General features: G+C 32.1%; 6 protein-coding genes and 1 long non-coding RNA gene across 8 annotated transcripts; 4 read left to right on the forward strand and 3 right to left on the reverse strand.

Annotated features, from left to right (window-relative positions):
• Nucleotides 1-354: 354 nt before the first annotated feature.
• LOC110639618 (beta-galactosidase) lies at nt 355-5,270 on the reverse strand. The gene is made up of 19 exons (XM_021790644.2): nt 4,905-5,270; nt 4,716-4,811; nt 4,490-4,602; nt 4,188-4,254; nt 3,982-4,074; nt 3,737-3,880; nt 3,519-3,607; nt 3,137-3,242; nt 2,970-3,054; nt 2,769-2,887; nt 2,528-2,689; nt 2,264-2,439; nt 2,043-2,152; nt 1,849-1,958; nt 1,646-1,756; nt 1,459-1,569; nt 1,158-1,363; nt 753-1,071; nt 355-611 (listed from the first exon to the last, which is right to left on the reverse strand). The coding sequence occupies exons 1-19, from the start codon at nt 5,070-5,072 to the stop codon at nt 501-503; spliced, it is 2,496 nt and encodes an 831-aa protein (XP_021646336.2). The 5' UTR covers nt 5,073-5,270; the 3' UTR covers nt 355-500.
• A 2,262-nt stretch (nt 5,271-7,532) lies between these two features.
• Nucleotides 7,533-13,460, reverse strand: LOC110639613 (beta-galactosidase-like). 2 transcript variants are annotated; one of them, XM_058145991.1, is made up of 19 exons: nt 13,020-13,456; nt 12,798-12,893; nt 12,585-12,697; nt 12,405-12,471; nt 12,187-12,279; nt 11,893-12,036; nt 11,327-11,415; nt 11,063-11,168; nt 10,890-10,977; nt 10,615-10,733; nt 10,347-10,508; nt 9,945-10,120; nt 9,714-9,823; nt 9,506-9,615; nt 9,292-9,402; nt 8,926-9,036; nt 8,591-8,796; nt 8,177-8,510; nt 7,533-8,004 (listed from the first exon to the last, which is right to left on the reverse strand). In XM_058145991.1, exons 1-19 carry the CDS (start codon nt 13,191-13,193, stop codon nt 7,894-7,896), a joined length of 2,520 nt encoding a protein of 839 aa, XP_058001974.1. In that variant the 5' UTR covers nt 13,194-13,456; the 3' UTR covers nt 7,533-7,893. The 2 variants fall into 2 exon arrangements, 1 of the variants encoding a protein (XP_058001974.1); XR_009148347.1 differs by lacking the exons at nt 7,533-8,004; nt 8,177-8,510 and having other exon boundaries at nt 8,649-8,796; nt 8,926-9,047; nt 13,020-13,460.
• Nucleotides 13,461-22,280: 8,820 nt separating this feature from the next.
• LOC110639605 (putative GATA transcription factor 22) lies at nt 22,281-23,835 on the forward strand. Its single transcript, XM_021790624.2, has 3 exons — nt 22,281-22,644; nt 22,750-23,100; nt 23,190-23,835. Exons 1-3 carry the CDS (start codon nt 22,438-22,440, stop codon nt 23,529-23,531), a joined length of 900 nt encoding a protein of 299 aa, XP_021646316.2. The 5' UTR covers nt 22,281-22,437; the 3' UTR covers nt 23,532-23,835.
• A 4,969-nt stretch (nt 23,836-28,804) lies between these two features.
• On the forward strand, nt 28,805-31,622 carry LOC110639610 (uncharacterized). Its single transcript, XM_021790632.2, has 9 exons — nt 28,805-28,959; nt 29,037-29,093; nt 29,191-29,242; nt 29,331-29,404; nt 29,490-29,620; nt 30,028-30,151; nt 30,294-30,389; nt 30,501-30,799; nt 30,882-31,622. The coding sequence occupies exons 1-9, from the start codon at nt 28,935-28,937 to the stop codon at nt 31,620-31,622; spliced, it is 1,599 nt and encodes a 532-aa protein (XP_021646324.2). The 5' UTR covers nt 28,805-28,934.
• A 53-nt stretch (nt 31,623-31,675) lies between these two features.
• Nucleotides 31,676-32,395, forward strand: LOC131179326 (uncharacterized). Its single transcript, XR_009148348.1, has 2 exons — nt 31,676-31,860; nt 32,178-32,395. It is a non-coding gene; the product is annotated as an uncharacterized LOC131179326 (long non-coding RNA).
• Nucleotides 32,396-41,834: 9,439 nt separating this feature from the next.
• On the reverse strand, nt 41,835-45,028 carry LOC110653167 (enhanced ethylene response protein 5-like). Its single transcript, XM_058146362.1, has 6 exons — nt 44,819-45,028; nt 44,454-44,534; nt 44,286-44,375; nt 43,799-43,888; nt 43,155-43,197; nt 41,835-41,911 (listed from the first exon to the last, which is right to left on the reverse strand). Exons 1-6 carry the CDS (start codon nt 45,026-45,028, stop codon nt 41,835-41,837), a joined length of 591 nt encoding a protein of 196 aa, XP_058002345.1.
• Nucleotides 45,029-50,343: 5,315 nt separating this feature from the next.
• LOC110639601 (uncharacterized) lies at nt 50,344-52,601 on the forward strand. The gene has a single exon (XM_021790619.2). It carries the CDS (start codon nt 50,598-50,600, stop codon nt 52,080-52,082), a length of 1,485 nt encoding a protein of 494 aa, XP_021646311.1. The 5' UTR covers nt 50,344-50,597; the 3' UTR covers nt 52,083-52,601.
• The last annotated feature ends 6,100 nt before the right edge of the window (nt 52,602-58,701 follow it).

Genomic DNA, 58,701 nt, shown 5'->3' on the forward strand with positions numbered 1-58,701 from the left:
CCAAATTGAAGAAGGCCACATTAATACACGTGTTTGAGGTGGAATTTCTAGCACTTGCATTGGTTCAGTTTGTATACGTTCAGCATTCAGATTTCAAAGTGAGAACTCCGTATAGGAAACTGCTTTATAATTTAGGTTACATTCCCAGACAGGAATCAAGCTTATTTTGAGAATGCGACACGACATCAGTTTAGATTTCTGTTTGATGTTTTAATTTCAAAATGAAGTCATCAAATTAACAATTGTATAAACTTCTTTTTTCTTATTTTTGGAACTAAGGTCATGCATGGTTCAATACAAGAGCTTCTGAATGAATTGGTTTCACCTTCACTATCACAGAGAGAGACAGAGAGAGAGAACAATTTCTGTTGTTTCATAAATCTTTTTTATTACAACCACTTCAGAATCCACATTTGTGTTTCTGTCCTTTTCACATTTTTTAGAGAAATCAATGACCTTGGAATTCTTGGATGCCTTGATTCATATGAATTTTCAGGATTTCAGCTGCACACAACTTGAACTGAAAGCTTCTTTGTACTTCCTGGACATGGATCCCCACCAAAAGTTTCAGGAGCTACAACTATGTCACATGACGGCTTCCCAATACAGTTCTGCAAGAAATTTCTCGTTTTAGTCACACAAAGTTTAAAAAAAAAAAATATTATAGATTAGTGAAATTATACTTTGTACAAAATGAACTCATAAATCATCAACGATTGGTCATTTGATTGAGTTAATACTTAGTTACTTACGGCTTGGAAAGGATCCCATGACTTCTGGGAATGACACTTCCCCTGCTGGTAAGATCCACATCTCCCTAGAGGCCCTCCATAACTAGCAAAGGTAATGTTAGTCATGGTCTGTCCTGTGGGACACCACAGATGAGCTTTGGGTTTAACAGGGACCATCTCTTTCCAGTTTAGCATTTCCGGCTGGTCATCATATATATCAGCACAAACGCTTTCCACAACTCTCTTTGCCAAAGAAATTCCAGTAGGATCACCACCCACTTCTTCAAACACAACTAATAGATTCCCTTTGGGGTTGAGCCATGATCGAGGAACATGATACCTTGGAATGGGATATTATATATGCTTGTCAGGATTGTATTTGTATACAGAAGACAAGATAACAAGCTACAGTAGAAGTTATCTCACCAATTTTGAGAGGCCTCTCCACATTTACTTCTGCATTTCTGATCAGTATAAGTTCCTGCATAATTACAATCACTGCAGCTACCACGAGCTTTATATGCAGGCCAGTGACGACCTATACTCTGACCATTTATCCATACTTGACCTTTTCCCATGCTAGTCATCTCTAAAGCTAATGGGTCATTGCCTGGTGGTGCATCAAAGGTAGTCTGAAAAAATTTTCTATCATTAGTTGAATTGTTAGAGAAATATGAACATTGATTCTTTGAAAAATTTTAGTGTTTGGGTATGTACTAAACTTTACCTTGTACCATGTTAGTGGTTGTTTTTTAGCCATTTGTGGTCCTTGGACCCAATTTACTGGTGAAGTTACAGTTGACCCAAAAAGGCCTAAATCTTCACCTCTCATGCCAATCTGCTCAGTGATAGAAATAAATAGTTATAAAGTTTATGACTTTATCATGAAAATCTTCAATGAATTCAAAACAAACCTTGTAAGACCATTTCCACTTTGACAGGTCCAACAATCCCTGATTTAGACCCTTCAAGGTGACTGGACCTAGAACCCCAGCATTCCATGTATCATAACGCGTACCAACATTCTGAGATCAATCAATAAGCAAAATGATGAGTTTGAACTTCAACACCATAATTTTCTAATGTCAAAAGAAATAGAAAGATTGAGAGAACTGACCGCAAGACCCACAGTAGCACTTAGCAAAGAAATCTTATTAATACCAGCATTCAACTTCACATTCTGGCTAAATGTTACCTTAGGAGTCTCTAAGGTCCCCCATACAGATCCTGCAATAAGAATAAACTGATAATTTAGCAAAAAATGAACATGTTCATTCAGAATGGAAACTGATCTATTCCATTTTCATCCACCTGCTAATTGACCATTGATGAAAACATGCAAAACATGGCCAGCCGAATCAACTGAAAGAAGAGGGTTTTGTCCATTCTTCAAGAATCCTTCATTAGCATCTATATTTACACTGAAAGAACAAAAGGGTATTCAGAAAATACCTTAAATTTAATTTATTCAGAAAATACCTTAAATTTAATTTTCTGAAAGAAGGTGAGAGAACATCTAGTTATATACTTACTCGATCATGTACCACAAATAGTCTGTTTTATCAGAAGTGATGAATTTTTGCTCCCATAATCCATCATGGGTAAATGTACCAGCAGAATCACTAACAGTAACCTCATCATTGTGTGATTGCCAAGAAAATCCATTAATGGCAGGCATCATCCACATTTGGGTGCCTTGGGCACCAATCTGCACAAAAATTACACTAAGATGTTAAAATCTTTTCCCTCTGTTGAACACATAAAAATTGAATTTCTTCATTACATATACTCCTCACCCTTGCAGTGTTATGAACTACAGTTTTGCAGTCAGGAAGGATACTGATAGACCAAGGTGGTAGCCAATATTCCTTATTCCAGAAGATCACTTTCACAGAATATTGTGTGTCATAGTTTGCTAGAAAGGATGCACAAGCAGTCTTTGATTGAAACACATGAGCCTAAAAATGATTATAGAAATTAGGAAAAAAATCAAATATTAATTATTAAAGATTATATTGCTATGCAAATTTTATTTACATCTTGATTTTTCCCGAGTGATATTACTGTAGGATCTCCAGAGACTAAAGCAGCTTCACTTTGCTTGATGGCTCTATGCAGATCTCTCAAGTGTCCCCATTTTGGATCATGTGGTAGTCCTGCAAGCATTAAAATTGTAATCATTGTTAAATAATCAGCATTGAGAAGATAAACAATATTAATTAGAAAAATTAAACATACCATATTCATCAAGAGGAGCATCATAATCATAGCTACTAGCCATGAAAAGGCCAGCAGTTCTGCCAAAATTTGTTCCTCCATGGTACTGTAAGAAAGAGGAAAAAAAATAATTATTAAAATTAGGAATAAGTAATGGACAATTAATAAATAAATTTTACTAAACTTACCATATAATAATTTACAAATGAACCACTATTTGCTATAAACCTTGCGACTGAAAATGCTGTATCTTCTGCTGGCCTGTAAGGAACTGAACCACCAAACTCTGTATACCTGATAGCAACACAAAGCAAAAGGTGTAATAATAATAATAATAATAATAATAATAATAATAATAATAATAATAATAATGATGATGATAATAATATTTTTCTACATTGATTTTGGATAAGGTATTTGAGTTACATATAAGAATTGGACAATTCTTCTTGCCTTAAGCTATCTTTTGGAGTGGAGTTAAGCCTGGTTTATTTTCTCAATATAACATCCGATCCTACTCTCATACTAGACGTAGACGTGAGAAATGGGATAAGGTGTTTGAGGACTTACCAACCAGTCCAATTTTCAGTCCACATTTTTGGTTTATTGTAGTTATTAGGTTTGTATCCTTCACAGTAGAATCCATTGCACGTATCAATCTGCATGTCATAAATAAGTAGATTTAAATGAAATATTGACCTATTTATTTAAAAAAAAAAGTATATAATATAATATAATTAATTTTTTACAAATTTAAAAAAAATCCTCAGCATATTAAAGTTGCTTACAGTTGGATCAGGGGCATCCTCTTGTTTGCACATAATCCAAGGGACTCCTGTATTAAGACCTACTGCCATTTCAGCTGCCCATTTTGTATATGCTTTGCCTGGTGCACCAATCTCCCATTCCACTGGTCCATATTCATTTTCTATCTTTTTTTTTTTAAAAAAAATAAGATAATAAATTATAAATCCACTGTAACCCTTTTTTCTTGAATGTAAGTGGAGGTTTTTTTTTTTTTTTTTCTGCTTACCTGTGAGAGAATTATTGGACCCCCTTGAGGTTCGAATAACTTTTCTGTCTTCATAAGGTCGACAATCTTTGTGGTGAATTTTTGCATTTCAGTCTTTTTTGATGTAGTTTTCATTGAAATAATTAGATTCATCAATTAGTTGATGCAATTATTGAAGATAAAGAAAAGGGTAATTAAAATGGCAATTAAAAATTCCATACACCAACCTTGAATGGACCATTGTCTGTTCTAAATTCAATACCAGGAATATATTTTAGCCACATAGGAAATCCTCTGCATTAAAAAAAAAAAAAAACATGTTATTTTAGATTTTTTTGCAATTTTTTTAAAACTGTTTGACAGCAAATTAAAGAGTTAAATCTGTTTTTTTTTTTTTTAATATCATTTTAAATGCTATTTAAAAAAATATTTTAATACTAAACAGAGCTGACAGGATTGATGTAGACAGTCTTATCTCTGCTTTAAGAATTATTGAAATGCTAAAAAATGCTTAATAAAAAGCAATTACCCGAAGTTCCATTCAGCACAAACATAGGGTCCAATTCGTAGATGAACATAAAGTCCTGCTTGTTGTACTAGCTTGATAAACTTGACAAGATCATATCTCCCCTCAAAATAGTACTTTTTTCCCCAAAAAAGATGAAGAACTTCAGTGAGTTCATTAAACTACAAATCATAGTGTGAAGCAAATTATAAAAAAAAATAAAATTAAAGCTAGTGTTATTTTGAATTACTTGTCCCTGAGTAGGCTCATGTCCATTCCAGAAAACATAAGTTTGGATCATATCTAAACCTCCATCTTTAGCTTTCTGAATGAGTCCTGGCCACATCTATAATCACCAAAAAAAATCCTCATAAATTAAAAGAAAAAAGAGAAAATGAAAAAAAAAAATAATGAATTGATAATAATTTAATTTTTATACCTCAGGAGTGCTCCTTGGATAGTGAATAGAACCAGAAATAAGAATTCTTCTTTGGCCATTGATTACAATAGCTTTATGATCATAGGTGACAGTGGCCATAACAGAGAAAATCCATGAAGAAAACAACAGAATTGAGAGCAAGAACAAGCTGCCCTTGGAGTTGGACATTGTAATTGTTAAAAATCTTCAACCCAAAGAATTTTTTCTATTGTAAAATTGTCAAAGAATTCTCCTTTTATAACAAAATTTGGAGTGTTGCAGAACCCATTTCTCTAATTCTATGATTAAGGATTTTCTTGAACAAGGTTTGCTTAATCAATTTATATGAAAAGGATACTTCTAAATTTGGATAGAATTTAGTTCCTCATTGAACAGATGATTATCTCAGAGTCTTATCCACTGACTTTGTCCAAAAGCTATATTAAGATCCATGAAACAGCAAGTTAATTAGTCATTAACTAAATTAAACCATTTCCTTAATTAGTCATTAATTAATAAAAACCTATTTTTTTGTTTTCTTCCTCTTTTTGCTCTAGCTAACATTTGGTAAAATTTTTTTCCTTTTTTTTTTTAAAAAAAAAAATTTAAGTGCTATTTTAAGAAATAATTCACAAATTGAGACAAGGAATGATAGTTGTTGCCTTCACTCTTCTATTTCCTTGATTCAATAGAAGTCTTTAGTTGGATTTCACAAGCAAAAGGCCAGTGTATACTAGCTTTTTAAAGAAAGATTAATATATGGAAAATATTTTCTCACATTTTTTAGCTTTTGGTATATCGAGGAAAATTAGTCAACAGAAAATATTTTCCTAATCAAAGCGAAAATTAAGCCATTTCTAAGAAAAATTACTTCTATTTTTCAAAAGAGAGAGTTATTTTTTATTTTTAAAATTTTGATAATTATGAAATAAATACATATCATTGATTTAGTATTATAATTAAACAATGCGAAAAATATTTTTCTTATGCAAGTTATTTTTCGTAAAACAAACAGAGTCTAAGTATCTAAATACTAATGGTTGTTTAGTAGTAGTGTTGGAGTTAGCCATAAAAGATAATTTTTAAATATATTAATTAGAGTATTGCTTGGCCTAACTTAATCCAATTAGAAATGGCAACGATTCGAGTATTTACAGGTACTCGACCCGACTGAAAATTCAGTTTAATTTAATATTAGAGAAGTAATAAAGTATTTTTCAAATCAAATCAAGGATTTTATAGTTTTTAAATTTAATTATATATTGTATTTAAATAGTGAAATCCAGTTTTAATTTTAGAGCCAATAAAGTGTTGGTGGGATGATTAACACTAAGACTCTAACATGATAACATCCTAGATTCATTATCTGTTAGGTCAAACTGTTTCTCCTTTCCTTTGGCTTATATTGTTTTTTAGGCTTAATTAGGTCAAAAAATATAAAAAAAAAGGTGGAATACTTCATTTAACATCTTTTTAATTCTAATAATTTTGTCTTCATTTCAAAGATTTGTTATAATTTCATTCAATGATGAAAATTAACATTCAAATTACTCATTATAATGAAATTATTATCATGTTATCAGCCAAGGAGAGAAGTTCAATTCTAGCTTTGTCCATAAATTTCTCTTTCAATCATTAATCTACAGTTTCTATTGATTGCTTCAATTTTAGCACTTTAGTGCAAAATAATAAAAAGTATTAATTTAAGAATGAAAATAAGTAAGATACTCGAGAAAATTACTCTATCTAAATTTGAATACATTCTAAACTCAATTATTATTATTGAAAAAATATCTAAATTAGTTTAATTTTATATATTTTAATTAATAATTTACATAAAAAATTATTTTTATTAATAATTTATATTTTTAAAATCTAATAAATGCATAAAATATTTAAATTTTATTTTATATAAATATTTATAAATATTATTATAAAGAACATATATTTTATATTTAATTAAATATTTATATAAATGGGTTCAGGTCGAGTTCAGGTTTTGTATACCTGAACTTATCACGAGTATTATTTTTCAAAACTAAACTCATTTCAATTCGATTATATACTACCCAAATTCATCCAATTTAATCAAATTGGGTACCTATAAAACCCCGACTTATTGCCATTCCACAATATTATGATTAAAGTTGTTGTGGCTTATGATTGTTCCAACCCAATGATTCTTTCGGCTGCTAAAAAAAATCAATGGATTTTAGCTCAATAATACTGAAATTATTTTTAAAACTGTGAGTTTTCAAGTTAAAGTCTCAATTAGAATTATAGAAACTAGACTATGCATTGATTTATATTGAAATCTGATTAGTTATAATAAAATTTAAATTTGCAAAAAATTGAATCAATTTTAATTGGTTTGACATAATTTCCAGTCAAAATTATATATTTTATTTAAAGAAAAATAAAAATTTTAATCTTCAGCAGAATTGAACCAAGCTAAAACCCAAATCAAAATCAAAGAAAATCCTTCAGAAGAAGAAGGACGAGGAGGAGGACTTCAGTATAAAGTTCTCAAGTAGAAGTTTGTAGAATCCAAATGCAATAAAAAGAAGAAGAAGAAGAAGAAGAAGAAGAAGAAGAAGAAGGACTTCAATATAAAGTTCTCAAGTAGAAGTTTGTAGAATCCAAATGCAATAAAAAAAAAGAAATTCCCTTTATTCTCTTCCATTTATTCTTACAAAGGAAAAGCACCAAAAATGCTTCACATGGTTGAAACTTGAAACCCCAGCAAGCTAAATGCTTACACGAGGACTAAAATTTTTTCATAGTATAATAAGGCTAAGTATGTATGATTTAAGCATAAATAATAGCTTGTTTATGTACATGAGGCACCTTCACAATCAACATTTGGCTTCGCCCAACTTGTTTGCAGTATGTTTTTATGCTTCTGCCTCTGGCAGCGAATTCCGTCTCCATGGCTATCTAGAATGCTTCTTCAAATCTTATAAATGGTGTAAAAATTGTTTATGCAATAAAGATGAAGTAATATGAGAATTCAGCTGCAAACAGCTTCAACTGACAGCTTTTTTAAACTAGTAGGACAGGGATCTCCTCCAAACACTTCTGGAGCCACTGTTATTGAACAAGACTGCTTTCCAACACACTTCTGCAATAGGCTTATCAAGGTCAGTTAATAAAACTATAGAATAACTACAGAATTCAAACATAACAAGAATCAGAAACTAGAGTTTTGCAAACTTATAAACTTAGTTTCAGTAGTCAGTAGCATTATAATCATCTCAACTAAGCCTTAAACAAATTCTTAGCTGTTTGAATACCTTTTCAAAAGCATCATATGACTTGTGGGCATGACAGTTACCCTCTCGGAAGCTTCCACAAGTCCCCTGGGGCATTCCATAGCTAGCAAACTTAATTTGAGAGATCTTCTGCCCTGAAGGACACCATAAATGGGCTTTGGGTTGGAGGTGGTCAAATTTTCCCAATGCTATCATCTTCCAGTTCTTCAATGACGGCTGTCCTTCAAAGATATCAGCACAAACACTTCCTGTACTTCTTTTGACCAAAGAAATTGCACTTGGATCACCACCCCATTCTTCAAACACAACTAATAGATTCCCACTTGGGTTCACCCACGAGCGAGGAACGTGGTACCTGAGATTAACATCATCGCCACAGATACTTAAATCAGATAAACAAAAGACTCTGACACAACTCAGAAGAAGTTCTCTCACCATCTCTGGGAAGGCTCTCCACAATTACTTCTGCATTTCTTATCATCAAAAGTTCCAGCATAGTTACAATCGCCACAACTACCACGAGCTATATATCCAGGCCAGTGGCGTCCTACACTTCGACCATTTACCCATACCTGACCTTTTCCCATACTACTCATATCTAAAGCTAAGGGCTCATTGCCTTCTGGTGCATCAAAAGTAGTCTGAAAATATTATAACACTAATTAGATTCATAGAAAACTTCGTAGTTCATACACCTATTCCTTCTGCTGAATTAAGAATAAAACCAAATAAAATGAAAACCATGTAATTGAGCATCAAATAACTCCTACCTTGTACCATGTTAATGGTTGTTTTTTAGCCAATACAGTTCCTTCCATCCAATCAACAGATGAACTCCCAGTAACAGTATGAAGGTTTAATTCTTCACCTTTAAGACCAATCTGCTCAGAAACTTGTAAATAAGTGATTGTCAGAATTATGCCCACGTGAGTGGACCTCATGCGCATGCCAAGGCATTAAACTTCCAGAATAAAGCTACAAATCCCTTTTGGGGAGCAATAAACGTTTCTATTTCTTTATTTAACACTCATGCCTTTTGCAATGCAGCAAATCTATCAGTCCCTAACTTTTTCAATATAGAGAAGAGCAGGAAAATATGGGAAACCATGTGCAGCAGGAGAATATGGAAAACAAACCTTGTAAGACCAGTTCCACCCTGATAAGTCCCTTGTCCCCTCATTTAAACCCTTCAATGTGACTGGGCCTAGAACTCCAGCATTCCAGCTTTCAAAGTGCAGGCCAACATTCTGAGATTAACCAATAAGACAACAGAATGACTTCAAAAATCATAACCTTCTGCAGTAACTATTGGCACAAAAACAAAGGCATCATAAAAGTGAGAGAACTAACCGGTAGACCTACGACAGCACTTAACAAAGAAATCTTGTTAATACCATCTATCAACTTCACATTCTGGCTAAATGTTAACTTAGGATCGTTTAATGACCCATACACAGTTCCTGCAATAAGAATAAACTGACAAGTTAGTACAAGAGAACATAGAAAGTGATGTCGAAACTTGTTAACTAGCAAAACAGCAGTATTCTATTCAATCCACCTGAGAGTTGACCATTGATGAAAACTTGCAAAGAATGCCCAGCTGAAAATATTGTGAGGATGGGATCCTGTCCACTTTTCAAAAATCCTTCATCGGGATCTATCTTGACGCTAAAACAGCATGGGAAATCCACATGAGAAAATTTACATCGACAGCAGTCACAGAACCCCAACTTTCCTATGCATCTGTATGGCTCAGAGAACGTAGGACTACAATTAATTATGCACTTACTCTGTCATATACCACAGATAATCTGTAGCATCCCTCGTGATATTTATTTGCTCCAACAATCCATCCAGTCTAGTTGTATCATCAGTATAAGCAGAAGCAGCTTCTTCAATGTATGATTGCCAAGAAAATGCACTGCCAACAGGTGTCATCTTCATTTGTGTGCTTTGGGCACCAAGCTGCACAGGAATGCCATCTGATGTTAATTTCATTCTTTTGAATTCTTTCTATATTGCTTAGACTAAACCTTTATTTGTCTATTATCAAATAGAACTCCAATTTTCGACATGTATAAATATATATAAATATAATTAGGTGAAACTGAAATGGACAAACGGCCTGCATTTTCAATTGAAACCAGAAATAAATTAAGATGTCTTTCTGGAGCAAGAGGCAGCTGCATACCCTTGCAGTGTTAAAAACTGCAGTCTTACAATCAGGGAGAATGCTGATAGACCAAGGTGGCAGGTCATATTGCCCATTGCCAAAGGTCACTTTCACAGAATACTTTGTGTCATAGTTTGCCAAGAAGGCTGCACAGGATGACTTTGAATTGAACACATGAGCCTGCAAACAATTTTACAGTGAGTAAAACCACTCAAGAAGATTGCAAATTACATGCATATTAGTGTGCACATATACATACATAGATCAATGTCTGAATTGAGCTTACCTCTTGATTACTCCCAAGAGTTGTTACTGTGGGATCTACAGAGACTAAAGCAGGTTCACATAACTTGATGGCTTTATGCAAATCTCTCAAGTGTCCCCACTTTGGATCCCTTGGTAGTCCTGATATAAAAGAATAGAAATTTTCATTACATCACCTGGACTGCATATTCATTTCTTGTCCTTGCATGTATTTAGGCAAGATTTTCAGAGTCTGCCAGCTGAACTAACTTTGCTCTAAATACATATTATTAGCCCAACCTACTCTAAAATACATACCATATTCATCAATAGGGGCATCATAATCATAGCTAGTAGCAATGAATGGACCGCCAGCAGTCCGGCCAAAATTAGTTCCTCCCTGGTACTGTAGAACTTAGACAAGTTAGCGAGCTCATCTTTTAGATCAGGGTACACCAGGTGAACAAATTTCCTTTGAAAGGTTAGCTTACCATATAATAGTTTACAAATGAACCACCATTCTGTATAAACCTTGCAACTGAAAATGCTAAATCTTCTGCTGGTCTGTAAGGAACTGAACCACCAAATTCTGTGTACCTGACAGGAAGATAAAGCAATGAACCAAAAAAACAGAAAAAAGTCTTAGAAATTTACAACAAAACTATGATTTTTAGATAAAATCAAGAATAAGAAATTATGAGGACAAAAATTTAATACAGGGGAAAAAGAAAAGGGATGTTTTAGCAATGACTTACCATCCAGTCCAGTTTTCTGTCCACATTTTGGGTTTATAATCTTTGTTTGGTTTGAAATTTTCACAGTAGAATCCATTGCAGGTGTTAATCTGCACATCATCAAATAGATATATGTTTTAATTAAATTGATATCAGCCCACAAGAAGTGCTCTTTACCATATGAATCAAACCCTGACCCATTTAATCTTCACCAGAAAATAATTCAAAAATTTGAAGCTTAAAAAATTTATCATCAATCAACAAGGAGACATACACATCATTTCCATTATCAAAAATCCAAAAACCCCAGAGTATATTAAGTATTAAGTAAAGGACAAAAACAAGAGGATTGATAGGACCCATAAGATTAAATTGAAAAAGGAAAGCAAAGGCCAAAGGTGCAAGAAAATAAAGCTCTATGGATTCTTTATTAAAGGGCAGCCTGAATAGATAGCAAACTATTACAAACCCCACCAAAACCAAGAAAGGAGCGTCACACTGAATGTGAAACATACCAACAATGCATATAAGAATAAAACACAATTAAAGTGAAAGGAAGCCGTTGAAAAATTGACAAAATCACTTACAACAGGATCAGGAGCATCATCTTGCTTGCACATTACCCATGGTACCCCAGTACCAAGACCCACTGCCATCTCAGCTGCCCATTTTGTATAAGCTTTACCAGGTGCACCAATTTGCCATTCCACCGGTCCAAATTCATTTTCTATCTGTTTACAGACCAAAAAAACAACAAGAAGGGAAAAAAAAAAAATACTCAAGCTACTTCCAATAATTGATGGGCCAACAAATATATATATATAAACTACAACCCAATTCTAGAAGCACAGTGAAAAATGGAATGGAGTAATATTTTATACCTGAGAAAGAATTATTGGACCTCCCTGAGTTTCAAACAACTTTTCTGACTGCATCATGCTGACAATCTTCTCTGTGAACTTTTGCATTGCCGCCTTCATTGTAATTATCGACAATCAATGTTTAGATAAAAAAAAAAATGGAACAATTTCGTTGGTGACCACAATGGGTTTACAGAAAAATGTATTCAAAATGGCACTGAAAAATGCCAAGCACCAACCTTGAATGGACCGTTGTCGGTTCTAAATTCAGTTCCAGGAACATATTTTAGCCAAACAGGAAATCCCCTGAAACAGAAAAAGAGCAAAAAAACAGAGCAAAAAAAAAAAACAGAGCAAGTGAACAAAAATGGCGAAAGAAGAAAAAAGAAAACATTGGCTGAGATTTTATATGTTATTACCCGAAGTTCCACTCAGCGCAAATGTAAGGTCCGATCCGAAGATGAGCATAAAGTCCTGCTTCTTTTATCAGCTTGACAAACTTGACAAGATCATACCTATCCTCAAAATAATACTGATATTTTTCCAGAAAATGAAAAACGAAATGAGTTTTGCAGACAAAAAGAAAAACGCAAGAAAATTTAAAGAGGAAAGGCAATGTAATTTGAATTTACATTCCCAGGAGTAGGCTCATGTCCATTCCAGAAAACGTATGTTTCTATGACATCCAAACCTCCATCTTTGGCCTTCTGTATAAGATCCGGCCACATCTGCAGTCACCACAAGACCCGCCAAAGAAAAAAAAATAAAAAAGAGAGCAGCCACCAGTGAAAACATTGAATGAGAAGACACAAGAACCAAGAAAAACCCTTGAACCACATTGGACTTATATGTACCTCAGGAGTACTTCTTGGATAGTGAATAGAACCAGAAATAAGAATTCTTCTCTGCCCATTGAGGGTAATAGCTTTATGGTCATAAGACACAGAAGCTGTAACAGAAGAAAAAACACAAGAACCAAAAAACAGCAGCAGAAACATGAACACGCTGCCCTTTGACATGTTCACCATTGACAATTTGACCCCACTCCCTCCTCAAAAGCAATCGCCTTTTCCCTTTCTATACCTGACTTGAATGCTTTGTATACAGATGAATATAAAGAATGAGAATTAGAGATTTGGGTTTCTCTATACAGATTTTTTTTTTATTCTTTTGAGAAAAAATTAAAAAAAAAAAAAAAGAGAGAGAAGAAAGAAGCAGACTCCGGAGAGTCTACAGTGAAAGTAAGTAACGTAATGGAGTTGTGGAGTTATAATTTTTGGACTAGTTGCAGAGGGATCTCGGCCTTGAGCAACCGCCATTTATAATACTTGAAGTCTTGGACAATGAACAGTTGTGTGGGGTCCATCTTTTTTGCATTTGTGGGGTCTGGGGGGCTTCTTCACTCATACTCAGATACTGGCCCATACAGGAACTCGAGTCTTGAGGCTCTCAAAATTGCATCTGAGCGTGATGGCAACGGTAAAGCATAGGCAAAATCATCCTATCCAAAATTCCGACTTATTATTATTTCTAATATCTGACTTTCATCTTAATTAAAATTTATTTTAAATCATTCAAATCAATATCCAAATCATTTTTCAATTAATAATTCACAAATATATTTTTATTAATATTTTATATTTTTAAAAACTTAATAATTTTATAAAATATTTATATATAAAATTATAAAAAATATTTTATATTTAATTAATTATTAATATAAACAAATTTAATTAATAGATATCAAGTTATTATTATATAAAAATTAAAATTTGACTCAAATTTGATGTGGATATTATTTCTCAAATTTAAATTTATTTATCAATTATACATTATTAAATTTGTCAAATACCTAAAAATATTTAACCTGTTACCATATTTAATTTAGTTAAAATTTTTTATTTATGAAATATTAATTATAGTTGAAGTTATTATATTCTTAAAAATTGTAATGTTATTAAATTAATATTGATTTACATAAATATTTAAAAATAAATGTGATATAGGCGCCCCAAGGAAGAAGGATCCTTGGCATTTCTTTTTTTTTTTTTTTAACAGAAGGATCCTGGCGTCTTCTATTTGATTTGCTGTGTTCTCGCGATCACATGGCAACACGGGAGGCTTTATTTCCAAACCCCCAGCAGCTCAACGCTCCTGGATGAGACCTGTGCAGACAGAACAGGGTTTGGAGGCTTATTGCGGGACGGTGCTGGTTTTGCTTCCTTGGAGCCATTTCTGGTGTAATGTAGGGTCTTCTCTCACCAAGAGCTGCTTAGGCTTTTGAATTAAAGGAAGTACTCACTTGGCTAAAACAAAGAAGCTGGAACAATGTGGATGCTGAGATTCACTCCAAAGGGGGTTTTTTTCTGCGCTGCATTCTGAAGAAGAAGATCTCCCTGACTTTGGAGCTCGAATTCTTGATTGCAATTGAGCAAGGTTAAGACTGGTTTATGGGTTGGGTATATAGGCAAGCTAACATGGCAGCACATGTTTTAGCTAGAAACACTCTGAATTTCAATAGTCTAATTTTGTGGATGAGCCTCCAAGCTTTTTCTGATCTTTATTGAGTAATATATTTATATTTTCCAATAAAATAAAATCAAGATAAAGACAAACCTTCATTACTGAACTTATTTATTAAATAAGAGTTCCTAAAATATGAAATGAGCTTATTCAAGATAATTAATTAATTAATTAATCTTTCACCCATATAAGTTTTTTGAGTTTCTTATTTTCTTCAACTTGGGATTCTTAGCATATTTTCATTGCAAAATTATTAAAACCTCACGTTAATAACATTGATTATTGAGTAATTGATAGCAGAAGATTTGGTGCAGATGTTGGGAATTGTAAATGAGCAGAACGCCTATCATTTGCGAATTGCTTGATAAAAAATGATTACGCAAGTTTCACATCTTTCTCGACCCCATACTCCAATATGACGCGTTAGCCTTAGCCTTTACCTTTAGGTTCTATTATTAATTTCTTGCATTATTACGCTTTTCTAAGGGGCTATTTAATATTTTATGTCATTCCTAGTCGTAAGATTACTTCCAATCATTTTTCCAATTTTTTAGGGATAATTATTATCAAATATTTATAAATCTATTTCATATTATAAAAATTATTAATTAAATTTTAAATCTTTTAATCTCATTAATTTTATCTACAATTAAAAAAATTATTACAACGCCATTGAATACACCATGTAAGCGATACATAAGAATGCAGCTTTAGTAATATATTATACTTTCCATATTAATGTACAAAAAAAATATGCTCTTATTTTAAAATATATAACATTGCAAATACTATCTTGGATTGGTTACAGCTTGAGTGCACTGTTTTTAACAAAATAATGAATTTGCAAATAATATAAAATATTTTTCAATAAAATTAATCATTATCATAAATAAATCACAAGAGTTAAGTTCTTTTATATCTATGACAATTTCTGCACCTAACAATTCCATTTTAATATTAACAATTTTTAAAATTTAAAATCCAATGAAATTATATTGGGGAAGGAATCCTACTTTATTTTAAATAATTCAAAGACAAAGGAGCTTTAGGTGATTCGCCAATACAATTCTTGCTTACCCCATTTGTCTTCGTCTTCTTCCACGTAAATTACTTCAATTATGAATTACCCTTTTCAATTATCATCATCATCATTATTATAAGAAGAATAATTAGACAAAACCAGTTCAAAAAGTGGAAGATAGGCTGTTGCGATCTAGCGAAGCAGTGAGTCTAATCACGTAACTGAAGATTGTCTGAGAGTTTGAGAATTCATATACCGTCCATTACAGTTAAAGCACACACAACTCAAAACCAATGAGATCCCATCAAATTTATAGCTTACCAAATCATCATCTACGATGATCTCGAGAATACTCTTATTCTGTTTCCCATAATCAACATTCCGCCGTACAGTAGGGGGGGCAACAACGTCACATACCCAGGCAAATTGCCCTCTGCTCTTGGGACATTCTCATCATCGTCTACGGTAGTATAGTAGAACTGTTGGGTAGGACCCATTTCACCACTGACATGCACACACACCTAGAAAAAAAATGGGACCCAAATTGGCAAATTCTCAACAGCCCCAAGTTCATATCTTCTTGTGTGTTGGATTGGACCAAATATCGAACACGTCTTGTGCATTAATCTACACCCCAAATTAGAAGACCTGCCAAAAGGGATTTCGGCAAATCTTGACGCACAACATATAACTTATAACCCAATTATGTTTTTCCAATCAACATCAAATGACAGCAGAATCTTTATGAGCACCCATGCAACTTGGCTAATAATGAATGCTAATGCTTTTCAATGTGATAAGGGATGCTAGGGCTAATACACAAGAGATGCAGCATCTTCCTTTGTTTCTGGTTTCTTATGGATGATTATGCCAAGTTATAATCATAGGCTGCATATTAATTATTATTAGCTAATCCATCCATATCCAAATTTATTGCTAATCCTACATTGGTTTTGATCAAAATATTGTGGGACATCGTGATACTACCGCCCAAAATTCAAGACAAGTAGTTAAATTTGTGTCAAAAAGTCAGAATTATCAAGCTGACAATCAAAAAGTCAGATAATATTTAGATGGGTAAGAGGATAACGAGACAAACAAAATAAAATTGTACAAAATCTTTGCTCACTTAATAAAACAAAAGTTATATTGAATTGCAACCGCTCTAATTATCAAGCAGGGTTTAGATTTTAAGAATAAAATAATAATTACACTTAGTAATCAAGTAAGGAGTGAATTTCATGAAGATAATTTAGAAAATTCAGTTAATATCACTTTTATAAATAGAGCAATGGCTATTTTCTTAAAATGCCTATAAATATTAATTAAATAATTAAAAATAATAATATATATTCATTTTACAATTCTTATTACTAACTTTCTAAACATTCTCTAAATACTCTCAATCAAAATTTCTAACTTAAGCATTAGAGTAAACAGTTAAAAAGCCACCCACCTCATATTTTCTGTTATTATAGGTTTACGTGATACTGAAACCAGGATTCAAGGACCACTAGTAGCATCGCATCGAGTTTTCATTCATGAATCGTGCTAAATGGATGGTACGGTGTTTCCCTTAAGCAAAAGCGTTGATGGACGCTACAAGGAAACTCTGATTTATTTCATTATTTTTATAATAATTGAGAAAAATGATTTTCCAGGAATCTTACTCACAGGTTGGCTTACTCATTGACACCCTGAGTAAATGATATTCCAGGAATATTATTGAATCATATTAGGTCTGCTGAATGAAGTTTTAACAAACTTCTAATTTTTATTAAATTATATGAATCATGTCTTGTTAATTTTTATTTGTGGGTGTTGGCTAAGCTAGACATCCTGCTATAAGTTTCTATTCTTGAATCTTTAGTTAATTAGTTATGAAGCTAACTTGGCTTCACATTAACCGAAACTATTGAAATAATTAGATTTGTTCAACTACCACAACCCATTTCATTTCTCTCTAGGAAGTCAACAGCAAGAAGTAGCACCAGGGCATGTTGGCTTACTGACTGACAAATTTGGCTGCAATTTTCATGGCATTTTATATCTTCCACCTGCTGCTTTCTCAACTACAATTGTATTATTGGGGAAGTTGGCTAAAGAAACTTCCCATTAAACCCATTAAATTAGAGATTATCATAACCCTTAATTTCCTACCTCAAATCGATTAAGACAACAATTAATACACTTTAAATAGCCTATTTTTTGCAATTAAAAAAGAAAATTTGTTGTGGAAAGGCCGTGGCAATTGGATTGTGTCACAACCCACAACTACTTATGATAATAGTTCAATTCCCTAGCTTTATAGTCCAACACAGTTTCAATTCGAAACGGTTTCAATTAAACTTAAGAGATCATCAATTTATAACAAATTTTTAAATATCATTTATTTTATAAAATAGAAAAAAAAAATTTTAAATCGAATTAATTGCGAGTTCGATTTGTAGATAAGATTTTAAATCGACTGTCTGAATTTCAATCGGATTTCACATACACTTTTTATCTCTACCATTCTTTCATTATTGAATTTCTTAAACTAAAAGGTTAATAAAGACAGCTCAACTATTAAAGAAAGGAAAGACTCAAGATTGCAATTATTATTAATTGTTAATTAGTATTAGTCAATTTAATTAGTCTTCTTATTGAGATTCAAGTGAACTCCAAAGATGTGCTAAACTTTATTATAAAAAATTTGGACTGAAATGAGCCACCAAGACACAAAAAAAGGAGGCCTCATTGGAGGCTCTTATGCTTAGATGCCACAGCAGCCCATTAATTGTTGATATCAAAATTTGCTGCTTCTTATTAAATTGAACTGTTCCATTTAATTATTATGATATTAAAACCCCATAATGCTTGCTCTGCTTTACAAGCCTCTAATTCTATTACAAAGCTTTAAATTATATATGTAACAATCAGTATGGTAGGGTGTCACTATTCTTGGCTAATAATTGTTATTCTTCACTTCAAAATTAAAAAATTGTGCCTTACTATAATTATAATAATTATAGTGATAATAATAAATATTCTTTTTTATTAACTAAAATTTAACTCAATTCTTTAGATAGCATCTTATGGATATATACTTAAATACTCTAAAAAAATATAAAAAAAAATACTGATAGAGAGATCAGTGGGTCTCAAACCTAACACTTGCTAATTCTATAATGTAATTTGAGCCATGAGACTGAGGTTAGACTGTTAAAATACTTAAAATAAAAATAGGTATCAGCAGAGATGATAATAAATACGATATTTGTGAAATTACTATATCTAAGCTTAATTAATATTTTTAAAACTCATATTCATCATAAATTTTATTAAAATTTATTATCGAATATCCAAACTTATTACAAATCTGATTATTATTACCTGAAAAATATTTAAACTCATTTAATTTTATATATTTTAATTAATAATCAACATAAAAATTATTTTTTATTAATAATTTATATTTTAAAAATTTAATAATTTCATAAAATATTTAGATTCTATTTTATTTAAAATAAATATATAAAAATTATAAATATTATTATAAAAATATATATATTTTATATTTAATTAACTACTTATATAAACAATTTCACTTAACAAATACTTTACATATAAAACTCAAATCTAATCCAAATCTATCATAATTATTATTCTTTAAATCCAAATTCATTTTAATCCCAATTATATAATACTTAAACCTATCCTACTAAATGGGCTAAATATAAAAATTTAACCAGCTCCATACCTCGATGTCAGAATTTATATATTCCTTTGGGCGAAAGGGTTTTAAGGCCCAATGCATGGAACAAAAGCGAAAGCCCATTGGGCTCAGGGTCTTCAGTTGAGTTGTTGTGCTTAATGTTACGTCGTCCATTCCAGGTCCACAATTATTGTAGCCTACTGTGATCTTCTCATTTCTTTTTAACAAATTAAGAGGATTTTGGGTTCATCAAAATACAAAAAGAAAACTACTAGTAGAAATTTTAAGAAACATTAAGGGTTAAAATCCTTCCCAAAATTTCTGATCCAATTCTACAGTCTGCAAACGCGTATATAATTCCATAATCAAGTACAAATTCAAATATAAAAAAATTGAATAATCAAGTTTGAGAAACCAGATTGAAAATTGAAAATGATTAAGAAATTCAGAATCAAATTTAAAAAATTTAACGAATCAAGAATCAAAACTCATAATTTATGGAGAGCCAAATGCCAGTGGATGTAAATGAGCGAGAATGAGTAAGATTTATTGTAAAGAACACTGTGCCCACCATAACAATCCCTCTATCTCTCTCTCTCTCTCTCTCTCTCTCTCTCTCAAGAGGAAAATAAAAACCACCATCCCGCGCCGCACCGGAGGATGATGTTGAGCAAAGCCAAGATGAACGGGGGCCACTTCAAGGTTGAACGCCTTCTCCTTTCTGTGGTTAGATTCGAATTTCTCGAAGTCAGGTTTCGATCATGAGAGTTTCGAGCAGAGGAGTAAAAGAAAAGGTTAAGAAAGAATCAAGTGGATGAAGAAGAAGAAGTAGAGAGACAGAGTAAGCGGATAAATGGATAGCATTATTTTTATTTAAGGATAAAAAAGTAATTTTAATTTTTTTGCAAAAAATAATAACACATCAATAAAATAATTTAAAAGATCCAGTTACAAAAATTTTTATATTTATTAAATTAAAAATATTTTATATTTTAAATTAGAATTTACATATTATTATTATTATTATTATTATTATTATTATTATATTATTATTATTATTATCACCAAATGCAATGATGATGTACGTAACTCGGTGGCAATCCATGTCCCTACCCATGCCTGTATCTTCCAACAAGCACGGTAGTGATTCGTAAGCGGCCTACGTAGCCTGCCTCCTGATCGTTAATTTTATTTCTGTATTACACCTTATTTTATATATATATATATACTTCCATAGATAATATCTTCTTCTAGATAAATTTCATGTATTATCTCTAAATTTTAAGGGTTATAATATAAAATTTTAAATTTAAAAATATAATATAAAATTTTTAAACTTTAAAATTTTATATAATAATTTTTTTTTAATTTTTAATAATTAATTTATAAATAGTACATTAATTTTGAACAATTAAAAATGACAATAATATAAATAATAATAATTATTTATTTAAAGTAAAGTTTTTATAATTGGCTGTTATATATTTAGTATTTTATTATTTTGTATAATTAAAATTTTTTTATGATTAATTTATGAAGAGAGAATTATTAACATTATCATATATTTTGGATTGTATAAACTAGAGTTAAAATGACTTTATTATATAAAATTTTAAAATTTAAAAAATTTTATATTATATTTTTAAATTTGAAGGCAATTTTATTATGATGATTAAAATTTAGGGAGAATTATTAAAATTAATTATCCTATAATAAAAGACAACAACTTGTAATCACTTTCATTTATTTATCATTGATGTATAATCATATAAAATCTGACATCGATTACAGTTAATTAAGACTAAAAAATTTATAACATTATCAATTATTGATGGTTGTCTATCATTGATTGAGAAAGTTTTGTATAATTTTATAATATTTTAATTTAATTAATTTTTTAAATTTTTATATTTAAAATTAAAAAATAATTATTTTTAATTAAAAAATTTTTCATTTTAAAAAAATAGAATTTATACATGATTATATAAGATTTTTTTTCATTCTTTTCTTATAAATAATTTATTTTAAATGAATTCATAATGAATTTAAAATATAAAATATAAGATAAAAATTATATTTAAAATAGATAAAATTAATGTATTAATATTTTAAATTCATGATAAATCATATTATATTTAAAAATTGTAAACTTTTTTGAGAAGATTAATAATGGGAAATTTAATAATATTAACAACTTGAAATTTCTAAATTCACTAATCTTTGAATTATTGTTTTAAGTTATTTTAGGATTCCCATGAAATGCCAGAATTCTACCAAGTTGAAGTGCTATGAAGCATTATATAAAATGTTGCTCTAGATTTAGGACTTGAAACTAATATAAATTGAAACTCTGAGAAGACTATAGCAAGAACATATGGTAATAGATATTCAACAACCTCAGGCAGATGAAAATAAAAGATTTGTAGCAAACAGATTTCAAAAAATAGAATAAAACAATGTATGGCAATGCATTATGATGAATATATATTAATCTTTTATTAAAAGGGAAAATATAACTAAACAAATGAATCTAAAGAAAATGCTTATCTGTTTCATACATATTGATAAGGCTACCTTTTGAATCAGAGGTATATTGGAGAATGCATGAAGAATCTAGCTACCTAGATATGATTAGTTGAAGGGTAAGTTACCATTGGTTGTTTCTAGTTCTTACAATTATTAATTAGTTACAGCAAGTGTAAGGCAAGGTTGAAAATTTTGCAGATAGGGTTTGTCATATGAGGCTGTGCAGTAGCAATCCACACTTCTCCTTTTGCATTGGTTTGTCTCTTTAACTTGTTTGTTTAGGCTCGTATATCGTGAAGTCACGTGAATGTCTTATATATGGTTAGTAACTTGTTACTTGTAGCCTTGTAGGGGCTCTCACTACTTTTACCTCTCTCTCTCTCTACTTCTCTGGCCCTTTCTCCTCTACTCATTTCTACCTCTCCCATCATCTCCCTATCTATCTATATATCTCAAACCCTTCTCACGATTCCTTCTTTACTTCTCTCTCTCTCATCTCCCAAATATGACTCCTATTTATCATTCTTCTTTTTCTCCTTTTCTCATAGACCTCAATGAAGACCAACAACAACAACACAATCAACTCTTCTTTTCAAAACCTACAGAAGAAGCTGCTTCTTCTTTATCCTACCCAATTCTCATCAACCCATCTCAAGTTGATGCAGGTTACTACCATAGAGAATTGCAGCCATTAATACAGCATCAAGAAGAGGTATCTTAATTATTCTTTGCTTATTATATTAATAATTCATTGTATATATATTATTGGTCGCACTTATGATCTGATCACTTTATCTTATCCTTGTCTTTGTCTTAGGCTAATATTTCTGCTTCTCGTGGTGGGTCATGGGATTATCCAACACTTAAGAACGAGAATGGCCGCAAGGAAGAAAATATAAATGAAGACAAAAGAGAGAACAATTCAGTTAAGTGGATGTCTTCAAAGATGAGGTTGATGAGGAAGATGATGAGCTCGGATCAAACAGTTGCCGATACACGGGAGACTTGTATGCACAAGTTTGAAGATGACAAGGGCCGATCATTACCTTTACAAGATGATAATAGCAGCCAAAATTTGTCTAGCAGCAGTAGCAACTCAATTAGGGTTTGTGCTGACTGTAACACAACTAAGACCCCTCTTTGGAGGAGTGGACCAAGAGGTCCAAAGGTATAAAACTTTCTCTCTTTCACGACATATATACCCTTATATCCTATTATATGAATTCCCAAGTTCCTTACAATTACGTTCTGATGCAGTCACTTTGCAACGCCTGTGGAATTCGGCAAAGAAAGGCGAGGAGAGCCATGGCCGCAGCTCAAGCAGGAGGTGCGAATGGAACAATTTTTAGTCCTGAGACGGCGGGGGCCATGAAGACCAAGGTGCAAAATAAAGAGAGAAAAAAGAGTAACAGTCATCTTCCGTTCAAGAAAAGGTGCAAATTTACAGCGCAAGCTCAAGGCAGAAAGAAGCTTTGTTTTGAGGAGTTATCAATAATCTTGAGCAAGAATTCAGCTTTTCATCAACAAGTTTTCCCCCAAGACGAGAAGGAAGCGGCAATCCTACTTATGGCTCTATCTTATGGCCTTGTTCATGGTTGATGAGTTTCCATAAAACCTTTGTTTAATTTCCTTCAATTTTAGATTAATTTCTTTGTTTACCTATAGTATTAGAGCTAATCAAGTACCTAGAGTGCATATTTCGTGTGAGAGATTTTTTCTCTATTAGGGGAATTGAGGAAGTATGGAGATTTTGAGTCTGTTAGGTGAATGATATGTTTTTTATTCCTGAATTTCGTATGTGTGAGATTGTTTTATATAAGAGAGAGAAATAAAATCAGGTGTGAGTGTGAATAACAAATTTAAATTTAATAAAAAGAATAATTAATGTTGTGATATGAGTTAATCGTAGTATATAGTTAAAGCTAATACATTATATAATAATTAAATTAAATTTTTTTTATCTATATTCAATTTATAATGAATTAAAGACACAAAATATATAATGATACTCACCTATGAATGTTATATATTTATATATTGAGTTTATGACAAACCAAGAATTTTCCAAACCAAATCATGGGGGATGTGTGATATCCACATTCTCTGTTATTTATCAACCTTAATTAATTAATAAAGTATCCAAGCTTTCTCTATGTCTTCCTATAATTTGCCTGTTCAAGAGCTCTTAGTCAATCCGCATACAGGGACTGATCAACTCAAGTGAAGTTATGTATGTATAGTACATATTGTCTTTCATTAATGATCTTTGACGATCAAGGCAGTCAATAATGTAAGGTTCACGAGATCGAATTGTACATAACAGTAACTCACTTTATCTCTTAGTGAGTGGCCCAAATCAATCGACTAACATGGGCTAATCATACTTTTTAATAATTTATATATAAATTATATACATATATTAAATTCATCATAAATAAAATTTAGATAAATTTTTTTATTATTTAAAATAAATTTTAACTGAAAAAAATAATATGATATTTATAATTTTTAATGTGATTTTGAAAAAAAAAATAAAAAAGAACTGCAAGGGAGTAATAGTTACGTATGAGACATTGTCTGGATGGATAATAGCGTTGAAAATTTTGTTGTACAAGAAGCACAGGTGGACTTGTACTGGAGATCCGACCTTCATGTGTTGATGGAGGTTTTTCTTTGTATGGGACAAAATAAATTAGTTAGAAAACGAACACTCTTGTATTTTTTTTTTTTTTTTAAAGTTCTAAGAAGCTAATGTTTTCAAACCCTACATTTTTTTAAATTATACTACTAAATATTAACCCTTTTTTGGATTCTTAATTATATAAAAAAATTAAAAAAATAAATGAAGAAAAAAAATTAAATTTTGTTAAAAGGAGACTGTTAAATAAATTACGTATTAATTCATTTTAATATAGACTTTTATAAGTGATCGGATTGTGTTACGTATTAAACTTTAAATTTACAACTCAACCATTTATATTTTGTTCTTTCATTTTGTGGATTTTATAGATTTTTCATGTAGAACAGGTATTTTTAATAAATTTATTTTTCTATAAAATTTTTCTTCAAATAGAATGACTTAATTACCATAAGTTATGATTTTGTTATTATATGATATTAAGAGTATATAACTAATTTTAATATATATATATAATTATTTACATATTTAAAAAATAATAATGACAAATAGAATGTTGAATATTTTGTTCTTTCATTTTATATATTTTATAAATTTTTCATGTAGAACAGGTATTTTTAATAAATTTATTTTTCTATAAAATTTTTTGTAACAACCCAAAAAGAAAAATAAAATAATAGTAAATAAATAAATAAATTATAAGTAAAATAAAATTAAAATATTATGTTAAAATACTATAAGATTTATTTGAATTGATTTTAAAATAAAGAAAAATAATTAGAATAAATAAATTAAAAATTAAATTAAACATTTAAAATTTTTTCAGAAATGAATCTCGACAACATATCTGTCCATGTTCATTCTCAAAAAAAAAAAAAAAAAAAAAACTCAGCAGCCCCCCTAAAACTCTCTCTCCCGTCACTCTCCCTCCCCCTCCCTTTTTCTTCCGACCACTGAGCCTCCAGCCACCATGACGGATCGGCGAGAGGTCCCCCCACCTTGGACATCGCCGATACACCACTAGCCGGCCGGCAGAACCACCAAACGCAGCGGTGTGCTGCCGGCAAGAGAGGGAGAGAAGAGAGAGAAACGTGCGCGCAGGTGGTCCAACTTCCAGGCGCGATTCCGGTTTCATCCGACGTCCGATCTAGGTGATTCAGATGGCGTTGGAAAGCTTGTTCCGAGAGCTTTCTTTTGATACCAATTTTGCAGTAAATGAAGGTCAGATGAGTAAGATATGGAGAAGAGAAATTTCGGGTTTTTCAAGCTTTTGGGTCAGATCTAGGACGATCCGACCGTTCCATTGACGATCCGAGACCATCTATGGACTGAGGGAGAGGAGAGGAACATGATGGTATGATCAGATCCGGAGGATGTCACCGGTGACTGGCGGCCGGCCACCGTGCGCGGTAGTTCTGGCGTTGGCTCCGGTAAGCTTTGTGGATGATTCAACTTCCAGAGGCTTACTCATAAATTTTTGAAATTTTTGAGACACAGATAAGCTTTGGGTAAGATTATTTTCATTATTTCTTAGTCTGTGATGCTTAAATGCAGTGTTTCTTAAACAGAAAAAATTGAAAAAAAATTCTAAGAAAAATATATGATGAAAGTAAAATTATTTGGAGATATTATATGGTATTTATTGAATTTTTGAGTGATTGTAGAATATTTTTAAAAAATATAGATGGATTTTAGTTAGATTTTTAGTATATGGGCATATAAGATTATCTGAAATTATGATATTTAAATTTTATATGATTGGTTGAAGCTTGAGAATAGAGGTTTAAATATATAAATATTGAATTGGGTTGAATTAAGAATATGTTAGCTGTTGGAAACTTATGGAATTGAGTAATATTCTTGAATATAATATTTATGGGTGATTAGAAAATTACAATTCCTTTTATGATAGCTTTATAACTTTATTAAGAACCGCGGAGCAAAATTTTAGAATTTTTAGAGCTTGTTTGAGTGGATTTTTACAAAATATCAATTATAGGGACTAAAACATAATTTTTCAAGTTTATGACTATTGTCTGATTTGGAGAGCCCAGGAGGGGCCATATAATATTGATGAGATGTGATTGTGAAAATTGAGATTTAGAAGTGTTATTTGAATATTTTTGCAGGTTGGGTAGGTTTTAAATATAGAGAAAACTCTGTCAAATTTTCAGCATAAATTAGGATGTGTTGCCTCTTTAAATTTATTTTTATTTGAATTAGCACTAATAAATCCACAATAAAATTATGTAGGTGATTAGGGTCAACCGTTTTCCTTCACCCAACCTCTACAGTCGTCTTTGGTGTACTGTGAGTAAAATATTAATTTTAATTATAATTTCAATATTATTATATGTTCAGGCATGCCCATGCATCACTTATAAATATGTATTTATGTAGTTAAACACTAGGCACATTTTATATTACATTCTTAGTTGATGAATTACCATGGATGTTGTTTGTGGTAATTTGGAGCAGTGTGCATGCATTGGCGTGCGTGTGGTATGGTATTGGATATGGACAGGATGGATAGACATGGCTTGAGAGACACTCGCTCGGACCCAGTCCTTATGGATAAGTCGGAGTAGACACGGCTTGAGAGACACTCGCTGGGACCCCGCATTTGGTTTATTAAGCGAAAATCCTGCTTGAGAGATACTAGCTGGCAGAGGTTGGATTAAGAGAGCTGTATAGGGGATTAGCTCCCATATATGTACTGTTTGAACAGTGTTGGCTGTGTGAGTGCTCCAAATTGCCTTTTTGCTATTATGATGTGATGTGTATGAAAATTTTGATGATGTTGCATTTCACTCCACAGAATGCATTAGCTTTAGATAGCTATAGAGATTATGGTTAAAATTGATATTTTATTCTCTGAGTCGAACGCTCACTCCTGTTCACCTTATTTTTTCAGGCTATAGAAGAAGAATTTTTTTAAAAATAACCTGCTTCTTTCCTCGTAGGTTATCAATAATTACTTAATTGTATTATTATTCTCTAAATTTGTAATTTAAAACTCTGCATGTATTAGTAGTAGCATTAATCTTGTCAGGAACTGTATGAATTTAAGTTTTTGTATTTATAGATGAAAATTTTTTTGAGTTTTCAATAGTTTATGAATGATGTAGCAGGATTGAACTGGGCTCCCTTAATTTTCCTTTCTGATAATTATTAAGTTAAGTTGGCCCGAAATAATATTATAATAATTTAATTTAATTTATTTTATATCCATATTGGGCCTAAATTGTGGGCCTAGTTATGGGTTTTGGAAATAGTAAGGCTTATTACGAGCCTTGGGGGCTTTATGCCGATCTAGGTTCTAGTGCTGGTCCGGCCCATAAGTTAAGTCGTGACATTTTTCTTCAAATAAAATTACTTAATTAACATAAGTTGTGATTTTGTTATTATATGATATTAAGAATATATAACTAATTTTAATATATATATATATATATATATAATTATTTACATATTTAAAAAATAATAATGGCAAATAGAATGTTGAAGTGCTCAGTAGAGCCCTTATAAAGACATATAGCAAGACAGAATATTAAAGTAATTTTGTCAATAATAAAAGAATTTAAGTCAAGGATAAGGATTGTTATTTATAAAGCTTGAATTTTAGAAATTTTTTCATAGATCTAATTTATGACCAAATTCACAAATTTGTATTATAACCTGATTAGACTATTTTAAAGAGATCTTTGATGATAATTATGGATATGATTCGAAACTTATAACTAATCTTTTTGGGGTGTGGAGACAATGTCTCCTACAATGTGGATCATTATAAACATTTTTTTTTATCTATTGTAATAAAATTATAATAAATTAGAGGAATACGTTAAAATTAAAATTTAAAAATCTAAAATAAAACTTTTTTTTTTACTCGAATATATCTTTACTCGAATATATCTTATGATCAATCAAACCATATAAATCTTGTATTCATTTTTTTTTTGTTTTCTTGTGCTACTTGTACTTGCGACATAAATGTGTGCGCATTTTATAACTTTTTTTTCCTGAAAATTTGTCCAATTCCATAGGTAGGATTGCAGGACCTAACAATTTGAGCTACTATACAAAGACAAAACAAGAGGTCTGGCTTCCCAAAAAGAGGTGGTTAATAAATAGTCATGGCCGTTGTGGGGACCGCACCATTTTAACTTTGCTTCAAGTCAAACCACAACCGCACTTTTTCATCCAATCCCTTTTTTCCACATCCTCGCTTGCGTCCATCCAGCCAATCTCGCTAGAATTGAAGCAATATATTTATGGAAATTTTACAAAGATGAAGGTCTACTTTCTAGTTGCACTTGATCTTATGCATACTTTTGTCCTACTTCCCCAAGCTTCCATCTCTGATGCCAGGAGCCATCCAAGTTTCAGGTACTAGAGTACTATATCTTCTTAACCATAATTCAAACCTGGCAATTACTTTGATGCTTGTTTTGTTTCAAATCCAGTTCTGGAATTCATGGCTCTTCAATCATCGTCATCCCTTGCACAAATGTCCATCAAGAGTAAGAAATCATAGCCAATTACTTGTCCTGTTCTGTGGAATTTCCACCTTTCTTTCTTGAGAAGAGAATTCTACTGATGTTTATATTCATAATGCAGTTTCCATGGGTAAAAGAGAGCATCAAACTTGGGATAAGGGGGAGTTCTCTTTGTAAGTTTGCTCATCCTTTTACAGTTTGGTTTCTACTCTTTTTGCTGCTTGTTCAGAAATTTTGCTTATGTTTCCAAGTTGTTTGCAGTCCATTAACAACTCTTCGCGACAATTTGATAGTTACACTTCAGGATGCTCAAGGAAAAGAAATATCACATACAGGTTTTGCGCTATTGTTTCCCATTTTGCTTCCATCTATCAAGACTGAAGCTGTGAAGCTGATAAGGGTGATAGTGTTTAATGGCAGTTATTGAAACCAGGTTGGTGATTGAGAAAGGCATTTGGGATGACATATTTCAGTTTGAAGGAGGTGGGCATGTGCATATGAAGCTGCAGTTTGTCCTCAGTGAAGAAGATCGCCACCGTATCCGAGTCATGGTATTGTTTCTGCCCCCTATTTCCTTTGATTTTAACTCTTTTGTGCCCTTTTAATCAATTGAGTTTCTGAAGGGTCAGTAAAAATTAATTTATAAAAGCACAGCAAAACCAGAAATTCCAAATGTTTTATGCAACTACTTACAAGAACTAACCTTGCCATTCTTCCCCCTGGAACCTACGAAACAGTTGTCGCGCATTTAAATTTGTGAATCACTGAATTGATTCTCAGAGTACAGGATAATAACCTACTAAAGCTTTTCAAGGAAATCTTCATTCCAGAATATGTAGTTTACCGGACTAAATAGACAGTCAGCCTGTTTTTTTAATTTATTTGGAGTCATAAGATGAAAGCATGGTCTCTTCTTCTCTTAATATGGTTGATAGTTATGTCTAGAGTTTACTTGCAGAGAGAATTGGCATTGAGAAAGAAACGCAATGAACTTCTCAATAGTGAAGTTAGAAGTCCAACACATGCTACTACCGTTGGTAGTAACATTGCATCATCTTTGCAGCCCAATCATGAAGTCTCAGGTTTGATTTTGCTTTACCAGTAAAAGTGATTATGAGAAGTTTCGAGCTGAAAGCTGAAAACAAAAGGAACAGATAGTCCTGTTCTACATTTTCCTCATCTGCTAAGCATTTTTTCTTGATTTCTGGGTTCTATTTTCTTAAGATTCACATAAAAGCCTTCTACAAAGTGAAGTGATTCAAACTGGTCTAAGTTCAAACAAAGAAGGAAACTCATTCTGTTCAGAAGCAAACAAAACCAGTTAAGGATTACCATGCATTGTGTGCGAATTTGCTATTCCATGAGACAAATATTGTGAAAAGTACTTCAGTGATTTTCTAATGACTTTCCATCTGTTTTAGAATGATACAGATAGATTCAAAGACACTTCATCCACCACTCCTATGTCGCCTAGGTTTGATATACATCAACGGGAAGTAAGCCATAGGATTTTGGTTGAGAAAGGTTCTACCAATGCTCCTACCACAACCATTCATTCAGAAGAAGCTTCATGTTTGGAAAGCTCAGGATCAGTAGTTGCTGCAAAGAATCAAGCCCCTGCAGAACTTAAGTTAGATGGAGCTAATGACCCAGAGAAGCAGAGCCCAGTGGTGAAAACTCATAGCAAGATAAGAAATATGATTAGTGCCTTTGAAAATAGTCTAAATCAGGTATCCTTATGCTACCGGTTACTCATAAAATTCTCAGTTTTTTTCTGCAGAGTAATAATCTGCTGAACCTGTGTTAAAGCAGGATATGAGACCTAACATAAGACCAGCACCAATAGGATCCCAGTCAAGTAAGAGGAGATTGGATGTTTCTTCTAAAAGTAAACACTACACAGGAGACATGCAACAAGCCCCAACATATATCAGAAAAAGAGAAGATCAAATTGGTTTTGTTAGAGCTCTTGCTGGGTCTACATCATCTCGTGAGGCAGGTCAATCGGAGGAGTTAAGAGCTGGACATATTCATACTACAGGAACAACAGTAGATTTGAAGGATAAAGTTGAAGTTATGCATAAAGTTGACACACACAAAGTGAAAAAAACTTCTGAAAAATTAGAAAGAGCATCAACAAGTGAAAGAGCTTCTATCCTGAGGAGAATGCTTATTGAAAAAGGTACACGAACATTGAGTAACTTGTTTGCTGCGAGAAGACATTCTGGTGACAATTCCCTCAAACAAAATAATGGAAGAGAAATTCAGCCAAAAGGTATACAAGATGTAAACATTCAAGGTAATTCAGACGATGAACCTCATTCCTCAGAATGCTATGGTTCCTGGATATTTCCTGATGGAGGAAAACGCTTGTGCATCACAACTGGTGGAAAACAAATAATGGATCTAATGGAAAGTTGCCATGCCGAAGCAAGTAGCGAACTGGGAAAGATGAGCTATCCCACAGCAGAAAATGAGAAAGAGGTATTTTTCATTTTTCTATATGGTTTTTACAGTCTCCTAATCATTGTTTTGCAAGTCAGTTTAGACTAGAACAATCTTCGAACTCATTTTATCTGTCTAAAAATGGCATTGATGACTTTCATTGCATTTTTATCTGCAATTTTACAATCTATAGTTTTGTTTTTCAAATTAATCTCAGATTGGTGTGCTTGGTGGCACTGATATTCTGGCGAATGAAGGTGATAAGACTTCTCTAAGTCAAAGACACAGAGAATCAGTAACTGAGAGCTCAACAGATGCTGAAACTTCTAGAGGGCCGGTTGGAGAGGTTGTATATCTTCTCCCCTTTGCAGTACAACAATATTGTTTTGTTACTAACATGTAGGAGTCTTCAGTAGACAATACACTGGGTATTAAAAGACTGAAACAAACCTTCTATACCAATTTATTTAACTCAGGACTGCTTTATGCATTCTTCTAAGTCAAGGATTTACACCGAGAAACATAACAAAAGTTATCAAATGCAAGCAGAATTTTGAATTCAAAAGATCTAAATGCTGCCAAAATATTAAATTATTTATCAGAAAAAAAAAAAGCACTTCAGTAATTTGAATCAAGTATTGTTGCTTTCTCTGTTTTGACCAGGTGATGAGAGTGTTGATCATGGTTGGATTTGCAACACTAATTTTCTTCACTAGACAAAGGAAACCAGGTACCCATGTCTCTAGTTGTTCATAGGTTATTCATTGTATCTTGTAATACAAAGAGAAATGTGCTGAAAAAACTGTTTTTTCAGACAACTAAGCTGATGGAGCTATCCATTTTCTTTGTCATCATGAAAGTAAGGAAAATATTTTATTTGTGCCCACCAAATTTTTTGTAATTAAGTGAGCAAAGGTTCTCACATCATGGACGGGTGTGGGTAAAGAAGTTAGTCCATAGGACAGATAGTAGAACAGATAGTAGAACAAAACACAAGATAGACATAGAAAACAATAGAAGATATCATAGAAGGAGACCAATTAGGAAGAAACAGGATAGGAGGATCAGGGTTGGTACTTGGAATGTTGTATCACTTACAGGAAAATTAATGTAGCTTGTGGATACCTTGGAAAGGAGAATGGTGAATATTGCTTGCATTCAGGAGACTAAATGGCTAGGAGAGAAAAGTAAGGAAGTGGGTAATTCAGGGTACAAACTGCTGTTTACCGGAAAGGAGAGAAACAAGAATGGAGTGGGCATAATCATAGACAGGACATTAAAAGACGCAGTAATAGCTGTGAAAAGAGTAGGAGATAGAATTATACTAGTAAAGCTAGTACTAGAAGGAGAAACAATAAATATGGTTAGTGCTTATGCCCCACAAATAGGACTAAACAGTGAGAGTAAACAAAAGTTTTAGGAAGATATGGATGATTTAATGCAAAACATACCGAATGAAGAGAATGTTTTCATTGGTGGAGATTTGAATGGACATATAGGTAGTGATAGACAAGGTTTTGAGAATGTTCATGGAGGTTTTGATTTTGGTAGTCGAAATGAGGAGGGAAAAAGCATCCTGGATTTTGCTATGGCATACGACCTAATACTAGCAAATACCTACTTTATAAAAAGAGAGTCACATCTAGTGACTTTCAAAAGTGGGCAACATAGAAGCCAAATCGACTTCCTCTTAACCAGGAAGATAAATAGAGCTCTATGCAAGGATTGCAAGGTCATTCCAAGAGAGGCTTTAACAAGTCAACATTAGTTAGTGGTCTTGAATGTTAAGTTTAGGAACAATTCAAGTAAGGTCAGAAGAAATAGAGTAGCTCGAACAAAGTGATGGGAGTTCAAAGGAGTAAAGCAAGTGAAGTTTAAAAATGAGCTTCTCGAGTCTGAAGTATGGAAGCTGGATATGGAGGCCAATGATATGTGGATACAGATGGCATCAAAGATTAGAGAAGCAGCTAGAAAAGTACTTGGAGAGTCTAAAAGACATGGACCACCCTCAAAAGAGAGATGGTGGTGGAATGAGGAAGTACAAAAGGCAGTGAAGAGAAAAAGGGAATGGTATAAGAAATTACCTAAATGTGATAATAATGAGGCATATGAACAGTACAAGATAGCAAAAAAAGAGGCAAAAAAGGCAGTTAACCAAGCAAGAGCACAGACCTTTGAAAAGTTATATGATAAACTTGAAACTAAAGAAGAGGAGAAAGATATTTATAGATTAGTAAGGATGAGAGAAAGGAAATGTCAAGATCTCAATCAAGTTAGGTGTATTAAGGATAAAGAAGGAAAAGTGTTGGTGAAAGATGGGGACATTAAAAAAAGATAGAGAAATTATTTTAATGATCCCTTTAATAATAGTCAAAATGGTAATAGCGTGAATATAGACTATAGAACAATAGAAAATAATGTGAATTATACTAGAAGGATTAGATCTTTAGAAGTAAAGGAAGCACTTAAGAGAATGAAAGTGGATAAAGCCTGTGGACCCGATGAAATACCAATTGAAGTGTAGAAGTGTTTAGGAGATATGGGAGTGGCATGGTTAACTAAATTATTTAATAAGATTCTAAACTCAAAGAAAATGCCTGATGAATAGAGGAGGAGTATTTTAGTACATATTTTTAAAAATAAGGGAGACATACGGAGTTGCTCAAACTATAGGAGAATTAAACTCATGAGCCATACTATGAAGTTGTGGGAGAGAGTTGTGGAGTATCGATTACGTCATGATACTTTTATTTCTCTCAATCAATTTAGTTTCATGCCCGGTCGTTCAATTATGAAAGCGATCTTTCTCATTAGAAGCTTGATGGAGAAATATAGAAATGTGAAGAAAGATCTACACAAGGTTTTTATTGATTTGGAGAAGGCTTATGATAGTGCTCCAAGAGATATCTTACGGAATGTGTTAGAACAAAAGAGAGTATCTATTAGGTACATACAAGTGTTGAAAGATATGCATGAAGGAGCAAGTACTATTGTGCGCACAGTAGGAGGGGACACAAGAGATTTTCCGATCTCAATTGGATTACACCAAGGATCAGCCATAAGCCCTTACCTTTTTACATTAGTTTTAGATGAATTGACGAAACACATACAAGAGAGTATTCCTTGGTGCATGATGTTTGCGGATGATATTGTTCTGATCGATGAGACACGAGAAGGAGTCAATAGAAACTAGAGCTTTAAAAAAATACTCTAAAGTAAAAGGGTTTTAAGTTAAGTGGAACGAAGACAGAATACATGCATTGCTGCAAGTTCAGTGAAGGCCAAACTGGTGATAGGGAAGGAGTTAGTTTGAATGGAGTGGTACTGTCCCAAAGTAATCACTTTACATATCTAGGCTCAGTCCTTCAAGTAGATGGGGGATGTGAGGAGGATGTTAGTCATAGGATTAAAGTCGGATGGTTGAAGTGGAGACGTGCCACGGGAGTTTTATGTGATCGCAAGATTCCCAATAAATTGAAAGCAAAATTTTACCGTACAGCCATACGACCTGCTATGTTATATGGTAGTGAGTGTTGGGCACTGAAAGAGTTGTATGCGTCTAAGATAAGAGTTGCAGAGATGAGAATGTTAAGGAGGATGAGTGGCCATACTAGACTAGATAAAGTCCATAATGAGAGTATTAGAGAAAGGTAGGAGTGGTGCCAATTGAAGATAAGTTGAGAGAAGGGAGATTGAGGTCGTTTGGTCATGTGAAACATAAACATACGGAGGTTCCAGATAGACAAGTAGAGCACATTAGGTTAGAGAATAGAAAGAAAAAAAGGAGTATACCTAAATTGACTTGGAGGAGAGTAGTACAACATGACCTAGAAGCATTACACATTTCTGAGGATTTAACCCAAAATCGTTTAGAGTGAAGAAAGCGAATCCATATAACCGACCCCAAATTTTTGGAATAAAGGCTTAGTTGAGTTGAGTTGAGTTGTTCCATAGGACACAAATAGATGAGTTCAAATTCAACCAATTTTCATCTTGGTTTATGAAAATAGCGGATGAATCAAGTGAGTTTGATGATGTGTCTTAGCCTAATCTCGGCTCTAAACCTAAATGAGAACTATGACAGGCCAAAGGTAGTTTTTAAACAGAGTGTGAAATTTCCAGAGGAAAATGAAAAAGGTCCATTACAATTTATTTGCCTTCAACTTTTTCTACAGCAAGCCAATTCTTAAGAGAGCTATAAAGGTTAAGGAACAAGCTTGATCTATCAAATTTTTTTCTGGAGGAAGGGCAATAAAATGAGATCATGGAAGTAGAAGAAACATATACAGACTAATGATTTAGCCAAGTGAATGGAGAAATTTTGGCTAATACAACAACACAGCCTAAGTTGGCACGATAACAAGCAATCAGATCTTTATATTTATCAGAGCAGAAGCCATATGTTCTAAATTGCTAAAGGAACTCCACTTCAATCATGCATCTACCATGCCTATAGCTGTCATAGTGACTCATGTTATCAAGTATAAACAACATTTTCACTTCTATGAACTAACATGACTTTCCATTTAAGTTGGGAAAAGGATCTTGTTTGCTCAACACAACCACTTTGCTTTTATGTACAAAGTATCCTTTCACAAGGTTCTTGTATATTAATATGGCCACAATACATTCCACCTACCAATAACAGAAATTTCAATTAGTTAGACACCTAAGAGGTAAATATCCGACAACAAAAAGTGCATAAAATGCCATGTCCTAAGATAGACAACAACAGATAATGTACCTCATCCAAATCCATGTCCATCTTGTAGAAAGAGATGATTCTCCCTTGATTTCAATTAATTTGTACATGGGTATATATATACAATTGATTCCTATAATTGTGTTCTACTAACTAGAAAGAAATCCTAAATAAGAAATCCTAAATAGGAATACAGAATACAGAATATACAGAGAAATAATATAGTGATTGACTTTCCATAACACTCCCCCTAAAGTTGGAACATAGATGTTAATCATGCCCAACTTGTTACAAATGTAGTCAATCCTAGCTCCATTCAGAGCTTTTGTGAAAATATCTCCTAACTGCTCTCCAGTTTTGATGTGTCCTGTTGAGATGATCTGTTGTTGAATCTTTTTATGAATAAAGTGACAATCAATCTCAATATGTTTAGTCCGCTCATGAAACACCGGATTAGAAGCAATATGGAAAGCCGCTTGATTATCACACTACAATTTCGCAGGCAAGGAGGTCTTAAAACTTGTCTCATCTAGTAATTGAAGTATCCACATTACCTCACATACTGATTGTGCTATGGCTCTGTATTCGGATTCAGCACTAGATCGAGAAACTACACTCTGCTTCTTGCTTCTCCAAAACACCAAATTTCCTCCAACAAAAACGCAATATCCAGTAGTTGACCTCCTGTCAACCTTAGATCAAGCCCAGTCGGCATCTGAAAAACATTTAACATTCAAATGCCCATGATTACCATATAGCAAACCTCTTCCTAGAGCGCCCTTCAGATAACACAAGATTTGTTCTAAGGCTTCCCAATGAGCAACAGTTGGAGAAGACATAAACTGACTTACCACACTAACGGCATAAGCAATGTCAGGACGAGTGACTGTAAAATAGTTCAATTTTCCTACCAATCTCCTGTATCTCTCTGGATCTTCAAACAACTCACTATCCCCTGCTAACAGTTGTAAAGTTGGAGTCATTTGTGCGCTACAAGGCTTAGCACCTAATTTTCCTATCTCTGTCAATAGATCGAGGACATATTTTCTTTGAGACAAGAAAATACCCTTCTTACTTCTCATAACTTCGATACCCAAGAAATACTTTAACAATCCCAGGTCTTTGGTCTGAAACTGGGTTTAGAGAAAGGTTTAAAGAGATGAAATACCTGCAGAGTCACTCCCAGTAATGACAACGTCATCTACATAGACTACTAGGAGAATTAGACCGGCCTCAGATTGCCTATAAAATACTAAGTGATCACACTTACTCTTTTGCATATCAAATTCCTGTACTGCTTCACTGAATCTCTCAAACCATGCCCTAGAACTTTGTTTCAAGCCATAAAGAGACTTTCGAAGCCTACAAACTTTACTCAACTCCCCCTGAGCAACAAACCTAGGTGGTTGCTCCATATACACCTCCTCCTGAAGATCACCATGAAGGAAAGCATTCTTGATATCCAATTGATGCAGGGGCCAATCATATATAGCTGCTAAAGAGATAAACAAGCGAATAGAAGTAAGTTTAGCTACAGGAGAAAAAGTGTCAGAGTAATCAACCCCATATGTCTAAGCATATCCTTTTGCTACAAGGTATGCTTTTAACCTAGCCACAGAACCATCAGGATTTACCTTTATTGTAAATACCCATTTGCAACCAATAACTTTCTTACTAGTGGGTAAAGGCAACAGTTCCCATGTACCATTAGCATCTAAAGCCTCCATTTCCTCTTTCATATCATCACACCAGCCAGGATGAAACAGTGCCTCACCAACAGTATTAGGGAGAGTCTAAAGAAGTAACAAAACACCGAGAACAAGAAGACAATTGATTATAAGAAACAAAATAAGAGATAGGGTAAGTACATGAACGTTTACCTTTACGAAAAGCAATGGGTAAGTCTAGATCAGAATCATGATCAGTATGAGGTACAGGATCTCCCAACGAAGTAGCTGGTGGAGGATTTGAGTCAGGAATCTCCAATCTCCTGGAATAAACATGAACAATGGGAGGTTGAGTAGGTCTAGAGACAGAAGGAACAGGCTGTGGGAGAGGACTAGACATTGGTTGGACAGTATATATTAAGCGATCATCCTCCTCCTCCCCTCCTGACTCTCATACACAGATGATTGAGGAAAAAATGGAGTACTCAAAAAATGTGACATCTGCAGAAATAAGATAACGATTAAGAGTAGGAGAGAAACAACGGTACCCTTTTTGGAGCTGGAAGTACCCAAGGAAGACACATTTGAGAGATTTTGAATCCAATTTAGTAACCTGTGGACGAACATCACGCACAAAACAGGTACAACAAAAAATACGGGGTTCAATAGGAAATAAAGATTTTGTAGAAAACAAATCAATATAAAGAATATCCCCATTAAGGACAGAAGACGTTATACGATTGATAAAAAAAAATGCCGTAGAAACTGCATCCGCCCAAAAGTGTTTAGGAACTTTCATCTGAAAAAGAAGAGCACGAGTTACATCAAAAAGATGTCGATTTTTTCTTTCGGCCACGCCATTTTGAGATAGGGTATCCACACAGGAAGACTAATGAAGAATGCCATTTTGTGTCGTATAAGACTCAAATTGTGCTGAAAAATATTCTTTGGCATTGTCACTTCTTAATATGCGCACAGAAATATTAAATTGAGTTTTGATTTCATTACAAAAGGCACAAAAGATAAAAAATAACTCAAAACGATTCTTCATTAAATATAACCAGGTAACACAAGAGTAATCATCAACAAAAGTAACAAAATAACGAAATTCAGTTTTAGAAGTAACAGAACAAGGACCCCAAACATCAGAATGAACTAACTCAAAAGGGGATGAAGCTCGTTTATTGACTCTAAACACAGAAGGCAAACGATGATGTTTTGCAAACTGACACGACTCACATTCTAGTACTGATAAATACTGAAATTGAGGACACAGCTTCTTCATGGTAGACAAAGAAGGATGACCCAATCTACAATGAGCTTTAAGAGGTGTTAAGGTACTGGAGCAAACAAGCGACTGCGATACATGATTTTCCAGAATGTAGAGACCACCTGACTCACGTCCTCTATCAATAATCTGCTTCGTCGTGAGATCCTGAAACAAACACTGGTCAGGAAAAAAGGAAACAGAACAATTTAAGGTACGAGTAAGTTTACTAACAGAAAGTAGATTAAAAGAGAATTTTGGTAGACACAAAACAGAAGACAAAAAAATTGACGAAATCGGATTCACAGTTTCAGAACCCATGACACAAGAAGTAGAACCATTAGCTAAAGTAACAGTGGAGAAAGTGAGATTAGACTAAAAAGCAGATAAAAGACTAGAATTACCTGTCATGTGATCTGTCGCACCAGAATCAATAACCCATTTGAATAAGGAAGACACAAGGCATGTAGTGGATTTACGACTCGTGATCGCGATGTGAGGAACCGTAGTCTTTAGAGATGCACGATCTTTGGGAAAATTATGCAAAATCCTCAGCAGATACCAAAATAGTTTTCTCAGAGGAAGATACTGTAGAATTCTCTGCTGCCATATTTGCCATCTGTGATCGCTGATTTTTCCTTTGAAGTTGCGGATAATTATATTTTGTATGGCCAGGCTCATGACAACAATAACAAATGACTCCTCTTGAGTCCTGATTAGAACTAGCCTCTCCATTACGCTGATTACTTATGTTACCTGTAATTCCTCCTCTACTTCCTCTTCTATTACCCTGTTGTCCATTTGGATTACGGCTAATAAGAGCACTACTGGCAGGCTGTGAAGATTGAGTACTCTCTGTACGAAGGACCCATGTGAACGTTTCATGCAAAGAGGAAATCTCAGAACTGGAGAGAATCTGATATTTAGCAGTCTCATACTCTGAAGGAAGGCCTGCAAGAAAACTCATGACGGCCAGTTGCTCCCGTTGGGCCTGCTGAACTTTCACATCAGGATTAAAAGGCAACAATACATTAAGTTCCTCATATACCCATTTAAAATCCATAAAATAAGCCGTGAGAGACTTATCCTCTTTCTCAGCACGGTAAAATGCCTTACAAACATCATAAATACGGGAGATATTCCCTTTACTGAATCTGAGAAAATCTAAGTAATCCATCAATTCCTTAACAAATTCACAGTGATTAATTAAACTAATTACCTCACTATGAATCGAGTTCCGAAGCTGCAAAAGCAATCGAGCATCCTCCCTTAGCCAAGTTTGTTATGTATTATCAGTGGGTGGATCTTTAGTAAGGTGATCATCCTTATCAATGCTATGCAAATAGACCCTAACAGTCTTACTTCACTCCAGATAATTCGAACCATTAAGTTTGTGTTCCGTGATCTTAGTCATCACCGGAATCAAATCAGAAATAACATTCTTATTGTCTGCCATTTGTTGAAACAAAGAAAACTAACCGAAATGCTAATCCAAAGTGCTTATAGCAGCAAAATAACCCAAAATCACAAATCAAGCAAATACTGAAATAGGATCTGAGAGCCAAACCTCAGAAGTCCTTTAATGGTGTACTGGATCAGGCAATAGCACACAGTGGTGGAATGAGGGGGTTGAGGCGACGCTGGCGATGTTGATCAGGGTCGAAACGGCCGGTCGACGGCCAAAGTCTCTCCTGAGTTTGGTAGTGAGAACAAATAGTCACCCTAGATTGATGACCTGCTCTGATACCATGTAGAAAGAGATGATTCTCCCTTGATTTCAATTAATCTGTACATGGGTATATATATACAATTGATTCCTATAATTGTGTTCTACTAATTAAGAAGAAATCCTAAATAATAAATCCTAAATAGGAATACAGAATACAGAATATACAGAGAAATAATATAGTGATTTGACTTTCCATAACACACCTCAAGCCACTTTAATGTTTTAATAATTATTGCAACTTTATCTGGTGAGCTTTGCTTGGGCCCTTCTGCTTTTGGATGATGTAAATGCAAGATGCTCATTTTACGACCATTAGAACACACTCTGAAGAACAAGCATAAGCATTCATATTAATACCTCAAGATCACTTGGCAAGGAACTTACCTTTTTTTTTTTTTAGCAATCTTTGATAGTCGTGGAGCTCTAGCTTCTCCAAAACAAGATATACACCTGATCTAAGAAAACTAGAAAGAAAAATGAAAAACTTGGCAGTTGGCTTTTACTCCACTAATTATATTGCATTAGTTAATCATGCAAGCAGATATGAAATGTACCGGTCTTCATGCTCCAGCAGGGCATTTTGAAGAAGTCAGAGATCACCCCTTTTTAAAGCTTGAACAACATTCCTGTAGCGTCAACTAAAACCATTGCTTCTTAGATAGGTGCAATACAATTACATGAAGTTCAGAGCACATGGATGCTTGTAAGACACTTAAAGAGTTGACCCCAAACATTCAAATTTCTAAAGTAACATATCATCCATATGTTGGTGATTTGTTCCTTTGTCTCTGATCACTCGTCAACATGTTTATTGAGTATAATACATTAACAACACACATCCCCACATATATAAACAATTTTTTGTGAACGCAAGAAGGAATACAGTATTGCTTATTTACAAAGCCAAGACAAAATGAACAATTCGAGTGTTAGGCTCACCTCAACTAGGTTATACTTATCCAGGAGCCAGTCTTTTAGGCAAGATGCCTATTGAAAGCTTCACAATATCAGATATTTTAGAATCATCCTGATCTACCAAAGAAAAAGAAATTGTTAGCTAGAAAATGCAACATTATTAAACTACACAAAAAAAAAGAAAGTTCAAAATGAGTAAGCATGCAAACTTAACCAATGATGACAAAATGTAGTTTAACCAATGATAACAAAATGTAGTTCCAATTTGCCTCATTATGGACATATAGAAGTGACTCATCCAAAAAAGATTATTTTGGTTTGATGGTTCCAAAATATATGCCCATTTTCACCAAGTCAAAAAATTTTTTAGAATGGTGATGCAGTCCAAGAAGACTCAATTTAGTAGTCATGTTAAACTTTCATTGCAAAATTAGGAAGTTTAGAGTTCTATTATTTAGGAATTCTATTATTATTATTTAGGAATATTAGGTTTACTATTTTCCTAGTTTGAGTTTGTTTAGTATTCCTAATTTGTTTTGGTTTAATATTTATAATTAGTTACCAACAGTACTAGTTGATAAACTATGTCTAGGTATTTTACTTGAGAGAGTTTATTAAGATATTATTGTTGACATCTAATAAAATTTGTGAATTTTTGTCTTCTTTATTTGAGAATTTGTTTATCAAGAGAATGTGTTTCTTTATCAATTGAGAATTTGTTTCTCACCCCATTACTCTACTGGTTCTGCATCAATTGGTTTTCGTGTTCTACCCCTCATTAACTCTACAATAAAATGTTAGATTAATCATAAATTTTATATATTTTCCAGGCAAAACTATTTTAAATAAAGAAACTAATGTCATTCTTTATAGAGGTGTACAAAAGGAAAAAAGGAATGGAGAATGTAATTTGGCATAATATTAATTATGTTTACTTCAACTATGTGAAAGATTAAAGGTGACAACCTTTTTGGTCCAGTGGGAGAATGTTATGGACGCATCATTCATTGGGTTCCTAGATGGACTTCCGCTGGCAGCATCCTTATTAGTTATACTTTATTTATTATTTTTCCCTTCCTACTTATGTTTTAACTAATATTTCCTTTCTAGTATAACTCCTACTGGTTTGGAATTCCTATTACTAGTAGGATTCAATAAATTTTGTATAAACCTCTCTTATAATTAGAAAAAGGGTCACTTGAATTAATAAAATTATGCAAAACTATTTTCAATTAAATTGAGATCTGGACTCTCTCTTATCCAACAAATCTAAAGTTAAAGTTAGAGCTCCTTTTTAACGAGATCGCATTTTCAGTAACAACAAGTCAAGGAAAGGATCAAGGTAAAGCAAAAGTTTTACCTTTTGAATCAGATTTCACTATCAACGGGCCTATGACGAGATCCTGGGCACAAGAACATAACATAAAAAGTATTACTAGAACACAGTTTCGCCAATTATAAAGAAATGCTGATAAAAGCATCATTTTAGGACAAATATTCCAAGACAACAATAAAGATTTGTTGCAAAGAAACCACTCAGTGTCATAGCCCAGCAATAATCTCCATCAAAAAGTTTTCAAGTTCAAATCCTACTCGGTGGTGCAGGAGAGTTAAGGCAAGAAGGAGAACTACCCCTCATTTTGTAGCTCATTCAGTATTTCAATGTGTCAAAAACAAGGTTTCATCATCATGCAGACAGTAGACATAAATATACGCAGCAAGCACACCTGAATCAAACCTTATATTTGCTTTGTTGTGGGGGTTGAGTGCATTAAGGCACATGATAATTTATGATCAGCCTGCCAGATCACATACAATAGCAAATTTAATGAATAAATATAAGTAAGAAACTTCAATGTTTAATTCTTATGCTTTTGCAAGCATAATAAGATAGGGAAATAATCAAATATTTTACCCAAAAAAACATCACATGCAATAATAACATTCCAAGCATTAACTTCCATCCAAAGAAAAAGGAATAATTTGCTATTACGCAGCTCTGACCTTATCTCCCTTAGGGAACTCCTCAAAATAAAAAATTCGAGCAGTTTCAATACTCCTTATTACACTTCGGCAAAGATGAACTGTTCCAAGCTGCAAAGCAGTAAATGTTAGATTTCTTGATGTAACTTAGGCTAATCGAGCTTTCTTATAACCCCCTTCCCCCAACAACCACCAAAAAAACCCTGTGTTGGATGATACAATCCATTTTTGGAAATTTGATACAGTTTAAAAATCAAGGAGATAGAAACATTATACAACATAACAATCAGAGAGAAGCTGGCTTAAGGCATCACCTTGAAGAAGATTTTGAACAATTGGCAAGTCGCGTATTACGCTCCCACACGTTTTGAACCTTTTCCCTATAAATTTACAAGCCCAATTAAAAAGTTAGCAGTGAGAAGATAAAAACTTTTTTCCATCAAAATGCAACATTTTGTGCATACACAGTGAAAAGACTTGCCATAATATCGGGAATAAATAAACATACAGCAAGAACGCCAAACACTTTCATGAGGAATGATCCGGCACCCTTCAATTTTTCCTGCGATTTTCCAATCGAAGCCAGTTCCTTATCAGCCTACAAATATGACAGTGATACTTAAGTTACAGCAAAAACTGCATTCACTAATTGAAAAATTGCTGAGATTAAGTATACCCTCTCTGCAAGAACCCTAATTTCATAAGCAACTACATACAAAGCCTCCATAGCCCAAGCCGATTCCCAACTTCGAAACTCCTGAATAAAGGCACTGCATTCCCAGCAGTGAGACACACAAATGCTCTAATTAATCGTAAAAACTAAAATAATGCAGTACAATTAACAAGTTTGGTGAATTCAAAGTACGAAATTGAAAAAAAAAATTAAAATCAATACTTGGCAGCTTTTTCCAAGGCGGAGTAAGTATCGAACAGGTTCCCAACTCAATAACTTCGCAGAGAGCGGAAAAGAGAAGCTGTCCTTTCCCCAAATTGATAGTACTTGTCCGATTGCTTAGTCAATCTATTAGCGTCTCAGAAGACGATGAGAGCGTCAGCGAGGCTAGCAGAGAAGGAGAATTGAAGGAGAAAAAGAGGAGGTGTTTTGCGTGAAGCTCCGTCTTGTGAGAAAACCGCGTCGAATAAGCGGTTAAGGTAGTCCGTTATTCTTCGGTGTGCCTCCCCCATGCTGAGGTCAGCCATTCTCTGGTTGACGAAATCAGATGGATCCAACAATGTCTTAATGAAGTTCATGAATCCTTCTCCTTCTCCTCCCCATGTGATCTAGAGCAGAGCTTTTTTTTTTCACTTGTGTTCTGCGGGCTTGTACATGGTTCTCGGTCCGAACCGACTGGAATTGAGCCATATTAAATTGATAAGCATCACATTAAATTGAAATTATTTTAATATTTTAATTTTATTTTATTTTTTTATTTAAAATTAAATTAAAATTACATCAAATTAAAATCATATTTATATATTTTTTTATAAATTTTTTAAATATATTATATATTTTTAATATAATTATTTATATTTATATATGCATATAGAATTATAAATTAAATATAACTTAATATTATATTTTATTTTTTTAATAATTTTAATTATAAATACATTACATCACTTTATAATTTTTAATTATAAATATAATATTATATTGTATATGTCAGTTTATAATTATATTTACATTTCATAATTAAATATTAAAATATATTATATAATATATTATTATATTACATAATATATTTAATCTTAAATTATATATATACTTATAATTAAATATTATATAATTTAAAAAAATTAAAATATATATATTATATAATATATTATTTATTAATAACCTAATTCAAAACTTAAATACTAATTAGATATAATTTTTTAAAGAAATAATTATATAAAATTATTTTAAAAGTCGAGAATGGAACCGAAACCGTATTAAATTGAATTAAAATTAAAAAATAGAAAATCGTATCAAATTAAAAGTAAAATAATAAAAAATAATATCTAAATTTTGATTCGATTTCAGTTTCTATATAAACTCTGAACTGAATCAAAACTCTATCCCTAGTGTTCAGTTCTAACTAGAATTATCACACAATTTAAAATAGGGGTGAGCATTCGGTTCAAACCAAACCGAACCGAATTAAATTATAAAAATCAAACCGTAAATTTTAGAAACCGAACCTAACCGAAATGGATGAAAAATCAAATCGAATTGAACCGTTCTATTTTAGTTCGATTTGGTTTAAATCGATCGGTTTGATTTTTTATTAATTTTTTAATTTAGACTTGATTTTCAAGCTATTTGGTCTAATTTTAACTTTGGTTTGAACCTAATAACCATTAATTAATGAAATTAAATAATTAATATATATATATATAATTAAATATAATTCATAAATTTTTTATAAAAATAAATCAATTCAAAAATCGATTCGGTTCGATTTAGTTTGATTTGACTATATAAATTACTATTTGGTTCTATTTAACTGATTTTTTCTCTTCAAAACCGAACCGAACCGAAATAACCGAAATTTTTATAATGTAAAATCGAACCGAGCCGATTGAATTTTAAAACTGAACGAATTAAACCGAATTGACTTGGTTTATCTCGATTTTTCGGTTTAAACCGAATTCTGCTCAGCCTTAATTTAAAACACATAATTCAATTGAATACTATTTAATTTTTCATATTTTAACTACAATTTAGTTTCTACTATTAAAATTACAATTAAGTCATCATTAATTTTAACATTAACGATCAAAATATTTTTTATTGTATTTTTATATGAAACAATTTAACTTTTGAGATTTGATAAAATCTACAAATTAGTCTATATAAATTGTAACTATTGAAAATATGAATTAATTAACTCAAAGTCTTTGAAAATTTTGATTAATTATAAATTTATTTATATATTTTATAAAATGATCCCTAAATATTATAATTAATTATAAATAAACCTATATTTTTGTAATTAATAAATACATAAGGGTTAATTTGTAAATAGTTACAATTATTAAAGTTTGAATAATTACTTTAATTATGAAATCTTTAGGTATTTTTTATAAAGAGTCATATGTTAAATATAATAAAATGTTGTTAAAATTTTAATTTTTTACAAATTCAATTTTTAGTAGAATTTAATGAACCAAAAAATCATGAATATAGTATATAATGATATTAGAAATTTTTAATTATTTAATAATAATGAATCTGTTTTTTTTTTCAAAAAGTTGTTAATTAATAAAAGAACTTACTGTATAAAAACAATTAAATTGTTATTTAATTAATATAAAATATATTTATATTCACTAATGGTTCATTGATATTATCTGCCTAAAATTGAGTAAAATGAATAAAAATTTCAATGTGATAGGTAACGTGTTAACGCTCCGTCAAAGAGGTAAACCAAGTAGAAAAATGCTCGGACAACCGAATCTGAGTATAAGAATGTTCGGTCAACTAGACAAAGCAAAAGAGTGTTAAGAAAATTGATGAGGCATAGACATTCGCTCAATAAGGTGAGCATCCAAGCCGAGCATCAATTGTATCGAATATTAACAATGTTAGTCACTGATAAGATCGAATTTTTATAAGGAAATCTCGAAATATTAACTAAACATTTGAAATTTATACGAATAGTTATATCACTATTTAGCCCTTTAGTCCATAAAAATGAGAAACAATCATTAATTATATATGTTTAATCTACATATCTTTATTGAATCTACTGCTATTCATCTTTATCTACTCTCAATCCACATTATTAATTTGAGCATCTAAGTGACTAACTAGTAAGCCGCTGGCCTCACTTTATCTCTTACTTTTTAAGTTTACTTAGAACTTGAACTAATTTTTAGAAGTTCATAATAGTATCATTCATATAATAGTATATTAAAAATAAATAAATAATTTTTTATAATAATTTATATAAATACAATCCCATAAGAAATTAAAAAATTTAATATTTTCTTCACGTTAAATTTAGAGATATACTTCTTGATAGAAAAGAATTGTTACTATTCAAAATATTAATTTTGTTGAATATAATATTATATAAATTAAAAAAAAGAAATAATATGAATAATATTAATATTAACATATTTAAAAATATATAAATTTACTAAATTTTATCTTTAATATACAGAGTGAAATTTTTTTAATATAAATGCTGTCAATGCTTGATTGGCTAAGTCTAATTCATTTTTTTCTTAGGATATGAATTAAATCGAACTAAAGTCAATGATATATCAAGTTCAACTTTTATTTTTTTTAAGAAAATAATTTGAAAAAATTTCCAACCATTGGATCGTCTCAACTTAGATCGAACTCAAACCATTCTTGAATGGATCGAGGAATGGCAACGAGTAAAGTGGAATGAGAATTGCTTCCTCGTTTCCGCCTTGCCCAGTTAAGGATCGGAATCAAATGAGAACTTCTCAATAAGAGAGAGCAAACTTCCCAGAGATTTTTTTTTTATATATATTATTTTAATTTATTATTATATAATATAAATTTAATTAATAATAATAAATTAAAATTTAAAAATACAAGTTTCGAAAATAATTTTAATAATATATAATTTTTATTAAAATTATAACATTTTAAGTACTTAAATATATGAAAATAAATTAATTGAAAAAAATAATTATCTAATTGGGTTTTGAAGGTTCGAGACAAGAGACCTTCTCGGGGTCAAATCGAGATCAGAAATAATTGTTATCTATAAATCAACCCTTTGCAATTTGATTTATGATTTAACCGATCACAGCTTGAAATGTCTATTTATATATTTTGAAATTTATCATGTTTATAATAAGATTGAGAGAGTGCTAGCCAAACAGATTTGACTTTTATAAAAATATTAATCAATATTTTTTTATTATAAATATACCAACACACAATTGTGGAATAAAAAGAAAATAGTGAAAAATTTTAACATATAATTTCACAACAAATAATTATTTTAATATATAAATTTAGTGTGTATTATAAAATAAAATAAAATAAAATAAAATTTAATTTATTTTTGTATTTTTTAGAGATATTTAATTTAATTTATTTTTAATTTTTTATTCAATCTAATTTTTTTTTATTTTTTGTTTAAATTTAAATTGACTCAATTCATATGCACGCGTTATTTTTTATAATTAATTCAATTAAATATCAAAAATATTATTTTTATTATTTAATATTATTAATTAAAATGAAAGTATGAAAAAATATTATTTTTATATTTTCATTAATTAATTAAAAATAAATTAATTAAATTGAAAATAATAAAAAATATTTTATTTTCATATAATTAACTAAAATTAAAAATTATGATTATAATTAATTTTAATTATTTAAAATAAAAAAATATTATTTTATATTTTCATTTTCTTAATTAAAATTAGAAAATTATAATAAAAAAATTAAAAAATTATAATCAAATAAAATAAAAAATAAAAAATATTATTTTTTTTTCATATTATTAATTAATATTAAAAAGTTAAATGTAAAAAATTAAATAATTATAATTATTTAATTAACATTAAAAAATATTTTATAATTATTTAAAAATATTAACTAAGTAATTAATATTAAAAAAAAAAAAAAAACTGATGCACCAAGTAGTGTGAGTTACATATTGGATTAAATTGAACATAAACTAAAATTAGAAACGTGAAATTAAATTAAAGGCTAAAAATAAATTAAATTAGATATTTTTAAAAAATAGAAGAGACAAATTGAGTTTATTTTCAATATAAAATTATTGTACATTATGACTTAATTTATAATAAATTATTTTAAAAAAATTTAATTAAATTAGCATAAAATCATAATTAATTTTTATTATGAAAATTTTTTAAATTAAAAAATTAATTAAATTAAATTTTTATAAAATTCTACAATTTGTTTCAAATAAGGGTATGGATAATATTAAACCAATGAAATTTGAATTTGCAAATTTAAATTTAAATCAAGAAAAGAAAGAAAATAAATTTAAATTTGCAAATCATGAAAGAAAGAAAATTGGAGTTATAGATTTCAAATACCAAGTTAATTTGGACTAATTATTAGATATATTAGGTTAATTATTAAATACATTAGAAACATTAATTAAAAATTAACAAATATATAATGTGTAAATGAGTTGCACAATTAAAATGTATATAATGTGTAGATGAGTTACACATTAAAATGTAATATAAATAATAAATAATACGTAAATGAGTTACACATTATAAAATGTATATAATGTGTAGATGAGTTACGTAATTTATTTTTATTGAATATTACAAAATTTTGTATTTAGTTATAATTTTTATTAAAATGTTGAAAATTATATATTTATAAATAAATATATATTATTAATTTAATATTATAATAAAAAAATAAAATAATTTTTTAAAAAATATTTTTATTTATAAATAAGGTTTAATATTTAAATTTTCAATAGTGAACAGGTCCCTGAAACACGCAATAATTTCTTGTACATGATATTATCCCGTCGTCCGTCGCCAATTGTTTCTTCCATTTTTTTTTAATACATTTATTATTTATATTACATTTTTGTCTTCATCTCCTCTTCAATCGCCCAGCCCATTTCATTTGAGCAAGTCATTGACTCCTTCCTCTCCTGATAGCCCCCTTCTACCATCTCTCTTGCAGCCTCCACAACCCTTTCATCTCACTCCATTTCTGGTTCAATTCGCTATCTTTCAAGTAAAGTTTTGTCTTCTTCAATTCCCCTTTCCCCTTCGAACCAGAGAAGAGAAAAGAAAGAGAAGATCTTTCTCTGCACTGGTTTGAAGTTTTAGTTTTTTTTTAATCATGGGTTCTGTTCCGGCTTTGAATTCCACAAAGCCTACGCAGATACCAACTCAAGAAGAAGACTCACAGAACCCATCCACTGCTCTTCTTTCTTTCGACACTGATTCCTCTGATCCCTCCAATCCTCCTCGGAAACACACCACCACCATCATCTTCATCTCTCTCCTCCTCATCACCTGCATTGCTCTCTCTGCTGCCTCCGCCTTCGCTTTCCTCTTCTTCTCCTCTGCTTCGTCTTCTTCTTCGACGCCTGCGCAGAAATCTTCTCATCTCGAAACAACATCCCGTCCGTTAACAAAGCTTAATCGCTCTGTGGTGCTCTTGATTTCTTCCGATGGGTTTAGGTTCGGGTATCAATTCAAGACTCCAACGCCCAACATCCACCGTTTGATCGCCAACGGGACTGAGGCCGAGACGGGTTTGATTCCGGTATTTCCTACTCTTACTTTCCCTAACCATTATTCTATTGTTACTGGGCTTTACCCTGCTTATCATGGCATTATCAACAACCATTTTATTGATCCACTCACTGGTGAATTCTTTACTATGGGGAGCCACGAGCCCAAATGGTGGCTTGGTGAGCCACTCTGGGAGACTGTGGCCAATCATGGGTTAAGGGCAGCTACCTATTTTTGGCCTGGGTCTGAGGTCCATAAAGGTTCTTGGAATTGCCCTGAAGAGTTTTGTATGTTCTATAATGGTTCGGTTCCATTTGAGGAACGGGTCGATAAGATTTTGAGCTATTTTGATTTGCCTAGCGCTGAAATTCCTCTTTTTATGACACTGTATTTTGAAGATCCTGATCATCAGGGCCACCAGGTTGGTCCTGATGATCCAGAGATAACTGAAGCTGTTGCTGGAATTGATAGGATGATTGGGAGGTTGATTAATGGGCTAGAAAAGAGAGGGGTTTTTGAGGACGTCAATATTATTATGGTGGGCGATCATGGCATGGTTGGTACATGTGATAAGAAGTTGATATTTCTGGATGATTTGGCCTCATGGATCGATATTCCAGCTGAATGGGTGCTGTCCTATACTCCAGTGCTCTCAATTCGTCCCCCTCATGGTGTGGCACCATGGAGCGTTGTTGGGAAGATGAACGAAGGATTGCGGTCAGGAAAAGTTAATAATGGAAAGCATTTGAAGTTGTATCTTAAGGAGGAGCTGCCTAGTAGGCTTCATTATTCAGCAAGCGACAGAATTCCACCAATAATAGGGCTGCTTGAAGAGGGTTTTAAGGTGGAGCAGAAGAGAACAAAAAGACAAGAATGTGGAGGAGCACATGGTTATGACAATGCAGTTTTCTCCATGAGGACTATCTTCATTGGTCATGGTCCAGAGTTTGCTAGGGGACGAAAGGTGCCATCTTTTGAGAATGTTCAGATATACAACTTGGTTACTTCAATTCTCAAGATACAGGGCGCTCCCAATAATGGGTCTCTAGAATTCCCGAGGTCTGTTCTTTTGCCTTCTCCCAAGTAAACATCTCCTAACCAGTTCCCAAGTTGTCTCACCTTCTCAAAAGAGGTGCAGTTGGGCTGGGCAATTTTATTGTGACCCCACATGAGCATATATTCCGCATGAAGGATGGTTGTGAATTTATATGTTATGGCGGTTATATCACTTATGGTTGTTGAAGGTAATTGATTAGCATTGATCCTTGAGGTTGTTGATCGTGCCCTTCATCTGTTGTGAGCTGATGATATCTGAGTGGAACCTAGTATGTAAAATTATTAAATGTGTACTTTTGTAGCTTGCTATTTTGGGTTTTATTTAGCCAGAACTAAAAGCAATTAAGTGACCCCTTCCTGGTTTTAGGGATTCTTAGCTTTACTGTTTTTACAGTGCAGATAACAGATGCATAACTAGGACCAGGATATGCTTTATTTTCGAATGAGCCTGACTTTTGGCAGGTGGTTTGATTCTTAGAATTTGAGTGCTTGTTGTAATAATAACTTTTGCTAGCCAAAAGAAAAATTGCAGAAAACCAATTCGGCCCAAGTTCCCAAGTTCAGTGAGTTTTCATTCTAGCAAATTACCTATACTATTTCTTGTACTGTTCTGCTAATGTTGGTGTCAGCAGATTGAGTAGGTGTGAGTCTAGTCTCTTTACAGTATACACCTAATTGTTCAGCAGCACATAGGTTTTCCTTGTATGATCAACTTACCCATTCTAACATTAGATCATATGAATAGATGATAAAACTTGTTCACTTTCAGGTTATGGAAATATTGTTATTGAAGAATCTAAAATTGAGGAGTAGCATTTAGTTGTGATAATAGATTCTAGGTGACTGCCTTGTTGATTTCTTTTCTTCCAACTTAAAAGTAATCCTGTTTGTGGATAAAATTGTTGTAGTATGCAGCCTCAAAAGCAGGATTATTTTGAAGTTCACTTAATTATTTGCACACAACTTCTTTCTTTCTTTCCTCTTGTGTGTGTGTGTGTGTATGTATATGTATATATATATATATATATATATATATATATATATATATATATATATATATATATATATATACACATATACACACACACACACACACAAAATGTAAAGGATTCTTCTTTTGTGGAATCCATCTTTGATGGAACTACTGGTGCTTAATTAGGTCAAGAACTTTTGTATTTGTCATTCAAAGGTTTATGAAATTGTGATCACCAAGGAAAGGTGCTAATTTTATCAGCAAGATCAACTCATAACTCTCTTGTTTTCCGGTGCTTGAATGCTAAGTATTGTTCTTGTTTTATGTGTATTAGACTTTGCGAGTCTTGTTGTTGAGGTGAGCATGAAAAGGTCTTCTGCATCAAAGTTCAGTTGTCATTAGAAATCAAATACATGTTTCTTTCTTTACCTACATGGCAATATCTGTGTTTGTATTTTCCTGAGTGATGGTTTGTTAGTCAGGGCTTCAGTTTTAAGTTGCTTATCTTGTGAGACTTTCTCTTTTATTTCAAAATTTTCAATTCACTTGGTCTTGAGAGAGTTATTAGTGAACTTCAAATAAACTTGATGTTGGCGTTGCCATTGTTGCTTATAATCAAATATATCTCAGGTTGACTGAAAAAAGAAAATTTGCCTTGGAATGGGGTGTGCATAGAATTGGATTATGCTGTTTTTGCTGGACTTCATCCATTGGTTGTGATTTCAATGATTTTTTTTTAGTTTTATTCTCCACCATGACAGTGGAAAGAATCATACTAGAAAATGCCACAGCAGACATCTTTGATTTCTCCTTTAGTAACAAAGTCATTTAGAGTTAAGGGTCACTACCTCACGGTTCGATTACCTGATTGATTTTGATTTTGATTTTAATTCTGTACTGGCTCAAGGGTAGCATTTGCATGAAAATATATTTTTGAAATCAAGTTATTAGTGCATAAATATATGGTTATTATGAGAATTTTTTTAAATTAAAATTTTCATTTTACATTATAAATTATTAAAAATGTAAACCAATATCTTGCATTGCTAATGTAACATATTAAAGATTATTAGTCTATATTCACCTCAAAAAATATTAAATATGATTCTACAAAATAAAAGTTTATGAGGAAAAATAAACGTTTAAGGTTTTGAATTTTTTTTAATATATTTTATTAAAAAATTTTAATGTAGTAAAAATACTTGTAAAATTTGAATTATAAAATTATAAAATTATGAATGGAAATTGGACAAAAAAGATTTATTATGTGAAAATTTTTCTATAATTATACATGTTTTGTGAATACATAAATTTAAACTTTTTTTTTTTCAGTTTTCAAGTTATATAGTAAGGATACTTGTTTAGAATTATAAAATTACAAAATCACAAATGAATAGGAAACAATAAAATTCATTATAAAAATTTTATTTGATAATTAGGTTTTTCTATAAATATATAAATTTAATAAATGTAACTTTTAAATAAGAGGATTAATGAATGAGAATTCAAACTTAAATCTATCATATTACTGATATATTTTTTGCCATTAAATTAAACTAGATAAGAAATGTAGCTTAAAATTCGTAAATTTATATATAATTAAATTATAAAATGTTATTTAAATTTAAATTAAAATAAAAATTAGTTAATAATTGAGTCCAAATTAAAAGATATGATTTTTGAAATATTTTTATAATAATTACTAGAATTTATTAGGTTTATTAATTTAGTAATATTATGATTCAAATTCGATATTTCATAAGTTATTTGTAATAAACTCAACTCAACTCAACTAAGTTTTTATCCCAAAAATTTAGGGTCGGCTATATGGATTCGCTTTCTCCATTCTAAACGACTTTGGGTTAAATCCTCAGAAATTTGTAATGCTTGTAGGTCATGTTGTACTACTCTTATCCAAGTCAATTTAGGTCTACCCCTTTTTTTCTTTCTATACTCTAATATAATGTGCTCTACTTGTCTAACTGGAGCCTCCGTATGTCTACGCTTCACATGACCAAACCACCTCAATCTCCCTTCTCTCAACTTATCCTCAATTGGTACTACTCCTACCTTTTCTCTAATACTCTCATTACGGACTTTATCTAGTTTAGTATGGTCACTCATTCGCCTTAACATACTCATCTCTACAACTCTTATCTTAGACGCATACGACTCCTTCAATGCCCAACACTCACTACCATATAACATAGCCGGTCGTATGGCTGTACGGTAAAATTTTACTTTCAACTTATTGGGAATCTTGCGATTACATAAAACTCCCGTGGCATGTCTCCACTTCAACCATCCGGCTTTAGTCCTATAACTAACATCCTCCTCACATCCCCTCACATCCCCCATCTACTTGAAGGACTGAGCCGAGATATTTAAAGTGATTACTTTGGGACAGTACCACTCCATCCAAACTAACTCCTTCCCTATCGCCAATTTGGCCTTCACTGAACTTGCAATGCATGTATTTTGTCTTCGTTCTACTTAACTTAAAGCCCTTTGACTCTAGAGTACTTCTCCAAAGCTCTAGCTTTCTATTGACTACTTCTCGTGTCTCATCTATCAGAACAATATCATCCGCAAACATCATGCACCAAGGAATACTCTCTTGTATATGTTTTGTCAATTCATCTAAAACTAATGTAAAAAGGTAAGGGCTCATAGCTGATCCCTGGTGTAATATAATTGAGATCAGAAAATCTCTTGTGTCCCCTCTCACTATGCGCACAATAGTACTTGCTCCTTCATACATATATTTCAACACTTATATGTACCTAATAGATACCCTCTTTTGTTCTAACACACTCCATAGGACATCTCTTGGAACACTATTATAAGCCTTCTCCAAATCAATAAAAACCATGTGTAGATCTTTCTTCACATCTCTATATTTCTCTATCAAGTTTCTAATGAGAAAGATCGCTTCCATAGTTGAACGACCGGGCATGAAGCAAAATTGATTGAGAGAGATAGAAGTATCACGACGTAGTCGATGCTCCACAACTCTTTCCCACAACTTCATAGTATGGCTCATAAGTTTAATTCTCCTATAGTTCTAGCAACTCTGTATGTCTCCCTTATTTTTAAAAATAGATTCTAAAATACTCCTCCTCCATTCATCTGGCATTTTCTTTAAGTTTAGAATTTTATTAAATAATTTAGTTAACCATGCCACTCCCACATCTCCCAAACACTTCCACATTTCAATTGGTATTCCATCGGGTCCACAGGCTTTACCCACTTTTATTCTCTTAAGTGCTTCCTTTATTTCTAAAGTTCTAATCCTTCTAGTATAATTCACATTCTTTTCTATCGTTCTATAGTTTATATTCACGCTATTACCATTTTGACTATTATTAAAGAGATCATTAAAATAATTTCTCCATCTTTCTTTAATGTCCTCATCTTTCATCAACACTTTTCCTTCTTTATCCTTAATGCACCTAACTTGATTGAGATCTTGACATTTTCTTTCTCTTCTCCTTACTAATCTATAAATATCTTTCTTCCCTTCTTTAGTTCCAAGTTTCTCATATAACTTTTCAAAAGCCTGTGCTCTTGCTTGACTAACTGCCTTTTTTGCCTCTTTTTTTGCTATCTTGTACTGTTCATATGCCTCATTATTATCACATTTAGGTAATTGCTTATACCATTCTCTTTTTCTCTTCATTGCCTTTTGTACTTCCTCATTCCACCACCATCTCTCTTTTGAGGGTGGTCCATGTCCTTTAGACTCTCCAAGTACTTTTCTAGCTACTTCTCTAATTTTTGATGCCATCTGTATCCACATATCATTGGCCTCCATATTCAGCTTCCATGCTTCGGACTCGAGAAGCTCATTTTTGAACTTCACTTGCTTTACTCCTTTGAACTCCCACCACTTTGTTCGAGCCACACTATTTCTTCTGACCTTACTTGAATTGTTCCTAAACTTGACATCCAAGACCACTAACCGATGTTGACTTGTTAAAGCCTCTTCTGGAATGACCTTACAATCCTTACATAGAGCTCTATTTGTCTTCCTAGTTAAAAGGAAGTCGATTTGGCTTCTATGTTGTCCACTTTTGAAAGTCACTAAATGTGACTCTCTTTTTATAAAGTAGGTATTTGCTAGTATTAGGTCGTATGCCATAGCAAAATCCAGAATGCTTTTTCCCTTCTCATTTCGACTACCAAAACCAAAACATCTATGAACATTCTCATAGCCTTGCCTATCACTTCCTACATGTCCATTCAAATCTCCACCAATGAAAATATTCTCTTCATTTGGTATGCTTTGCATTAAATCATCCATATCTTCTCAAAATCTTTGTTTACTCTCACTATCTAGTCCTATTTGTGGGGCATAAGCACTAACTATATTTATTATTTTTCCTTCTAGTACTAGCTTTACTAGTATAATTCTATCTCCTATAATTTTCACAGCTATTACAGCATCTTTCAATGTCCTGTTTATGATTATGCCCACTCCGTTCTTATTTCTCTCCTTTCCGGTAAACCACAGTTTGTACCCTGAATTACCCACTTCTTTGCTTTTCTCTCCTACCCATTTAATCTCATGAATGCAAGCAATATTCACCCTTCTCCTTTCCAAGGTATCCACAAGCTCCATTAATTTTCCTGTAAGTGATCCAACATTCCAAGTACCAACCCTGATCCTCCTCCTATCTTGTTACTTCCTAATATTTTCTATTGTTTTCTATGTCTATCTTGTGTTCTGTTCCACTATCTGTTCTACTGTCTATCCTATGAATTAATTTTTTTACCCACACCCGTCCATGATGTGGAAACCCTTGCACATTTAACACCACACTAGGGCACCGACATGACGCGTCGCTTTCGGTGAATACCCTATACCCTTGCATATTTCTCACTACATCCGGATTCCGATGTAGCGCGTCGTTAGTAGAGGGACGCCCCAACGTTTATATCATTTGAATCCATATCATAAGGTGTTACAAAATTTTTACGCTGGTTGTCACCTACGTACCGCAACACTAGGGGTGTGCAGTTTTCGGTTTAAACCGAAAAACCGAACTGAACCGATTAATTCGGTTCAATCGGTTCGGTTTTAAAATTTAATCGGTTCGGTTCGGTTTATAATTTTGATAATTTCGGTTATTTTCATAAAAAAACCGAACCGAATCAAATTATTAATATATATAGGAAATCAAAAAATCGAATCAAATTGAATCGAACCAACCAAATCAAAGAAAAGAACCTAAAGATTTTTTAGTTTTGATTTCTAATTTTTTTTATTTTTATGTTTTTATTATTTAGATTTAATGTTAAAAATATGAAATTTTATAAATTTCAGTTTGATCAGTTTAAAACCGAATCGAACAGAAATTTATCGGTTCGATTCGGTTCGATTTTCTCTTATCAATCGGTTCGGTTCGATTTGTAAAATTTTCGATTTTTAATTTTCGATTTTATCGGTTCGGTTCGGTTCGAAACCGAACCGACCATTTGCACACCCCTACGCAATACTCCTCCTTTATATCTGATTAGATATTTACATAACAAAATTGTGAATAAAGGATATGCAATACGATAAATAAAATAACACAAATAATAATTTTTTTCCTTTACATAATTTAATTCTGCCAATTTTTTTTTTTAAAATTTATTTTAATACTTTTTTTATGTTTTAATTTAACACTTTTAT

The sequence above is a fragment of the Hevea brasiliensis genome, chromosome 4 (assembly GCF_030052815.1).
Source record: "Hevea brasiliensis isolate MT/VB/25A 57/8 chromosome 4, ASM3005281v1, whole genome shotgun sequence".
NCBI lineage: Eukaryota > Viridiplantae > Streptophyta > Magnoliopsida > Malpighiales > Euphorbiaceae > Hevea > Hevea brasiliensis.

Coding starts and splice junctions, on each gene's coding strand:
- LOC110639601 (XM_021790619.2), top strand. CDS start 50,598: ATGGGTTCTGTTCCGGCTTTGAATTCCACAAAGCCTACGCAGATACCA.
- LOC110639618 (XM_021790644.2), bottom strand. CDS start 5,072: ATGTCCAACTCCAAGGGCAGCTTGTTCTTGCTCTCAATTCTGTTGTTT. Junction 4,255..4,489: donor TGTGCTGAATGGAACTTCGG/GTAATTGCTTTT, acceptor TTTTTAATGCAG/AGGATTTCCTATGTGGCTAA. Junction 1,757..1,848: donor GTGCTACTGTGGGTCTTGCG/GTCAGTTCTCTC, acceptor GATTGATCTCAG/AATGTTGGTACGCGTTATGA.
- LOC110639605 (XM_021790624.2), top strand. CDS start 22,438: ATGACTCCTATTTATCATTCTTCTTTTTCTCCTTTTCTCATAGACCTC. Junction 22,645..22,749: donor TAATACAGCATCAAGAAGAG/GTATCTTAATTA, acceptor TCTTTGTCTTAG/GCTAATATTTCTGCTTCTCG. Junction 23,101..23,189: donor GTGGACCAAGAGGTCCAAAG/GTATAAAACTTT, acceptor GTTCTGATGCAG/TCACTTTGCAACGCCTGTGG.
- LOC110653167 (XM_058146362.1), bottom strand. CDS start 45,028: ATGAACTTCATTAAGACATTGTTGGATCCATCTGATTTCGTCAACCAG. Junction 44,535..44,818: donor GCCTCGCTGACGCTCTCATC/GTCTTCTGAGAC, acceptor GCCTTTATTCAG/GAGTTTCGAAGTTGGGAATC. Junction 41,912..43,154: donor AGTGAAATCTGATTCAAAAG/GTAAAACTTTTG, acceptor TTTCTTTGGTAG/ATCAGGATGATTCTAAAATA.
- LOC110639613 (XM_058145991.1), bottom strand. CDS start 13,193: ATGGTGAACATGTCAAAGGGCAGCGTGTTCATGTTTCTGCTGCTGTTT. Junction 12,037..12,186: donor GTCCAATAATTCTTTCTCAG/GTATAAAATATT, acceptor GTCTGTAAACAG/ATAGAAAATGAATTTGGACC. Junction 10,509..10,614: donor CTCTTGGGAGTAATCAAGAG/GTAAGCTCAATT, acceptor AATTGTTTGCAG/GCTCATGTGTTCAATTCAAA.
- LOC110639610 (XM_021790632.2), top strand. CDS start 28,935: ATGCCAGGAGCCATCCAAGTTTCAG. Junction 29,094..29,190: donor TGCACAAATGTCCATCAAGA/GTAAGAAATCAT, acceptor TTCATAATGCAG/TTTCCATGGGTAAAAGAGAG. Junction 29,405..29,489: donor AAAAGAAATATCACATACAG/GTTTTGCGCTAT, acceptor GTTTAATGGCAG/TTATTGAAACCAGGTTGGTG.